The 72,089-nt window shown below is 40.3% G+C and overlaps 5 protein-coding genes across 6 annotated transcripts in view; all 5 read left to right on the top strand.

Moving 5' to 3' along the window:
- The window catches only part of sec61a1a (SEC61 translocon subunit alpha 1a), an 8,154-nt gene extending 7,304 nt beyond the window's left edge, over nt 1–850 (top strand). Inside the window, exon 12 of the mRNA XM_084061161.1 lies at nt 1–850. This exon is cut by the window's left edge and continues 389 nt beyond it. The gene's annotated coding sequence lies outside the window, so the exon portion shown is untranslated.
- Nucleotides 851–18,022: 17,172 nt separating this feature from the next.
- chchd4b (coiled-coil-helix-coiled-coil-helix domain containing 4b) lies at nt 18,023–22,004 on the top strand. The gene is made up of 3 exons (XM_084061170.1): nt 18,023–18,218; nt 19,149–19,247; nt 20,241–22,004. The coding sequence occupies exons 1-3, from the start codon at nt 18,197–18,199 to the stop codon at nt 20,621–20,623; spliced, it is 504 nt and encodes a 167-aa protein (XP_083917296.1). The 5' UTR covers nt 18,023–18,196; the 3' UTR covers nt 20,624–22,004.
- Nucleotides 22,005–22,195: 191 nt separating this feature from the next.
- On the top strand, nt 22,196–32,932 carry uroc1 (urocanate hydratase 1). The gene is made up of 19 exons (XM_084061159.1): nt 22,196–22,760; nt 23,327–23,457; nt 23,931–24,024; nt 24,143–24,202; nt 25,053–25,181; nt 25,313–25,374; nt 25,503–25,569; nt 26,239–26,382; nt 26,973–27,061; nt 28,008–28,070; nt 28,388–28,567; nt 28,673–28,770; nt 29,378–29,450; nt 29,756–29,945; nt 30,033–30,131; nt 30,245–30,344; nt 31,139–31,220; nt 31,395–31,494; nt 32,508–32,932. The coding sequence occupies exons 1-19, from the start codon at nt 22,635–22,637 to the stop codon at nt 32,649–32,651; spliced, it is 2,031 nt and encodes a 676-aa protein (XP_083917285.1). The 5' UTR covers nt 22,196–22,634; the 3' UTR covers nt 32,652–32,932.
- A 2,874-nt stretch (nt 32,933–35,806) lies between these two features.
- Nucleotides 35,807–42,766, top strand: LOC311048116 (MAP kinase-activated protein kinase 2-like). The gene is made up of 10 exons (XM_084061165.1): nt 35,807–36,447; nt 37,965–38,104; nt 38,444–38,508; nt 39,267–39,346; nt 39,487–39,613; nt 40,116–40,191; nt 40,296–40,420; nt 41,592–41,677; nt 41,793–41,873; nt 41,990–42,766. The coding sequence occupies exons 1-10, from the start codon at nt 36,178–36,180 to the stop codon at nt 42,170–42,172; spliced, it is 1,233 nt and encodes a 410-aa protein (XP_083917291.1). The 5' UTR covers nt 35,807–36,177; the 3' UTR covers nt 42,173–42,766.
- A 1,543-nt stretch (nt 42,767–44,309) lies between these two features.
- Nucleotides 44,310–48,060, top strand: LOC311048119 (actin nucleation-promoting factor WAS). Of its 2 annotated transcripts, XM_084061168.1 has the most exons (6): nt 44,310–44,455; nt 44,891–45,037; nt 45,277–45,369; nt 45,865–45,958; nt 47,653–47,819; nt 47,911–48,060. In XM_084061168.1, the coding sequence occupies exons 1-6, from the start codon at nt 44,357–44,359 to the stop codon at nt 47,938–47,940; spliced, it is 630 nt and encodes a 209-aa protein (XP_083917294.1). In that variant the 5' UTR covers nt 44,310–44,356; the 3' UTR covers nt 47,941–48,060. The 2 variants fall into 2 exon arrangements, with proteins under 2 accessions (XP_083917294.1, XP_083917295.1); XM_084061169.1 differs by lacking the exon at nt 44,891–45,037.
- Nucleotides 48,061–72,089: the final 24,029 nt, after the last annotated feature.

Below are 72,089 nucleotides of genomic sequence, written 5' to 3'. Positions count from 1 at the left end.
CCTCCTTTTTTATTATTCAAAAACAAATAGACAAACTTCTGTTAATATGTCATCAGTTTTTCTACTGACTTGAGATTGATTGAGGACCGGAAGACTCCCTCAAAGGTTTCCTATGTGTATGAAATGATGAGGGAGAAGAAGAGAGCTCTGCAGGATGCAGGCGTACTTGACTTGGACAATGGCAGTCCACCTCCTGCTGGACACCTTCCATAATAACCCAAGACAGTATGCATAAGAGGACTGGATGTTCTCCTTGTAAACATAAATTATATTCACCGTCTGACTGGTGTCTAGGAATCTGTTCATGCTTACCATACCGTTATTGCTAAAATGTATCTTATTTTTTTTTGGTCCTTGACCTCCCAACTAAGGGAATATATGAACCAAAAAAAATTGCTGTCGGTAATATAAACATTTTTGCCTGCATTTGACATTGATTTAAACCTGTTGTCTCAACAGGGTCTTTAAGTGGGGGGTGCAAGACTCACTATGTGGTCCACCTTAAAATTGTTTACTTTATTTTGTGAACGTGTACAGTACAGCAGTCCTCACAGTTGATTTACATGGCGTACCCAGGGACTGGCGATTTTTACTGTTATGCCATGTTCATTATTGTTACCCACGTAAGATCGAGTGAGGTTAATTTTGTTTAATTTTTTTAATTTGTGTTCATTGAGCACAATTGCGTTGGTCACTTTTTCACAACCTGAGACTTTTGGTTTTCTGTATATAGGTTATGCATTGAATCACTTTGAATTCTGTTAGTGTAAGATAATGTCTTTTGATTAAATGTAAAAAGAATTGCGGCTCTGAACAAATGTATTCCAGATAAAGATTCTCAATAAAAGAACGACTCATTTTTTTGAACTAACAAAAAAAGTAATGATTTGTCTACTGCCTTTTTGTAAGGTATAGTATAGCCTGATGTTCTCGATGAATATTTTATACCTGTATGTTTCTGAAGAAAAGCCACGTTAAGGTACAGTGTGTGTGTGTGTGTGTGTGTGTGTGTATATATATATATATATATATATATATATATATATATATATATATATATATATATATATATATATATATATATTTACTTAAGTAAAACATTTGTGTACTTTTTCCACCACTGACTGCACCCACTTTGAGAAAACCTGCCATAGAAGCCAGGTTTAATATAGGCTCTATGCACAGCAGCCATATTATCACTTCCTTCACAGGTGTTACCAATGATACTAATGAAGGCTCTGTTCCATTTAGTGTAGCACAGTGGTGTCCACAATCCCAATTACTGAGAGTGTAGTACAAATGGAACCAAATGGACCCTTACGGGTCCATTTGGTTCCATTTCTACACTCTCAGAGTTACACACCTGTAATGGGCCATTTGGAAGCCCATGAGGGTCCCTGGACCCCAACTGTAGACCCACTGGTGTAACAGAGTCAGAGTGTTTCCAGTGGGCCAACATGCACAATATCAGCACCCTGACTCTGTTTGACCAGAATGGAACAGAGCCTTCATTAGTATCATTGGTAACACCTGTGAATGTCTTCATAATATGGCTGCTGTGAATAGAGCCAATTGCTCCACACTCCCCAAGGAAATTAGAAAACAAGGAAGGGACAGCCTAGGGGCGGGCCGACGCCATTGCTCGCATAGCAGACGCCATTGATGCTCATGGGAGGCAAAACTGGAACAGGAAGTTTGGTGAAATACTATGAAGTCTATGGCAGACAGCTGGACCAGCTTGTGAACAAACACTATTTCTGAACGATTATGTCATTTGTCAGATAATCGGCTCAGGAATATAAAAGAAGACATATCACAGGTTTTTATCCAATCAATTCGGATTTTTTTTAGCACGCTGTATAATTTTATTGAGGCATCTAAACAGTGGAATGTATCGTCCATAGACTGTACAAAAATCCTCTCTGGCAGTGTTGCCAGATTGTGAGAGGGAAATAAGCAACTAGGTCTAGGAAAACAAGCCCAAAAGAAGCACCGGGGGCCAGGGGATGGGGAGATGGAGCAGGGACCCCCTACCCTACCTCGACACCTACTTCGTAGGGGGGGGGGGGGTATATTGTATAATTATGTATACAATTGTGTTTCATAAACATACATGTTATTGTGCATCAATACTATTAAAAATAATAGACAGATTAATATATTCATGCTTTTTGCGACCGTAGGTCGCACTTACTATAGAAACCTGCTCCAGGTGTCCGTCCTGTCCGTCCGTCACTCCGTCACTCCGTCACACACGTCCGTCACACTTTTGCCCTGCTCATATCTCCGCACCCGTTGTCCCGATCCATGCCACATTTTGCACACACACTCCTTACCTGCCAAACTACACCCTCCAAGGACCCCCGGAGCTCCAGGGACCCCCAGCTGCCTCGGGGACCCCCAAGTGTAAAAAATGAGCACATGTGGACAAATTACCAAATGACCACCCCAACGGGGCTGCTCACGGGGCATTCCCGGGGACCACCCACTCCTGGTGCTCCAGAACGGATGCAAAAGTGGTGGCGCCCCCAGTGGAGGACCCCCTGCCACTGCAGCTCACATGTGACCTACGGTCGCTTATCTCCCGATTAGGGAGTCTTACTGGTATATTTAATATACATGTACAGGGTAGGGTACAGTGAGTAGGGTGGCCGCACTGCCATTTATAAACATACCTTATTAACCGAGAACAACAATCTGTCAATTGCACAATAATCATGTATACAAGCTATTCAAAATGGACAGAATCATTTATTTAATACATAAATGTGGGAAATGTTTTAAAAAGATATATGAAGACAAATGGATATTTAAAAACACATATATATATCAAATATTTGTATACATATATATATATATGTATATATAATTTATTTGTATTTTCATTGTCTAATCAAGCAACAATTTCGCGGACCCCCTGCAGTACCTCATGGACCCCCTAGGCGTTGCGGACCCCTGTTGAAGACTTGCACTAGGCCATTATGAGCACTTTAAACCTTTACTGTATACATTGAAAATAGCCGATCTACAAGCTCACAACGCGTTGTGAGCTTGTAGATCTGCTATTTTAAAAAAAAATCTTGAAGTAAAATGTGAAATATTGAGGATTTTTGAAACACTAACAACACAAATCTGGTACTTTCAGATGGGGGTTAGGGACAAATACATATTAATTTGAGGGTCCATGACATAAACATAATTAAGAACCACTGGTTAAAATAATTTTAAAATTGTGAAGCCCAAGTCCAAATAATCAACTACACTTTAGAAAAAAGCCCATAAAACCGCAACCCGCAACTACCAATATTTACAAGCAACTTCACAGAAAAATAAGCCCAAAGTCGCTTATAATAAGTGGACATGGCAACACTGGTTTCTGTCTCGGCAGTATCGCCTACTTTGTGCTCTTTAGACAGCTCAATAAACTTATACAGTGGACACATCGAAAAGCAACACAGCAGAAAACAATGTGTGATATGTCTTCTTTTATTTCCCAGAAGCAATTACTTTACAAAGGTCTCAGTCATTCATAAATATTTTTTGTTCATGAGCTGATCCACCGGGCTCTCATTAACTCCAATGCATTCCACTGAACTCACGGCTGCAGTCTGGCTCCCATGGTGCGACGAATCTGCTGGCAGGAATTGCATGATAGCGAAAATGACGTAGATGACCCTACCTTCTTTAAATATATCTTGACACTCCCTAGGAAGCAGGGGGGGAGGGGAGGGGCGGGGCTATTTGAACCACAAATTATCGGGCTCGCCCCCTCTCTCACTAATACACCGACCGACAAACACACTCACAGTCAGACACTCAGCTCTGCAATGTTTCGAAGTAAAATGAGTGAACTAAACAACTCACAATGTTTACCAGGGTGGTAAAAAAAAGCTGCTAAAACCAGACCGTGGAAACACAATGAATTATCTCCAACCGACAAAAACTGAGGTGAGTTTCTACAGTAGCCCTGAAACATGACTCGAGTCATACCATGACAGTCATGGAACCACTTGTTCCTGGTTTGCGATTTTTTTTTTTACATTTACAACAATCACATCTACATTAACGTTCCGATTTCAAATATAAAGTGCTGCCCCTCAAGCTACTGATGTAACGAGTTGGGGCGCACTGTACTCGTATCTTCCGTATTGTTCAATAAAACGCATTTTTAATCCGATCGGCGGCCATTTTATTTTTTATTTGTAATATATCAGAGTGCAATACACCTCCCAGCCGACAGGGGCGCGTAGTTGAAAGCATTGGAGAAAATGGCTGGTGATTGGATTAAAAAGCTTTTTATTGAACAATACGGACGATACGGATACTTAGACCAGTGCACTTTAACTGGTTACATCCATGGCTTGGGGGTCAGCACTTTATATTTGAAATGTGAACGTTTATGTAGATGTACGGCTTGTAAATGTCAAAAATTCGCAAACCAGGAACAAGTTGTTCCATGACGCTTGTGACAGACGAGCGTCATGTGAAACATGGCCATTCTACAGGTGTGATAGCTTAGCTAATTAGCTGTTCAGCATTAAGGAATTGATGGAATTGTGTGTAATTTCACTTTGATGTTCCTTTGGAAAAGCAACAACTAGTAAGGATGAAGAGCTATGTTGTGTGATGTTTGTGAAGGGAATATGTTGTATTATTGAGCTGTGTTTGTTTGTGATGCTGAGACACTGAGTGCCGCGCTATGAGCTTGTAGATCTGCTATTTTTGAAAATTTGTGAAAACCTCTGAATATATGTATTTTTTTAAAACAAACATTTTTTTACTCATATCTTTGCTTCTGGAGGTACAAAACATTTTCAGATCGGGGTCCGTGGCCAAATATATATCAAATTTGGGGTCCTTGACATGAAAAAGTTTGAGAACTACTGGTGTAGTTTGTAATGTTTAGAGATAGTATGTTTGTAGGTTAGTGGTGTAGTTTGTAGGTTAGTGGTGTAGTTTGTAATGTTTAGAGGTAGTGAGTTTGTAGGTTAGTGGTGTAGTTTGTAGTGTTTAGAGGTAGTGAGGAAGACGTGTGCTGGCAGTGATGATGAGATACATTATGGATGTTTCAATGGGCTCTATGAACAGAAGCCATACTGGAAATAAATTGGGCCTCTTCCTTACTTCCTTTTACAGGTGTTACCAATGATACTAATTAAGGCTCTTTTCCATTCTGGTCAAACAGAGTCAGGGTGCTGATAGTGTGTTTGATGGCTCACTGGAGACACTCTGCTACACTGGGTACACTACACATTGGGTCTCAAAGTGTTCTTGAGGGGGGTTCCAGATGGCCCCTTATATATCTGTAACTCTGAGAGTGTACACATACAACCAAATGGACCCTCACTGGTTCATTTGAACACTCAGAGTTATGGGAGTCCTTGAAATTAAAAGAACCACTGTGCTACACTGAATGAAACAGAGCCTTCATTAGAATCATTGGTAACACCTGTGAAGAAAGTAAGTCAGGGGCCCAATTAATATGGATACTATGCCGTGGTGGAAAAAGTACTCAATGTGTTTACTTAAGTAAAAGTCTCTATACTGAAATGTAGAACTACTCTTGTTACAAGTAAAAGTCTGGAATTCAAAATGTACTTGAGTAAATGCACTTAGTTACTTTACACCACTGCTACTGTGCATAGAGCCTATTTGTATCCAGGTGGACTGTTCAGCGTTGTTTTGTTGATGCCGCCAGTATGTCATGTTTCTAATGTAATGTAGTTGTGTATTTGGTAGTGCAAGACCGCCAAGGTTCTTTGATCTCTAAGAATGCTTTAAATCATTGGTTCTCAAAGTGGGGTCCGGGGACCCCCAGGGGTACTTGAGGGGATACCAGGGGGTCCCCAGCTAAATAATTTATAGGAACCAAATGGACCCTTATGGGTCTGTAACTCTGAGACCCTAACGGGTCCATTTGGTTCCATTTGTACACTCTCAGAGTTACATTAACATTGATTTTACAATATAAATTGGGGTCCCAGAGATAGAAATACCATTAATTGGGGGTCCGTAGCCTAATGCATGTCAAACGGGGGGGTCCTTAAATTACAATGATTGAGAATCACTGCTAGAGCCGTAAAAATCTTCTCTTATGGGGGTACCTGGCTTATCTTTTTCAAATGGGGGTCCGTGGGCTAATAAGTGTCAATTTGGGGGTCCTTGACAGGAAAAAGTTTGAGAACCACTGCTTTACATAACCGTGGGGACTTTTATTTTGTTCCAAATAAAATAAGTAATAAATTGATCTAGCATATTGAAATAGGATTTTGGTATGCAAACTGGAATAGACTGGAATAAGTGAATGCATTTTGTGTATATATATATATATATATATATATATATATATATATATATATAGATATAGATATAGATATAGATATAGAGATAGATAGATAGATAGATAGATAGATAGTAAAATTGTGTCGCAGATTAAAGTTTTTACATGGGTTTCATCGATAGATTCATTGACTATCAGTGTTGTGTGAATGAATGGTAGACATTTAACCACTTAAACCGTCAACACTTTGTAAACTTGACCTTTGGCTCTGTACTTGATTTGCTCCTTTTTCCCAAAACCACTTTGCCATCTGCTATTTTCGACTAATGTTCCCCTCAGCATAGGGATGCTATATAGGTTTGATTAGATAAACTATGCTGTGTACAGGATACAGTATACGTATATATCTGGTATTTATCTGGCTCTCGGTCACTTGAATTAATGTTTGTTTGTTTGTTTGTTTGTTTCTCAGAGAGGAGACGGACTGTGCCGAGGTTGCGCCATAAATGCCCAGAAGACTGAGGTTCTCATCTGCAGTATAGCACCCTCCCAGAACATCCACCTCTAATGACGACGCAGAGGTGATCTGGTGAAGCTAGCCAGATGTACGTAGGCCTGTCACAATTCTTACATAATCGTCTGATTGCAATTATTTTAGATAATCGCAATTATTTTGCATAATCGTTGAAGTATTATTATTTGTATGACAATTAATCGTCAACTTAAATTTGTAATCATGACAGCCCTGGACGGACGGACGGAGGATGGAGATGACGGGATACGCCGCTGGAAGGCTCAACCCGAGGATGCCCTAGAGATCGAGAGCTTGGAGATCTCTCTCTCTCCACGGATTTGTCTGCATGGGGTGGGGGGGATTCCTCTGCGGCGCTGGCCCTGGTCTGCCTGCGGTGGTCTCCATCCGGTGTATCGATCGCTGATTTATCACATAATTCCACTTCAGTGTGTTTTGTGCACACGACAGTGTGTCACGACAGTGTGTATGTGTCTTCGTTGATGCATAAATCCACGACAGTGCGTTCTGTGCTTTTGTATCCACCTCGATGTTAAACACCGGTTGGTTTCCGCCGCCGAAAGACCCAGGTCGGCCGGGGGTTTCCTCTGAAGACGGCTCAAAGTAAGGAACCTCTTTAGGGCTGTCACCATTATGACGTTGAACTTGGCGATAAATTGTCGCTCAAATAATTTCGATTTAACTATTTAATTGCGTCTTACTGACATTTTGAATAAAACTTTGTCTGGCTTTTTTTAGGCTTCGTAAACAAAAGGCGAGCTACACGCTCAAAACGCATCACGTCGTGATGCGTTTTGAGCGTGTAGTTCGGCTATTTCCACAATTGTTTTGAAAATGTTTAAAAAATATATGAACATTTTTCAACATGGAAACGATTATGACTATGATCCCCAAAAAAGTATTGCGGTTATCTCAAATACTTGCGATTATGTAATAATAATTGTGACGGTCCTACCTGGTCATTTTTCCTTTTCCTTTGCTGGATGCTGCAGTTGCTTTATGCTGCAGTTTGTTGGATGATGCTTGTGGTGAATACAGCTATGCTGTTCGTGTTGGATGCCGTTTGGGTCGTACGTGTGATGATGTGGTTAAAGATTTTTGCTCTTTTTTTCAGGTTTGAAGGCCGACGTTGAATCTATGACTATGTTGGTAGTGTAGTTTTTGTTTTCATCTGCCTCTGCAAATCCAGGCTGTACCTGGTCATTTTGAAAAGGTCCATAAGACCTTGTTCATTTGTAAGGTCACTGTTTGGTAGGTACCAAAAGGACACTGTTTGGTAGGTCCCAAAAGTCACTTTTTGGTAGGTACCAAAGGTCACTTTTTTCTGGCTGGGTTGGGGGGAACTGTGTAAATCCAGGCCTGGACCTGGTCATCTTGAAGGTGTGTGGGGGGGGGGGGGGGGGGGGGTGTCACACGATCATCAATTTCAAACCAATGGAGTAACTATTTTTTGTTTCTCGCCCACCTGATTTACATCACGGCAAGGTAACTATACAATGCAAACATCTAGCAAAGTTATTTCATGATATTTTATGAACAATCTAATAATGAGCATTTTTCTTTTTTTTTTCAGAAGGAGAAGCCATTCCGGTACACTTCGGTGAAAAAGAGAAGGCACGTCCCCCGATGTATTCGCTATGGGGTCGGGTGAAGGCCAACAGGAAGCCCGACCCCAGATGACCCCGATCTTCAACGCGGAGCAGCTCTGTTGTGCACAGCGGCCACTCGATCCTGTAGGTTTACACTCTATAACACTCGAAGGATCAGACCCTTCCTCACCCAGGAGTCAGCCCAGCTCCTTATCCAGCCATCAGTCATATCAAAACTTGACTATTGTAACTCTCTCCTTGCTGGCCTCCTGGCATGTGCACTTAAGCCTCTCCAAATGATCCAGAATGGAACTTTTGGTCTTCAACCAGCCAAAAAGGGTCACATGTCTTCATCTTCTCCGCTCCCTCTATTGGCTCCCAGTTACTGCCTCGCACAGAGTACAAAACACTGACATTGGCCTACAAAGCAACCAAAGGTATGGCACCCCATATCTTCAAAGCCTGATCCAACCCTACACCCCCCCCCCCCCGCTCTCTCAGATCAGCTAACACAGGGAAGCGGTCAGAACCTTCGCTAAAACATCCAGGACAACGCTCCACACGTCCCATACTCTTCTCCCTTCTGGCTCCCAAACTATGGAATGAACTCCCCATTGCAATTAGAACTGCAGACTCACACTCAACCTTCTGCCATAATCTGAAGACTCACCTCTTCAGGCTCCACCTAAGCCTGTAACACTTGTCCTAGCTTTGACGACCTTGCAGGCTTATGCAAAGGCTAAAATGTAACTTCGATAGGATGTTATGTAATCAGATGGTAATTGTTGACCTGGCATCCTATAGAGTGTATAGTTTCAATGTACATGCTGATGATAGGTCCTTGGTTTACGTATGTATTAATTACGTTTATGTATTAATCGCTCTGGATTAAGCATCTGCAAAATGCCTACATTTTTCCCATTTTAAAGCTCCTTCCTTCACCACCTCCTTCCACCACCACCACCTTTTACCACCCTCCGTCCACCACCTCCTTCCACCACCTTCTACCACAATTTACAATCTAGACATTTAGCAGACGCTCTTAATCCAGAGTGATTTACAGTAAGCAAGGACAACACAAGATAATGCATCAAATGCATCGAAATGGTAATCTAATAATAAAGTAATAAATAAGTAAACTAATAATCTAATAATAAAGTAATACATAAGTAAACCAATAAACTAATACATAAGTAAACCAAGAACCTATCATCAGCCTGTACATTGAACCTATACACACTATAGGATGCCAGGTCAACAATGACCTGGCATCAGTCTACATAACATGCTATCTAACATTTTAGCCTTTGCATAATCCTGCAAGGTTGTCAAGGCTAGGGCAAGTGCTACGGGCTGAGGTGGAGTCTGAAGATGTGAGTCTTCAGATTAGGGCAGAAGATTGGGAGTGAGTCTGCAGTTCTAACTGCAATGGGGAGTTCATTCCATAGGTTGGGAGCCAGAAGGGAGAAGAGTCTGGGATGTGTGGAGTGTTGTCCTGGATGTTTTAGAGAAGGTTCTGACAGCTTCCCTGTGTTAGCTGATCTGACAGAGTGGGAGGGGTTGTAGGGTTGGATCAGGCTTTGAAGATATGGGGGTGCCATACCTTTGGTTGCTTTGTAGGCCAATGTCAGTGTTTTGTACTCTGTGCGGGCAGTAACTGGGAGCCAATGCAGGGAGCAGAGAAGGGGGAGACATGTGCTAAGTTTGGCTGGTTGAAGACCAAGCGTGCTGTGGCATTCTGGATCATTTGGAGAGACTAAAGTGCACATGCCGGTAAGGACAGAGTTACCATAGTCCAGTTTTGATATGACTGATGTCCGGATAAGGAGCTGGGCTGACTCCTGGGTGAGGAAGGGTCTGATCCTTCGAATGTTATAGAGTGTAAACCTACAGGATTGAGTGGCCGCTGTGATAGTGGCTCTTGAATGAGAGCTGACTGTCCAGGACAACACCAAGGTTCTTGGCTGTTGGAACCAAAGTTACCAGGGCGTTGTCTATAGAAATGGTTAGATCTTGCATGGGGCAGGACTTAGCTAGGAAGAAGTGAAGTTCAGTCTTGTCTGGGTTCAGCTTGAGGTGGTGTGAAGACATCCACTGTGAGAAGTCAGCCAGACATGCAGTGATGCACTCTTCCACCTGTTTGGCAGACGTGGGGGAAGGATGGAAACATTTGAGTGTTATCGGCATAGCAGTGATAAGATAGATTGTGCACAGAGATAGCAGCGCCAAGAGATTTAGTGTACAAGGAGAAAATGAGGGGGCCAAGTACATATAGCTGGGGGACCCCGGTTCAGAGGGTGCGGGGAGAGGAGAGCAAATCTTTCCAAGAAACCTGGTAGGTCCGGCCAGTTAGGTAGGAGGAGAACCCAGCTGGTGGTTCACTGTGCCAAATGCTGCTGATGGGTCTAGACTCTAGAAGAATCAGGACTGCAGAGTGGGAGGCAGCCTGGGCAGCATGTAGTGCTTCTGTGACTACAAGGAGTGCAGTTTCCGTAGAGTGGGCCGGTTTGAATCCTGACTGGTTGGGATCAACAGGTTGTTCTCTGAGAGATGGAGAGAAAGCTGGTTGGAAACGACACGTTGAGAGAGAATGGAGGGGTTTAGGGACCTCAGGTTACGTCAAGTGGTGACGGTCTGCGGGTGAGTAGGTTTAGAAAGAGAGAGGGAGAAGGTTATGAAGTGATGGTCAGAGTTATTTAGGGAGGTAACAGAGAGGTTAGAGGGAGAGCAAGCTCTGGAGAACACAAGGTCCTACACACCCTCCTTCCACCACCACCTACCACCCTCCTTCCACCACCCCCTCTTTCCTCCACCACCACCTCCTTCTACCAATCTCCTTCTACCACCCTCCTTCCACCACCCTCCTTCTACCACCACCTACCTCTATCACCCTCCTTCTACCACCTACCTCTATCACCCTCCTTCTACCACCTACCTCTATCACCCTCCTTCTACCACCTACCTCTATCCCCCTCCTTCTACCACCACCACCACCACCTCCTTCATCCACCTCCTTCCAGGTCTCACTTCTGTTTGTAATACGTGTTTCCTGTTTGTTTGTAATTCATGTTTGTTTGTAATACATGTTTCCTGTTTGTTTGTAATTCATGTTTGTTTGTAATACATGTTTCATGTTTGTTGTTTGTAATGCATGTTTCATGTTTGTTTGTAATGCATGTTTCATGTTTGTTTGTAATACATGTTTCATATCTGTTTGTAAGTCATGTTTGTTTGTAATACATGTTTCATGTTTGTTTGTAATACATGTTTCTTGTTTGTAATGCATGTTTCATGTTTGTTTGTAATGCATGTTTCATGTTTGTTTGTAATACATGTTTCATATCTGTTTGTAATTCATGTTTGTTTGTAATGTATGTTTCATGTTGTCTCGTCAGAGTTAGTCTTGTCCTGTCCCCACTCTCGGCCTGCACCTTGTCGTGGTGAGTGGGCTTTGAACCAAGACAGGCCATTTAACCCATTAAAACCTAGTGGTGTAAAGTAAGTACAAATCTGAGGAATTCTTACTTTACCGGAGTATTTCCAATTTTCAATACTTCTACTCCACTACATCTCAGAGGCAAATATGATACTTTTACTCCATTACATTTATTTGAAGACTTGAGTTACTAGTTGTAGCCCTATGTATACATTTCGGCCATTTGAAAATCGAGCTACGAGCTTGTAGATTTGCTATTTTCAAGTTATTTTTTTACATTTGAAAAATTGTGAAATGGAACATTCTACATAATGAGTACTTGGTACTTTAGGTAAATTTGTATACCAATACTTTTGTACTTTTACTCAAGTAAATTCTGAATTTCTGACTTTTACTTGTAACAGAGTATATCTACATTGCAGTATTGGTACTTTTACTTAAAGGACGACTTCACCACTTTTCAACCCATCTTCATATAATAGGTCCTCACTAATGCTCATGATAAAATGATACAATTTTTTTCTACCTGGTCTGTGTCTCATAGGAGGACTGTGGACAGTCCAGAAACCCGTCTACCAGTGACATCATTGTTAGGCAGGATTTTTTTCCCCAAAAAGATTACAATTTTTGTATTCAGATTTTTATTAAGGCGAGAACAATGGGATCTATTATTGCATTGCAACTTTCCAGGAATACAAAGCCTGCAGTTTCTATTAGCTTGGATTCCCCATCGATGATGTCACTGGTAGACGGTTTTCTGAACTGTCTACAGCCCTCCTCTGAGACACAAACTGATTAGATTTTTTTTTAACCATTTTATCATGAGCATTAGTGAGGACCTATTATATGAAGACAGGTTGAAAAGTGGTGAAGTCGTCCTTTAAAGGGATATTTCACTTTCAAAAAAACTTTTGGTCATTTTATCGTCTACTCAGGCCTTTGTGAATCCCCCAGACAGTTTTTAAGTTGCTCGATTCAGTATTTAGATATTTGATATTCATTTTATCAGACATGCCCCCCTTCCTATACAAACCCATTGTAACTTCAAACTCCATTTTAACCATGTTAGATTCATCGAAAACACCCGTCCTTGGTTCTGGGGTCTCACCCTGCCCTCCTAATGCATGAGGGGGCCGTGTTTTTCCGATTAATTTTTTCATTTATTTTATATATATATTTTTTTTCTTCATTTTCCAAATTTTTTTTTTTTAATTATTGAAAAAAGTAATTGTAAAAACACGGCCCCCTCATTAGGAGGGCAGGATGAGTCACCAAAACCAAGGACGGGTGTTTTTGATGAATCTAACATGATTAAAATAGAGTTTGAAGTTACAATGGTTTGTATAGGAAGGGGGCATGTCTGATAAAATTTATATCGAATATCTAAATACTGAATCGAGCAACTTAAAAACTGTCTGGGGGGTTCACAAAGGTCTGAGTAGACGATAAAATGACCAAAGGTTTTTTTGAAAGTGAAATATCCCTTTAAGTAAAAAAGAGTACTTTGTCCACATTTTAGATTTTAGCTATATACTGTATGTATATAAAGGCCCAAGTTTTTCAGAAACTATTAGGATTTAGAACAGTGGTTTAGAAACATACATGTATGCATGCATGCATACACACACACTAGGGCTTTCACCAACTAGTCGACTAGTATAACCACTAGTCGACCTTGTTGGTACTAGTCGAATAGTTGATCAAATAAATTGCCATTGTTTTAATGCCATTACTACTATTATTATTATTATTATTATTATCCTCCTGCCTTTATTTTTTATCAAAAGGGGGTCAAAAGTATGCCCAATAATAGGCTATTATTGGGCAATAACCCCCTTTTGAGGATCCTTGGAGACACTGCTGTGCTGCTGTGCCAGAAGCGCTTCCCTTGAAATGGCATAGAAATAAAGGAAGGAGGATAATAACAATAGTAATGGCATTAAAACAATGGCAAAAAAAAAACTACCACTCGGTCAAATTAGTCGACCAGTAAAAATCTCTAGTCGTGAAAGCCCTATTTGTGGATAGCCTAAGGTTTGGTCTTGATGAGCTGGACCCACCTGTGACCTTCAAGCTAAAGTTCAAATGAAACAAACAGCGACCGCTCATCACAACGTGTACTCAAATAGTTTAGACTCATTTCCAGACGTCACACTGATAAGAACCAGTATGCGCGCTTACACGCAGACCCGAGCACTCATTAGACGTAATGTAAAAGTGGTCACAGCACTCATGCAAATCGTGCCCATCGTAACTACATTTTAGAGGATACCTAGTATGGGTGTATTTATTTATTCTCCATTTTGCGTTTACAGGAATTAATTAAAAATCTAATTTTAGGGACCTTTGATATAAAAAAAATACACAAAAGTAGATCTCATTATGACCACAGGTATACTCTAACATTCACACTCTCAGAGAGAGTGAACGTTAATATGTGGTTTCTTCAACCTGTAAATGAGTCAAAGAGGTAAAAGACACTGGTATGGCACTTCTGGTTCACTAGGATGGGGTTCAACTCCCTGCGGTGTCCTGCTGATTGCATTTACAGGTTAAAGGTGTATTTATATAAACCAGTATAATCATCACACAAGTCAAGCCATAAACCTCGTGTCAGGCTTTCCACCATGTAATGAAATGCACAGCCATTCATGTCGCTGCTAACTAACCTGATCCTAGGTCAGCCTAAAACATCGCACAAGTTAAAGGGCAAGACCGCTTTGGTAGAGGTTTGGGTTGTGTAGTTTTTGGTCATGTACTATGGTCGGAGTTGTTCATGTACTATCTGATTTTTTACTTGGTTACTTGGTTGGTTATGCAGGACTGAAGTTACTGTACTGTATTCATTTGCTGTGATGTGTTTCACTGTGAAGCCCATGTTCTTGTGATAGCCAATTTAGTTTAAATATACTCTCATAGACTTGTTTGTGATGGAATACATCTATAATATACTTTTCAGCATAAATGTTTTTGTTTTGTTTCCCAGAACTGTCAAAGACACACATGGTATTTGAGTTACCTGTAGTTTGAAGCATCAAGGTCCTCATGCTTCTCCACTGTGTTTACGAACATCCTTCGTAGATGGTTTATTTTCAGCACCTCTTGGTCAACTATAAGCCATGGCGGATGACTCTCACAGAAGATCTTGTAGCGGTCAGCGAAGGGTGGTTCATTTCCACACACACACACACACACACACACACACACACACACACACACACACACACACACACACACACACACACACACAGATTTTAACCATTTATTTATGTCCACATAAAGGAGAAACATACAGGGACACAAATATTATACTGTAGGTGCAGTCATTTGCAGTAAGGTTACATTCACATAATCCTGGCATATGTCTTCACAATACAATAAACATGTCACTCAGTACTCTATATGGGTATAAGTAACACCGTCTCCGCCATATATGGCGGCTGCCAATTACAGACAGCACAATACTTTGCCAACCTTTTTGCCTCCTTTTTGGGCATCCCAAGTTGTTGAAACCCTCTAACAGCCAGTATGTGGGTATGTCCTATAGGCTGCCAAATATAAAAACAAATAGGCTGCACCTAATAGCCCAGCTCTGAGATGGTATGTAGGAGTGGTTGGTATTTAATGATCTTGGTCATAAAGGCTTCCTCTAGGCTAGAGTCAAAGGTGTAGGCTATCTAATACAGACACTTCCCTGGACTCTTTGTCAATCACAACATCTGGTGTATTAGCTGTTAACAATGTAAAGATGTCTGAGTTAAAACAGAGATGGAACATGGATGAAATGACACGGGAATGTTTAAAATACAGTAATAGCACCCATACAATCATAAAATGACAAATCAATATTTGACAGTCCAATATTGACACGCATGTTTTGTTTACAATCTCTTACTTGGCCATATTGCCAATTAGCTTATGGGCTTTATCAGCACTGGTGGACATTCACTTGAGTACTGTACGTTTTTTTAGTACCTGTACTTTCAGTGGTGTAAAGTAACTAAGTACATTTACTCAAGTAGGCTACTGTACTCAAGTAGAATTTTGAGTTAGTTTTACTTTCACAACGTGACGTGATGTGAGCTTGTAGATATGCTATTTTCAATAGATTTTTTTCATGTGATAACATAAAAAATGATTTCAGTCTCATGTTAAAATGTGTCTCCCCCCAAATAAATCTATTGAAAATAGCAGATCTACAAGCTCACAACGCGTTGTGATGCGTTGTGAGCTTGTAGATCTGCTATTTTCAATAGATGTTTTTATCTGATAACACAATGAATTATTTCAGTCTCTCGTTAAAATGCTTACCCATGGCCATGGATGTTACAATTATGTACGGGCCCAGAGAAGTACCTGTATCTAACGTATTGTTCAATAAAAAGCCTGTTAATCCAATAGATCTTTTTTAAGAAGCAGAGATTATTTAGATCCACTTGATGGGAACGAAACTGAAGGAAAAGGGGCTAGACAATACGGCCTACCTGTTGCTAATAATGTACTGTAGGGTTCATGGACTCACATGCGCCACATGGTGGCCGATCAGCCACACTACACCTTAAAAAAAGGTGTCAAATGTGGCACCACCAAGTAGTAGTGGCGCCTCTGTGGTACCACAGAGGCACTCGGATGGTATTACTGCCATTATCAAGTGCTAACCACTGTATAGATCAGTACATTAAAGGTGTGTGCATGAGTGTGATGAAGAGAAGTAGTCTGAAGCTTTCTGAAGAGCCTGCATCTGTAGGTTATGGATTACTTGACTCTAATTAGTAATTGGGTGAGAGTGAGACCAGTAATTGATTAATAACTTAAGGCAGTTGGATGACACAGGAGCCCTCACACCTCGACTGATATGTCTGAGTCATAGTGTCGGGGGCTTTGTCGGAGTACCCGTCTCTCTGTGTCCCTTTTGTGCCCATATATATGGAGATCTCTATCTGTCTACCTGTGTCCCTTTTGTGGCCATATTGGCATGCCCATATATATATATATATTGTGCATAGCAGTCGGATCTGTGGCTCTGGACAACCGGATCTCCATATATGTCAATATGTGCATATCGGGTTTGTTTATGGTTATGTCTAGTGACATGACATGCCTATATATGGGTGCATAGGGTTAGTCTGAGTCAGAGTAGCCTTGGTACTCAGGCTTTTTTTTCCGTCTGAAAGATAGAGTCTAGTGACATGGTCGTGGTCCTGTCTGTATATGGGTTTGTTTGTTTATGGTTATGTCTGAGTCAGAGTAACATGGCCGTGGCCCCCGGCCGGTCCTCCCTTAGTCCCTTAAGCCAATTTTAATATAGAGGACGTGTCTAATGTTAGTATATCATTCTTAGTACACTGGCCAGTGCCAGTACCGTTTATAACCAGGGGGTAGAGCTACTGCACCACATCTGGGTACAAGGAACAGGGCAATTATTGACATATTTCCATTTAAAAAATGGCCATTATGCAATAGTATACATTGACCATGTACTCACCTATTTAGTTAACGTGTTGTTTTCAGAACTTTTCGTCAGCGAATTGAACACTGCACTGCACAGTGGTGGAAAGTAAACTAAGTACATTACTCAAGTGCTGTACTTAATTAAGTACATTTTTTCAATACTTTTACTTCTACTCCACTAAATCTCAGAGGCAAATATTGTACTTTTACTCCACTACAATTATTTGAAAACTTTAGTTACTAGTTACTTTGTATTTTGATTGTTATTACAAAACATACATTAAATACCACTTAAGCCATATATAGATTTCGGCCATTTAAAAATAGCCGACCTACAAGCTCACATTAATGAATGCACATTGTGAGCTTGTAGATCTGCTATTTTCAAAAGATATTTATACATGATGCTGAAATCTTGTGAAATGGGACTTTCTGCATAATGAGTACTTTCTACTTTTGGTACTTTAAGCACATTTTGATAACAATACTTTGTACTTTTACTCAAGTACACTTTGAATTCCGGACTTTTACTTGTAACGAAGTATTTCTACATTGCAGTATTGATACTTTCACTTGTGTAAAAAGATTTGAGTACTTTTTCCACCACTGCACTACAGTACCTTTTTATGACATTTTTAATCAGGACCTGAAAGGGGCTCCTAAAGGGTCCATCTTGCGTGTGCGTGATGACGTCATCACGTAACGTCTAGGTTCTTGAGCAGTCTCAGTGATGATCGTGGGTTGATGAACGAGCTCTTCAAGGATAGTTGTGAAACAAACGAACTGCATTATCATAAGTTTAATATTGAAATAACGGCATTGGGACGTTACGAGACTGGACCTGCGGGTTGTGAGCGGTTACAGTGATACTAAAGGGTGGAATAAACCCGTCACAACGTGATAAAACAATGCCCTCGGTCAGGGAGGAAGGTAACCATGCTGTTTAATGGAGCTAACGGTGTCCTGCATGTCAGGGTCTATGTAGCCTTGGATCAAGACTATCATAAATGTATTTGATCGGTTTTAGAGATATAAAAATGTCATATCAATGTTGATGAAATACATCTATTATAGTCCTGATCCAAGGCTAGGAATTAGGGTGGCTAACGTTACTTAATTCAGACTGAATGCAAAAGTAATGCAGTATTTATATACCCTAATAAAAGTACATGAGCAAGCACTTTTAAATGTAAAAAATACTGATAATTTAAGATTGACAATTGAGACACACACAACCTAAGCAAGCTCGTCCTTTCTTTTGAATGGAAGAGAGTGACTTCGATTTTGAGATTTGCATTGATACAAAAGTAAGTGTCACACTCATTAAAATACATCTATGATAGTCTTGATCCAAGGCTGCCTCTGTCCTAGAGCAGTGGTTCTCTAACTTGTCAGGCCACGACCCCCCAGAATAATCATATTTGAACTGGGGACCCCCTAAATAATCATATTTGAACTGGGGACCCCCCAGAATAATCATATTTGAACTGGGGAACCCCCTAAATAATCATATTTATTATGAACTGGGGACCCCCACCCTGACAAGCACTTGTAATTGTAGGAGTTGAGGCAGCCGCATACATTTAGTATGACAAGGTTACAAAATGTATATTACAAATTACTGAAATATTGGTGCTCTGAAATGTGTGTGCAGACAGCTGAAACATGTTTTTGTACTTCTATCTATCTACACATCTACATCTATCTATAAATGTCAACAAGAAAGGCCACAGTGCATCACATATTTTCATATCGGTGTTCACCATTGTAATGCCAAATGTCTCCAGGGTGGCAGCCATTTGACAGACGAATGAATATTGTTACTTAAACAACATTACTATTCTTCATTTCACTCAACAGGTAAGGACCGAATCATCTTTGTCACGAAGGAGGACCATGAAGCACCGAGCAACGCTGAGCTTGTGGAGGAGGATCCAAACGACCCTTATGAAGAGCGAGGTGGGAAGCTCCACATAAACCCATTAAGACATGAGGCCCATTCTACAAACCTTTTCTAAATCCTAACAGTTTTCTGAAAAACCTATGTTGCTGTATCAGTGGTAGGCCTACTCAAAACGTTTTCATGTCACGGACCCCCAAAATTATGTATTTGGCTACGCCCCCAAGTTTTGGGGGGAAATATTTGAAAACTTGAGAAAATTGGTCTGGTTGTCATAATATGCAGATGCCAGCATGCTATCAATCTAGCCTTAGATAAAGACTCTCGTAGATGTATTTTATCGATTTTATGTTTTATCTCTACGAGAGTCTTAGCTACCACCTCCCCAGATTGCCGTACTTCTCCAAACGTAATAGTCCATATTTTTCAACAAATATCTTTCAAAAATAGAAAAAATGGCGTTCGGCCACAGGCGGGATTAAAACACTTCTTTATTGAAAATTATGGACTACGGTAATACATTGCACAAACACACCCCGAGTTAACATTTGGGGCACGCGTGTAAGCACCTTATATTTTGCATTTGTACATGTTTGGAGAAGTACAGGCTTTGGAGCTGACATTCCATGGCAATCTGGGGGGGTTGTAGCCAATAGCGGGGCGGCCATAGCTGAGTGGTTAGTGAGCCCGCCTGGGGAGCCAGAGGCCCTGATTGTCCCAGGTACGATTCCAGCTCAGGCCAGCAATGTGTCCCTGAGCAAGACTCTTAACCCCTAATTGCTTCCAGAGCGCCGCACAAAGGCTGCTCACTGCTCCTAGTTGTTATAGGATGGGTAAAATGCAGAGGACAAACATACTGTGACAAATAAAGTGTGGGGACTATATTATTATCATAATACTCTCGTAGAGATAAAAAATGTAAAAATCAATAAAATACATCTACGAGAGTCTTTATCTAAGGCTACTATCAATCAATAGCACAGTCCCTGAACTTAGTTGAGATCCAGAGTAAACATTAAACCTCTATGAAACTACACTTTCTCTCACTGTAGGTCTGATTCTTCCCGGTGGCGAGATCAACTGGAACTGCCCCTGCTTAGGCGGGATGGCTAGTGGTCCCTGTGGGACCGAATTCAAGGAAGCCTTCTCCTGCTTCCACTACAGCAAAGAGGAAGTGAAGGGCTCTGACTGCCTGGAGCAGTTCAAGGTCATGCAGGATTGCCTTCAACGCTACCCTGAGCTCTACCCTCAGGACGACGAGAAGGAGCCACCACAGGGTTCTACTGAAAACGAGCAACCCACACCGGACTCTATCCCCGGAGAAACTCCAACCCCTAACCCTTCCTCTAACCCTGTACAAGACTCTAATCCTACCCCTCCGTCAGCCCACGCTGACCCAACGACACCTGTCTCAGAAAGTTCGGGGGAAAGCTAATAATAACACCTATTATTGATAGGTAGATTGAAATCCACAAGAGTTGTCATAAAGAGCAATTAATTTATATATGTTTAACATAGTGCAGTGATTCCCAACCCTGATCCCTGGCTACTCCTGTATAGTGCTGCTGCTTTTCTATCCTATCGCGAAAGTACTTTCATTCACCTGGCATCCCAGGCAGCAGGCAACATGTGATGAGCGTGCATAGCGAGTGTTGATGCTACCTTGGGCGGCTCTTGCCGCCACGCGTGTGCTGGTCAAAGTTCAAACTTCTTCAACTTTGACCCCCTGTGCAGATGACCTGTTGAAAATGGTTAGAGCTGGGTCGACCAAAATGACCAATCAAAAATTGTTAGGCACTGTTAGTAGTTCATGTTTAGGTCTACTTTTGGTGTGGTTGGGTTAAGGATTTGGTTGAGGTATTCTACACCTCCTGAGATTTAGCTAGAATAAAGAACTTTATTCTAGGGATCTAGCAGTAACTCAACAGTACTATGCAAGCTTGTCCAAACCGATTACAGCTGTGTGTTTCAAAGAAACCAGGTTAAGCACAGAAGGACAAAGAAATAGTCATGAAAACAATGTTCCAACAAGGAAGGAAGTATAAATGTGAGCATAAACGTTATTAGAAGTCTAGTCATAGATTGGTTAAATGTACTTTAAAATGGCTCAACCTGAAGATAAAACATACGCACACTGTTTGAAGACAGCCAAAAACGTACTTTATTACTGGCAAAATGAAGACCTAAAAGGTTGAAACGTTGCGCCAGTAATAAAGAACGTTTTTGTAGCTTCAAACAGTATGTGGATGTTTTATCTTCTTGATTCTTGCCTTGATGTCCAACACCTGGCCTAAATACAGGCATACGATGTGTTGCCTGCTTTGTAACAGATCATGAATAACTTGTCAAGAGTTGTCGGCCTCGTGGCTATATGGATACCATAGAGCATATAAAATATGTATAATAATATAGCATACCGGTATGTACTGTATGTGTATGTGTGAGATATATTATTATAGTAACCTAAATTATTTTCCTATTTTCTCCTTGTGTGTTAACCGTGCTCCTTTCTGTGGCCTTTTCCATTACAACCTTCCAAGCTGTAATATTACTGTTAAAATGTTCACAAACATTCTTTTTTTGTTACTGGCATTACTTTTTCTGTGGTCATGTTCAACCCCATTGAGAAGTTTCCACAAATTCTCTTGTCAACTTATCACTGACACAGATGCTTGCTTACGTCCACTGGCTCGCGAGGTTAACCTCAACTGGACTGTTTATGTCATTGACATTGTTCAACAGCTCGTTGTTATTGTGGATTAAAGTGTACATCATTTGCTTGCAAAAAGATTAACCGAATCATCTAAAGCTGAAGTGGCAGAAATAAAATATCTAAATTCTTGTACGGCAATCTTGCCTAACTTTGAAATAATGATTGTATGCTGTCATGACGTTTACAGATCTATACAAGGTAAGCTAGTAATATCAGTACCACAATATCAGAATCAAATGCAAAGCCGCCTGTACTGCAGTGGCTTTGTATGGAAGTGTTCATCTTTTCCGTCTCCGTTTTGATGTTTTAAATTCAGCATGTGTGTGGTTATGAGATGTGTTTATGTACAGTAACGTCAATCTGTTCAAAGGTTTTTGTTTAACCGGGCTGCATGTCTAAGCCTCAGAGGTCAGGGGTTTGTGACAATGTTTGTCTATGGTGTACGTTGCATCAAGTTGCCTCAGGAATCAATAATTACCAAACACTCTTTTATACCTGTGGCTTGCCATTGGTGGATTGTGGAGGGCAACGAAAGTTAAAGAGCCAATGAAGTCATCTGGAACTGAGCGACCTCCAGCCTCAGAACATCCCAGGAAACCGTCCCGCAGAGGGGTCTTTCTTTCTACAAGTCAATCAGTCGCCTGCGGTGAAGCTTCTAGCTGCCAGCTCATCACTACAGTCATCTTTGTCTATCCGGATCTAGAAACAAGTTTGTAACCGCACATACAACAAAATGTCTACATTAAAGGAGATATGCAGCGGTTTGCCGGTGGATCCTTTGCCTCCTAATCGTGGTAGAGATCCCAGTATGCCTCATGCACCTGTCCGGACACCAAACCTCACTCCAGTGGAGGAGAGGGTGAGTATATCCCAGTAGACGAGCACAATGTATAATTTGTTTAGTATATATTTTATTCTAAACAGCCAAGAGAAATTGTAAAGAAAAAAAAGATGGGATAACTGCTTCAGTAGGTCCACAATCGGAAAAATGATCAAAAGTGACAATGACACAATGAGTTGTCACCTGTCTGTGTCTGGAAAATGTCATCATAGAATGTGTTGGGTGAGAGACAGATCAAGAGGAACTTTTAATATGAATTGATTTTGAAGGATGTCAGTCATGTGTGGAAGCAAGATTGACCTTACTGTGTCATGCTTGGCTCTTTGTCCTGACTATGGGGTCGTTTCTACTGTCTTACGAGAGCTAAAAAATAGATTATCCTCTGAGGTTGTCAACTGTTTACCCAAACTCAGAGCAAAGGCCACAGTCAATAATTAAGCGAGATACAGGTAGTGCTCAGCAGTAAGATTAGGAAGGAGAACAGAATTGAAAGGGGAATAGGCTACATAAATCGGGAGCCTCATGCAATTTAATTGTTTGTTGTTTTGATCTGCACCATTAATCCCCACTTCTCTTGCCTCTAGCTGGCGTTAAAGAATGCCCTGCGTTACATCCCTTCATCCCACCATGCAACAGTAGCAGCTGAATTTGTTCAAGAGCTGCGGCAATATGGACATATCTACATGTACCGCTTCTGCCCGGCCATGCGCATGAGGTGACGCACCTTGATCCCCTCCTCATATCCTAATTGGCTTTAGTCTGTAGCCGTGTAACCACTGCGGTATCTGTCAGACTGATACTAGAACAGAACTGCAATTGTGAAGGTAGAAGCCTGCATGGGACACAGAAGCATTATTAATAACCCTAACCTAATGGCCCATTTTAATGCCCAGAAAGTGGTTGAGAAATGTTTTAAAGCATCCAATCTGTTTCTGAGCCAAGATGTAATCGTTCATTCACTGACTTGGAGCAAGTCATTAGTCAATCATTATGGTTCACCAGTGCCTTCTGGTGTACATTAAACTTTAATGCACCAACAAAATGTTACAGCCCCACTTTTTATAGCGACATAAATTGTTAACGACCCCATTTTAATGCGAAACCATGCATATTGTTCTGCCCTTTCATTATTGTGTGTTTTTTTGCTTTATGACGGGCTACAATATGTGTTTCTTCTTGTGTCTTTAGAGCCTACCCAATAGATCAGTATCCATGTCGCACACGTCAAGCAGCCTCCATCATGCTCATGATAATGAACAACCTGGACCCAGCAGTTGCCCAGGTGAGCATTAAATGCAGCTTGATGCCTCAGTGTTAGCTTACTTAAGTGTCCTAAATCCACAAGTTCAATCACCATCTATATTACAGCTTTAACAACCTTCTTTATCTTTATCTCACAGTTTCCTCAGGAGCTTGTCACCTACGGAGGGAATGGACAGGTGTTCAGTAACTGGGCCCAGGTGAGTCCCCAGTGATGTGGTGCTGTGGTTCAGAGTTCGATTGACTGATTGAAATGTGTATTGCAAATTTGTGTTCATGCATAAAAATACATGTACACACAGATTAAAAAGGATAAACACAATAAAGCCTGAAGGCTGTCCATTGTGGTCCCTTGGTAGAGACTGTCTATATGCAATTCATAGCATGGAGATAAAACAGACCATCTTAACCCATTTAGACCTGAGGCAGATTCTAAAAATGTTAGTTTTCTGAAAAAACGTATGTTGCTATATCAGTGGTTCTCAAACTTTTTCATGTCAAGCCAAGGACTTTGTATTTGGCCGCCGACCCCTTTCTCAAAATATTCGGTTCCAGAAACACCCAAGAGCAAAGATTTGAGTAAAAATAAATATCTTTAAAAATATATGTATTCTTTTTTGGCTTTTATGCCTCTATTGAAAGGACAGTAGGCTGACAGGAAATGGGGGGAGAGATGGGGAGTGACATGCAGCAAAGGCCGTAGGGATCGGGAGTCGAACCTACGACACGCTGTCAGGCTGGATAACCAGCTTAGGTGCCCAGAGGGTTACGCCAACCGTCGGGGCCCAAAAAATATATATTCGAATGCACACATTTTCACAACTTTTCAAAAATAGCAGATCTACAAGCTCATAGTGCGGCACAAAGTGACGCGCTATGAGCTTGTATATCTGCTTTTTATTAATAGCCAAAGTATAAAATAATGGTTAAAGTGGCTAATATCTAAAATCACACAGATGCTTTCCCTGTTTTAATGGGTTAAATGTACTATCTTGTGTGTTTGTGTGTGTGTGCGTGTGTGTGTGTGTGTCTGTGTGTGAATCGGGGCAGTTCCGGCTTGTGATGCACTACTTGAGTGAGATGACAGAAGAGCAGACTCTGGTCATGTACAGTGGGCATCCCATGGGCCTGTTCCCCAGCCTGCCCTCTTCACCACGTGCTATCATCACCAATGGCATGGTAACGGAAAAGCCAATGTAACCACATTAAGCCATAATTAGCTTAATGAACAGGCATTACAATTCAATCACACTTTTAATACATTTTATATAATATGTATGTAATATATTTTCCCTCGTTACTTTTATCAGGTTATTCCAAATTACTCCTCCAGAGACCAGTATGAAAAAATGTTTGCCCTTGGTGTATCAATGTAAGTTTTGAATATGGTATTAAATTGTTTGTGAGTCATTAACCTTTTCCACTATTTGGTACCCATTTCAATGCAAAATATGTGAGGGGTATTGCTGACTTTATTATGTTTTTTCTGTCCATTCCTAGGTATGGTCAGATGACAGCTGGAAGTTACTGCTACATTGGTCCTCAAGGCATTGTTCATGGCACCGTGGTTTGTAAAACAATGATAAAACTGCACAGCATTCACCAGAATGTCTTTCTCGATGAAAAGTTATAGTCATTGCACCTGGCTTTGCTGGAATTTTCAATGTGTTGCTTTTTGGAGACAGAAATCCTTTGTCTAGTGAATGGACTCTTTCTCTTATGTGCATTCTTTTCAGTTGAGCTAGGTCATTAACAATAGAGTCTTATGTACGGATGAAATGCCCTTAAAGACTCTTGTAACCTCTCCAACCCTCTGAGAGACTGAGGCACTCCCATGTGTCAAGACATGCTCTCCCTTGCTTGCAAACGTTAACCACATGAAGCATAGCATCCCTATTCTGGGGAGAAAACCTTCTGAAAATAGCCGATTTACAAGCTCACAACCCGTCATGTTTTGTGTAGAGGGGAAAAAAAGTACAGAGCCAACTCAACTTTACTATATAGGGTTTAATTAAACCACACCAAGAGGAATTTGTGTATTAATCTATATTGATTCATTTCACTAGTGCCATTAAACATGCATTGGAATTTCCATGATACTTTCCATGGGGTTTATGATAGATTTCAACCAACTTATTTCTCACAAAATGATTACTTTTCCTACATACTCTTTAGTTTTGTCATTTCTTTTTGCATTTGTGTTTATTATGTATATCTCTGAATTATTTCTACACAGCTGACAGTGCTGAATGCAGGAAGGAGGTACCTGGGTTCTGGGGACTTGAGTGGTCGTGTATTCGTGACTTCTGGGCTTGGAGGAATGAGCGGAGCTCAGGCCAAAGCTGCTGTCATTGCTGGTTGTATAGGAGTCATAGCAGAGGTGTGTTCTTTCTTATAGTCCCTTCTTACTAATTGACTACATTCACACAAAGCTCTTACAACATTGACTCCATTGTGAATATTGTCACTGTCGGGCAGACACCCCTTATGTCCATATTTAAACTTTTTTGATTTGTTCGTAAATGAATGGCCTACTTTACTTAGTCACACTACAGTGTCACACGAAAGTAGCAAAAATAGCTTATATACAAGCTCACAACGCATTGTGAGCTTGTAGATCAGCTATTTTTGAAATGTTTTAAAGTGAAAGTGAAATACTTGAGGGTGGTTAAGGCTCTGGGTTCTATAAATATTGAACCAATGAAAAGTATTGTTATCTTTTTAGCATAACATTTGACTGTACTACCATTACTGTTAACAATCCTGCTAATAAAGTATTCAATCAATCAATCAATTAACAAGAGCATGTGACTAAGTAATAACTACAGTGGATCCATTAGAGCACATGTCAGTTTCGAACGTACAAAGTATCCACCCAACAGCAGCGATATGATCAACACTGACTTCTAAGTTACACAAAGGAATGGGGGGAATAATTTTCTATTATTGTCTGAATTGGATCATCTATAGGTGGACGAGGCTCCTCTTAGAAAGCGACATGAGCAAGGCTGGTTAATGGAGGTGACCAGTAGCTTGGACGATTGCATTAAGAGCATTCGGTAAGTCAAAACTGCTTATTCATTTACAGACTTTAACATGAGCATGACATTTGAATATTATTTTGATTCAAGCATTTTGCTATTTTACCAGCATTACAGCTCGAGTTCTCAACCTTCTCTGAGCACTGAACCTCAGAACTTTAATTGCAGCTTAATTGGTAGGCTACAACTGTAGTGAACAATTTCCAAATTTCAGTCTCACTTTAGACTCACATTGTTATTACAATTATAGCCTAAGGCAGTGTTTATCAACCCTGGCAAAGGGCCCAATTTTGGGCCGCGAGTACTGCTGAGGTGTGCCGTGACGTTTGAAGAAAGTGTGAACCCAGCCCCTCGAGAACAATAGCGGTGATTGTCCGTCAATCGATACGGCCATTCAGTGTAGCGACCATCACCCATAGGAATGCAAATATGTTGTCCTACCTGGTACTGTATAAAAGGGGCACAGGGTACATGCTTTGGCACTCAGTATTATTACTACAAGATGATGAGAGCTCCACCAGCAAAGAAGAGATGCACCCAGGGCCAGCCGCTAAATTCTAGGTGTGCCCTGGGATATTTTGGCTATGCCAGGTGTGCCTTGGCACCAAAAAGGTTGATAAACACTGGCCTAAGGTACATCGAAAATCCTGTGTGTGTGTGTGTGTGTGTGTGTGTGTGTGTGTGTGTGTGTGTGTGTGTGTGCGTGTGCGTGTGCGTGTGTGTGTGTGTGTGTGTGTGTGTGTGTGTGTGTGTGTGTGTGTGTGTGCTCTTAGTTATACAACATAAACGTTTAGAACTTACAGCTATGTTTACTGTTTTTACAACCCTGCACGATGGCAGATTGACCTGTGAATCAGTGTCTGCGGTTGGTGAGTGTGATAAATACCTCTTACTCCCTAGCAAAGAGGCAGCAAAGCATGAGTCATGAAAACAACTGGACCAAAAATGATTTTGTGTCTTCCAGAGAGGCCAGGAGCTCCAAGACTCCACTCAGTCTGGGTTACCATGGCAACGTTGTAGATCTATGGTGAGTGAGAGGTGAATACACACATCCTGCTTCAGGTCTGTGGCTTATAAGGAGGCAGGAACCATAAGATAATCTTATTGTCGCTGTCGGGCAGAAACCTTGTATCTCCATATTTTAACTTGTTATGTTAAAATATCTTCGTATCACGCAAAAGTAGCGAAAATAGCCGATCTACAAGCTCACAATTCATTGTGATGCGACGCGCTGTGAGCTTGTATATCGGCTATTTTCGCTTTGGACATACCACCGGCAATAATATTCAATGACATTACCTCGCTTGTTCTGCTCTCTTTCTCACCCTTGTTTATCCCTGCCAGGGAGAGACTGGCACTAGAATACGAGAGGACAGGCGATCTCCTCGTGGACCTGGGGTCAGACCAGACCTCCCTTCACAACCCGTTCAGTGGAGGCTACTACCCAGCCCAGCTCAGCTTCAGCCAGGCCAGCCAGCTCATGAGCACCGATCCCAACCGGTTCCGCTCTGTGGTCCACGAGAGGTCAGAAAGATGACACATTATCTTACAGTCTCTGTAAGAGATGGAGGGGTGGAGGGATGGGGGACATAATAAGATGAATAATTTGGTGTTTTGCAAAACTCTCAGCCTTCGCAGACAGGTCAATGCCATCAACAAGCTGACAGATGCAGGCATGTTCTTCTGGGACTATGGCAATGCCTTCCTGTTGGAGGCTCAGAGAGCTGGTGGGTGTACACGCACGCGCGCACACGCACACACACACACGCACACGCACACGCACACGCACACGCACACACACACACACACACACACACACACACACACACACACACACACACACACACACACACACACTTGCTGCTGCAGGGGTTCACAAGATTGTGAGGAAAATAGGAGTTTCTATTTTTTTTTACATATATATATAAAATATATGTATAATTGTAATAACAATGTGAGCCTAAAGTGAGACTGAAATTTGGAAATTGTTCACTACAGTTGTAGCCTATCAATTAAGCTGCAATTAAAGTTCTGAGGTTCAGTGCTCAGAAAAGGCTGAGAACTCGAGCTGTAATGCTAGTAAAATAGCAAAATGCTTGAATCAAAATAATATTCAAAATTCAAGTTCATGTTAAAGTCTGTAAATGAGTAAGCACACACACACACACACACACACACACACACACACACACACACACACACACACACACACACACACACACACACACACACACACACACACACACACACACACACCAGTGATAGAAGGAAAATTCCAGTCCTTGGCAGGTTTATCAATAAGCTTGCAAGCATTTACCTTTTTTCTTTCTCCAGGAGCCGATGTAGGAAAGGATGACGGTGGAGAAACAGAGTTCCGTTACCCATCTTATGTCCAGGACATTATGGGGTGAGATACAGTATGTCTATTAGGATTTCATGGAAAGTAAGGTTGAACTAGACGATACAATAACTTTTAGCCCTAAGTAGGAACGTCATTGAGAACATCTTTTCATTTATGAGATATGTTGCAAACAAGATCAAGATGTTTCTTTCTTCTAATAGAATTGTATGTGATCCCTCTCTTAAGGCCAGTCCACACCAAATCCAATGCAACTCCTTGCAACATGCAACTACTTGCAACCATTATCCCCAATGGCAGTTGCAAGGACTTGCATTGGTGTGGACTGGCCCTGACACTGACTTCTTCAACAGAGACATTTTCTCTCTGGGCTTTGGGCCTTTTCGCTGGGTCTGTACCTCTGGCGACCCACAAGACCTGGCCATAACCGATGAGATTGCTGCCTCTGTCCTGGAGGAGATTAGTGCCAATGTGACTGAGCGCGTCCGACAGCAGCACAATGACAACATCCGCTGGATCAGAGAGGCTGGAAAACACCAGATGGTGAGTAGGTGTCTCAGCAGTTCAACGTAAGAGATATGTTTACCCAGACGTGTCCTTTAATTTCATCTGTTTGTTCTTTATGTGTAGGTGGTAGGATCCCAAGCCAGAATCCTCTATTCAGACCAGAAAGGCAGAGTCTGCATCGCCCTGGCTATTAACCAAGCTATAGCTGATGGCACAGTTTCAGTAAGAGGATACAGTACATTGCTTATTAGAAACAGTCTTTTGAATTTATATAAATGCTTGCAGGTGTTTTAAATATATTTTAAAGATGTAAGTAACAATGCTGTTGTGTTCAGGCTCCTGTAGTTATCAGCCGGGACCATCATGACGTCAGTGGGACAGATAGTCCGTTCAGAGAGACCTCCAATGTGTACGATGGATCCGCCTTCTGTGCAGGTACTGTACACAGTAACATCCTGAATTGAACTCAGAAGAGTGTACAAATGGAACCAAATAAGGGTCCATTTGGCTCCAGTTTGTACACTCTTCGGAGTTAAATTAACAGTTAGGATTTTACTGTGAATAATATATCTCTGCTGTTGGGCAGAAACCAGCTAACTCCAAAATGGTCATTTTTCAGGAAAAGAAAGTGGAGTTAGGAGGTTTTGTTCATCAGTGATAAGAACAGCTGAATGGACCTCCAAGCTCAGGTTGGAGGTCAAAAAGGGGTGGAGCCTGGAGTCAGCAAAACCAGCTAACTCCACCCCCCTTTGGTGGAGTTAGCTGGTTTAGCAGAAAGTTTGAGGATCCAATGGAGTTAGCTGGTTTTGTCAGAAGCACTTTTTAATACTTTTCATTGGTTCAATATTTTGTTTACCAACACACAGACGTAAGGGTGTTCAATGGCCCTGATTTATGGGGGGAAAATGAAAAGGCGTCAAAATGGAGTTTTTGCCTGACAGCAACGACTATTGTTGTATATATCCCTCAAATGTCACATCATCACTAGTACTGAATGAAAGTGCCGATCATCAACTCTAAAAGTGATGTGGGAAAAAATGCCTAATGGCTCCACAGGCCAGGTCTATTCTACAATATACACAGTAAAATCCTCAGTGTTCACTTAACTCTGAGAGTGTACAAATGTAACCAAATTGACCATTTGATGGGGTTTGTGCCTTTGTTGCATGTACAGTTCGTAAAATAAAACATGGATTTTGTGAAAATCCATACACCTCCCCCCTTTACAGACATGGCTGTCCAAAACTTTGTTGGCGATGCGTTCAGGGGTGCCACGTGGGTGTCCCTGCACAACGGTGGCGGCGTTGGCTGGTAAGGTGATCCTGCCCTCCAAATAAACTAGCCATTCATAAAAGGTCAGCTGTTATAACTGCCTCTGGTGATCTATTTGGGATGTGTTTATGTGTGTGGCGTCGAGATCTCATTCTTTTTCCGTCCATTGGTTAAGTCGGCATGTTTGTCCTTTCCGATCCAATCTCTGACTAGGGGAGAGGTGATGAATGGAGGCTTTGGTCTGCTTCTCGACGGCTCGGAGGACGCTGCAAAGCGCGCCCGTGTGATGCTCAACTGGGATGTCTCTAATGGGGTGAGAGAGAGAGAGAGAGAGAAAGAAAGAGAGAGAGGGGGCAGGGGGTACTTTTTGGAGTTCAACCTAAAGACTGCTTCTTAACATGGTTTTTTTTTGGGTTTTTTCCCCAATTTATTCGTTGCCAATAGGCTTTATGCACAGCAGCCATTTTGACAGGTGTTACCAATGATACGAATGAAGGCTCTGTTCCATTCTGGTCAAACAGAGTCAGGGTGCTGATATTGTGCATTCTGGCTCGCTGGAAACACTCTGTTACACCAGTGGGTCTCAAAGTGTGGTCCAGGGACCCTCATGGTTCCTTGAGGGGGTTCCAAATGGCACCTAAAAGGTGCATAACTCTCAGAGTTATGGGGGTCCTTGAAATTAAAAGGTTTGAGAACCACTGTGCTACACTAAATGGAACAAAGCCTTCATTAGTATCATTGGCAAAACCTGTGAAGGAAGTAAGGAAGAGGCCCAATTTCTTTCCAATATGGCTGCTGTGCATAGAGCCTATTGATTCCTCCCCACACACATTTCTGTGTTGTGTCTGCTGTTGTATCCTACTGACTCACCTACCAGTGAGGAGCCCCCACCGGGAGGACTTAGGGCCTTCGTCCTAGTACCCCCACCCCCCCCCCCCCCCCCCGCAACACTCCTTGCTGACAGGTGGCGCCCCAGCCCGTAGGATTACGTACAGAACATGGGGTCATTGGAGGGTGTTCCAGGGGGTCCCCAGCTAAATGATTGATATGGTTGGATGGTTAAATGTCTGTAATTTAGAGAGTGTATAAATGGAAAACAATGGACCCATTATATCAACACTGAGGTTTGTTACATAGATTGGGGTCCCAGAGATGATATCAAACGGGGGTCCGACCGTGGCCTAATGCATATCAAACAGGTTCACTCACTGATCACTGATCCAAGCCATGAAGACATGTAATTAACACAGAGTATTTTACTGCGTGAGTGGGATTGTTTACTTAGAAATTAACAGGCTATAATCTCTTTTTTACTATGTGCTGCAGGTGGCTCGTCGCTGTTGGTCTGGGAACGCTAACGCCTATGAGACCATGCAGCGTACCATGGAGGAGAACAGGCAGCTGCGTGTCACCATGCCCTTCACTGCGCAGGACGATGAGCATGTGGTGGACCGAGCTCTGCAGGGCTAGCCAAAGCACAGTATAAGCCTGATGTATGCTTCAACATATTATGGAGCATGAATTAAAGGAGAACTTCACCCCTTTTCAATCTTCAAATCAAATCAAGTCAAGCTTCATTTATATAGCACATTTAGAACAGTCGAAATTGACCAAAGTGCTGTACATAGAACAGGCCTGTGCAACAACATAGTCACAGGACGTGCAAAAATAAACAAAAACATGAAACAAGATATGAAGACATAGACTCAAACGACATTAAAAGCTAGAGAAAAGAAATTAGTCTTGAGGAGAGATTTAAAAAACCTTGTCTTCATATGATTGGTCCTCACTAATGCTCATAATAAGATGCCACAATTTCTGTCTACTGGCTCTGCGTCTCATTGGGGTCTGTGGACAGACAGAAACCTGCCTACCTATGACATCATTGATGGGGATTTCAAGATAATAGAAATTACACCCTTTCTCTTCCTGGAAAGTTAGCATGCTGAAATAGAAGCTGTTGTTCTTGCATTCATTTTAAAAAATGTTTCTGAAATCTTATTTGAAATGATCCGATGATGATGTCACTGTAGGCAGGTTACTGAACTATCCACAGCCCTTCTCTGAGACACAGATTGAATAGACAGAAAATGGTGGCATCAATTACACAAAGATATAGGTTGGAAATGGGTGATGTGATCCTTTAAGCAATATAGCAACACAGCAGTAGAACCAGTAGACCAGTCAGCTGTTAGACCTGAATGCAATACGACTACTTGATCCAAGCCCTTTTCCATATAAAAATGGATGTTACCATACATTGCATACATCTAATAGATTGTCGTGCCTTGTCCAGGCTCCAGACATGTCCATTCATTGAAAACCTGTAAGGTAGTTGGAGAAGTTAATGATTTGATTGTGATCATGTGAAATAAGTGAATGCCACAGCACAAGAAATAGGCTGCACTGCCACTAAAGCATAGATATATTGTTCTGTTGTGCTGGCAGTTGTAAGGCAAGCATGTCTAAATTGTTAACTGCATGTGAGGATGTGAAGCAGTTCCATTTGAAAATTGTACAAAAAATAATGAATATATATATTTTAAAAACAAATCTAATTAAATGGTTAATACAACCTTAAATGCATATGTTTATAGTGCACTTACATGGAGAACCTTAGTTCTAGTGGAATGGGAATTCCAAAAGACCTAACCTATTATGGTTGGGCTATTATTACGCCTATACCTGGACAATTTTTTATTTGCTTCTTCTTCTTTCGTGTAACGTCAGAGGTCCAACTCGGTGTCGTGTAGCCATGCCCGCATCTCTGGTCCTTGGTCAAAGAGGCTGGCTTCCGAGGGTGGTCTATATAAGGGGCAGATGGTGATTATATGGTCGGCGGTCTGCTCAGGGTCACCGCACTCGCATGCCGCACTTATTTATTTATTTATTTGCTTGTAAATGGTTTACATCACTTACAGAGCCAACATGAGTCAGAATTAGCCTGGCCTATGTGTGACAAACATTACATTTAGTTGCAACAAATGCAAAGCGTTCCAACAAGCAGAAGCAATGTGGTCACCGTCAAATATGCACAACCCCATCCAAGTTGGACAGACAAAGCAATCTGGGGCGGTAGGCCTACTCAGACTTAGGCCCAGTGATAACATTACACACAGGATTTTGTTCATATTTGAACTAAATGGGTTAATAAGAAAATATATCCTTTAACTTTGTGAAGTCACAGTCACACAGAGTTAGTTTGATAATATCAGGCATTTACAGGAATACAGGTATAGGTATACCAGGCGGTAAACGTAAAAGAGGCCGACCCAAGAACACCTGGCGTAGGACAGTGGAGGGAGAGCTGAAGACCTTGCATCACACCTGGGGTTCTATAAAGACGCTGGCCCAAAACAGTCAGGAGTGGAAATCCTTACTTACTGCCCTACATGCCAGCCGCCGGCAGCTGGCATATAGGGCAGTAAGTAAGTAAAGGTATGGGGGGAGGGGGGATTATGTGAACTAATGCCACAGTATTCTTAACTTAAATGTATTTGTAACCTACTGTAGATCTTAAGGTTAAAGTCTCAAAGGGCTTTAGTTTACAGGCCCACCTTTGGCTTTAACAATGGAAACTTGTTCGGCCTTGTGCACACTTCACAATCAAAATCAACTCCCCATATAGGCCCCAACCATTTGTGTCAACTAGATATTTTTGTATTTTCTTCAAAACACACTTTTCACTACAACTCCTAAAACTTTTGTACAAAACTCACACAAATCGGTACACATTATCTCTGAAGTCTTCTCATATATCATTCCAATTGTCTATTACTGTATGTAGCCTACTACTAACTGCCTTCCAAAATGTGTGGGCCCTAGATAGACAAACCTGGCCCGGTGGAGACCAGTACAAAACACTTCAGCCCTATTTAAACTCAGGTCATTTGAAAATAGCCGTTTTCAAAAGATTTTTATAAATTTGAAAACTTTTACTTTTGGTACTTTTAGTAGGCTACATTGATGCCAATACTTTTGTACTTTTACTCAAGTACATTTTGAATACGGGACTTCTACTTGTAACAGAGTATTTCTACATTGCAGTATTGATACTTTTACTTATAAGTAAAACATCAATACTTCTTCCATCACTGCTTCTTCGTCAAGGAGTCAAGGACTAGTCTCTGGCTCCTTTAAGAGAAAGCCAAATACTGTCCATTTGATCCGCTCCGCACTGACGTCAGGGGACTGGGGGAGTTTGGTGAACCGAACAAGAAGACGCCAGTGTTGCCATGTTGGCTTATTGTAAGCGACTTTGGGCTTCTTTTTCTGCAAAGTTACTTGTAAATATTGGTAGTTGCGGGTTGCGTTTTTTTGGGCTTTTTTCTAAAGTGTACTTGCTTATTAAGCCTTGCTTCCAAATTGTTTTATTATTATTTAAACCAGTGGTTCTCAAATATTTTATATTTGTGTTGTTAGAACGTTAAAAAAAAAAAAGATTCCAAATATTCCACTTTTTTTTTCAATAGTTTTTGAAAATAGCAGACAAACAAGCTTACAATAAAAAGTGCTCATGTCGCTTCTTTTGGGCTTGTTTTCATAGACCCGGTTGCTTGTTTCTCTCGCAAAACCTGGCAACCCGGACAAGAAGGCGCACATAACGGTGTAGTGAGGAGGACCAGGCTGTCGGAGGGAGGGTGGGTTCACTGGGTTGTCAGATCTCTTTTCAACTGTTGGCTCTTTTGACCTGCTACTTTAACAAAGCCTACACAGTCAGTTGTCTGAAGAAAACTTGTGAGGATCTGCGTTACAGTTGCATTGGGATTACTGCTGAAATAAGCCAAGGGAAACATCAATCTCTCCGCCCTTTTGTGTGCATGTGAGATAGCAATCTTTACTGTACATTTGAAAACTCTACATTTCATGATCAATAAGAACAGACCATGGCACGGCTCATGGAATGATACTGGAATTACACTGGATATTGGCTGAGGCACTGGCCCATGTTATTTGCTAATTGTTGCCTACCACTAGTGCTTATTTGAGGGGGAACATGCATCATGATAATGGGGAGCAATCTGCAAATGTCAGCCCTGCAGAGCACCAGGGAACAGCTGTTGACAGCGGTTCCCATACCTTGGAGAACAGTTTGTGCGGCAGTCCCACTGATGACTTCCAGCATCCAGCTCATCTTAAACTGGAGTTCAGACGGAACGCTGTCACGGATGACTACAAAATAACTGCTGGAGTCCTTGGTCTGGGCATCAATGGAAAAGTGTTGGAATGTTATTGCAAGAAGACGGGAGAGAAATGTGCGTTGAAGGTGTGTGTGTACCTGCAGTGTCAATGTTTTTATCCTGTTTGATAATCTAAATGATGCTGTTTGAGGATATCGTTTACAGATGATGGAAGGGGAGTGAAGAGAGCATCCATCAATTATTCATCCTTCCTCTGTCTCCACGCTGGTCTCGGCCCATGTTTTATGACAGTAGGACTGGACATACTGTTGAAATCCTACACTGCATCTTCTGTTTGTTCTTCTTTCACATGCATGAGCCAATTGCTGAATGATGATACTCCAAATTGTGTGATGTGATGTTGACTGCTGAGTAAGCTCTGAAATGTACAATATTTTGGGCTTAATAGAAACAGAGGGTGTTGTTGTCACTTTATCTGGCTAGCTTATATAGTCAAACCAAAGCATGGAGACCAGAAATTAAACAGTGAGTGTCAGCTGGCTGGTGGAGAACCACCAGCAGTGATCTTAAAACTTAATTTAATTACTCAGCTACCCAGACAGACAGTGGAAGTGCCTGGACTCTCTCTTACACTGTCCAGTGTGCAACAAGGGCTATTGTGTAGACAAAGACCTCTAAACTACATGTTGAAATGTGCTTTCTGATCTCTAACTAAAATGCGATTCTGCATGATCAAATCCACATTACCCAATCAACTTGGACTAGAATAAAGTAATATTGCATATTTAAATGTATCCCATTTTGTAAAGGAAAACTCAAAAATGGACCTAGTGTAAGTCCAGAGCTTGTGAAGTCACTAAACAGGCAGAGTACTTTTTTTTGTAAAGACAAAAACAGTAGGGACACCCGCACCCCTTGCTACATATTTTCTTTGGAATGTTTGAGAGGACTGGGTTAGATCAACACAAACTTAACTATAATCCTGTGTTTTGATTAGTGTGAATGCATGTGCATTGTGCTAGTTCTGCAATATTTAGCGTGAGATGAGCTCATTATGAACACTCCCATCGTAGACTGTCTCCTACTCCAAAGCCCAGAATGCATTGCTGTCATGTTGAAGAGGGTTGTACTTTGGGGGCTGTTTGTCCTGGGAAATAGTATTCTTTCCACCCTCTTGTGCTGAACCACCGCAGAACTATTTAAAGGCACAACACACTCTACTGTAATACATTCTTGAAGCACAGCATTCATTCTTTAAATCCCTCAAGGAAAATTGTTGCTTGGGTTCTTGGTATTATGTCATACAAAAAAGCATTTTAACATAAACAGAGTTTGTATTCAGGTCAGGATTCATTCTTAGACATAAGAGTAGGCTAAACAGTACATAGAAATCTCACACACGTGTGTTCGCGCGCACGCACACACACGCACGCACACGCACACATACATACACACACACACACACACACACACACACACACACACACACACACACACACACACACACACACACACACACACACACACACACACACACACACACACACACACACACACACACACACACACACACACACACACACACACACACACATCAAATAGATCATTTTAATTATGTATTTTCCCATCTTCTCTTGAACAGATTCTGTATGACACCCCAAAGGCCAGACGGGAAGTGGACCTGCATTGGCTCGTGTCTGGGGGTCCCTATATTGTACACATCATCAGCCTGTATGAGAATATGCACCAGGGGAAGAAATGTCTGCTCGTCATAATGGAGTGGTGAGGAATCACCAAAATCATGCAATCTCTTCTACTGAAAAACTCTTCATCACTAGCTTATCTGGGCTCTTTCTATTGGAGGTCTTGCCATTTCTTGCCAGTAATTCCATTCTCTATCTAATTTAGGCCTACTAATGAGTTTCTGCACACTGATATTGGCGCACTCCCATATTGCGGTTATTTTGCACTGGCTCAGAAACCTGGACCTGTGGTAATTAATTACTGAGGCACAATGCCCTATTTGGTGGTCAAACCATAATTGCGATGGAGGGCACTGGTTGCTTGCCAAGAATCCCATAGCTGTCCTCAGCTTTGATCTCTTTGTTATTCTTGTCTCAGTATGGAGGGAGGCGAGCTGTTCAATCGCATACAGGCGAGAGGGGACCAGGCTTTCACAGAGAGAGGTGGGTCAGGGTCAGGGCAGCTGTACTGACCATATTCACAAAGGCCATACTGACACACAGCGACCATTTTGCTCTTACTTCATACTCGGAGGTATTGGTGGAAAAAGCACTCAAATGTTATGCTTAAGTAAAAGTCCGGAATAAAAATGTACTTGAGTAAAAGTACAAAAGTATTGGAATCAAAATGTACTTAAAGTACTAAAAGTAGAAAGTACTCATTATGCAGAAGGTCCCATTTCACAAGTTTTAAAATGTATAAAATCTTTTGAAAATAGCAGATCTACAAGCTCACATTGTGAGTTTTAGATCGGCTATTTTCAAATGGCCAAAATGTATATAGGGCTGAAGTGGTTAATGTATGTTTTGTTATAATAACCAAAATCTACAAAGTGACTAGTAACTAAAGTTTTCAAATAATTGTAGTGGAGTAAAAGTACAATATTTGCCTCAGTACTTGAGTACAGTACTTGAGTAAATGTACTCAGTTACTTTCCACCACTGCTCGGAGGGGGTATGAACTATAAGAGAGAGCAAAATGGCTGCCATGTAAATACATTTTTATGTTAAATGTTTGGCCATGTTTGAAAGTGTCACTTGTTTTACAAGCTCTGTGAGCTTATAGATTGGCTATTTTCCCCATGCGACACAGCCGTACAACGAAGCATAATAAGTATTACATGTTAATGTTATATTGAATGGTTCATGGATTTGTATGTTTCTTCCTGTGATGTCACATACATGTCATGTCTGTCAACCAGAGGCTTCAGAGATCATGCGGGACATTGGCACTGCAATTGAGTACCTCCACCTCATGGATATCGCTCATAGAGATGTAAAGGTAGAGCACTGCTGGTCAAAGCAACACACAACACACACTCTGTAAGAACGATTAAATCTCTGAGGAACTGGTATTGAACCTTTAACCCCTCCCCCTCTCCCCCTCTCTCTCTCTCTCTCTCTCTCACACACACACTACAGCCTGAAAATCTACTCTACACAACCAAGGAGAGCAACGCCACACTGAAACTAACTGACTTTGGCTTTGCTAAGGAGACAACATTATACAACTCACTCCAAACTCCATGTTACACTCCGTATTACGTCGGTGAGTGTTTTAGTGTGTGTTTATGGGTCTCATACAGTGCTTTCTGCATGGCCCCTTTGTATCAGAGACCTGCGCAGCAAAGACCTGGAGTTTTAACCACTTGAACCCCAGCATCCATATTCTGGGTGTAACATTATAGGGGGGTAACAAAGAGATTTGTTATAGACAGGAAACATCGGTCAAGTACAGTTGCAACTCAGGTCAGTAGACGGGTTTAAGTGGTTAATTTTGCTCTGAGTATGGTTGTGTATCACTCCGCTACAGATTTGATGTGTAGTTAAGTGTTATTTAGGCATACAGTGAATAATGCTTCTATGTTTGTGGTAATCAAATCCACTCATGTTCATCTTTTACCTGTGTGTGTGTGTGTGTGTGTGTGTGTGTGTGTGTGTGTGTGTGCGTGTGCGTGTGCGTGTGCGTGTGCGCGTGTGCGTGTGTCTGTGTGCGTAGTCATGCATCCCTAAGACTGCTGTTTATATTAAATGTTTCTGTCTCTCATCAGCCCCAGAAGTGCTTGGGCCAGAAAAATATGACAAATCATGTGACATGTGGTCTCTGGGTGTGATCATGTACATTCTGTGAGTGTCCACTGTGTCTCCACTGTTCTGTCTAATTCTGTTTTAGTCCACCATATTGTTCATTTGAACTCTCTAATCATATCCTGTCCTGTCCTGTCCTATAGGCTGTGTGGGTTTCCTCCGTTCTACTCAAACACAGGCCAGGCCATATCTCCAGGCATGAAGCAGAGAATCAGGCTGGGCCAGTATGAGTTTCCCAACCCAGAGTGGGCTGAGGTGTCTGAGGAAGGTCAGAGGTCAACATACGTTTTATACTTTTGATAATGGTGTGACAATATATGTAATTGTTTATTATCAATAAAGAGGTAAACAAACATCTAAGTTTACTGAATAATGTTCATAACAAATAGTGGGTTTCAACGTTGTAAAATTTACAGTCATGCCCATCCTCTCAGTTCTTTAGTCTTAAGTCTGGTTCAGACCAAAGATTTACAATGACATGATAAACCCATTTAAATCCTGATTTAAACTTTGTTCCGAGGTGTTTTGGACGTTTGACTTGGAAAATATTCACAGATCGAACTTCCATGATCAATGGCTCATTTAAGCGAACAAAACACAAACATCTCTTTAATAATTGTAGACAACAAGCTACATCTGGGCTTCCCTGCGCAGTGCATTGATGTTATATTTAAGTGGGAGTAGTGTGTGCGACTTGGGTTAGCCTGGGATCAATACTATGTTCGGGTTTCTCATCCGGCCAGGAGTGGAAATAACTTAAAGCTTAAAATAGAATAATCATCAGGCGGAACACACCTCTGAAACACGATTGTTTTTTTCCTTTTTTCTAAACTGGATCACACGGCTTGAGTGTTGTGATTGGTAGTCGTTTCCGGGGGAAATACGTACAACGGAAGTCCTGCCCCTATACACACTCTCTGCATTGGCTTTTGACCAGGCTTTTCTCCTCGGAGATATAAAGGCTGGGAACTAGGCTACTGACCATGATACTGACAATGATACTGACGTGTACTTACCATGATACTGACATCATCAGTGTCATGTCATGTCAGTATCATGGTCATTATCATGTCAGTATCATGGTTAGTATCATGTTAGTATAATGACATTAGTAGCATGGTAGTATCATGTCATTGTCATGGTCAGTATCATGGTAGTATCAGGTCAGTATCATGTCAGTATCCCCCCCCCAAGAGCACCTCAGTGCCCCCCTTTAACAAATATTGCTTCCAGCGCTCTGTACAACCCTAGGAGGCTGTATACGCCGCCGATGAGAAACACTACTATAGATCGTTTGCTCGGTAACAGGGGTCTCTCCAGTTCTTTAGTAAATAAAAAATAACATTTCTGGTGGGTTACAAAATTGTTAGCCTCGATCTCCAGGCTTTTATTGTTTCGTTACAAAATTGTAATCGTGTTGCTTTTCTTGCCTTATGTAGCCAAACAGCTCATTGTCCAGTTACTGAAGACGGACCCCAATGAGCGGATGACCATTGGACAGTTTATAAACCATCCCTGGATCAGTGTATGTACACACTTTATGTAGTCTGATGACTATGACTACTGACTCCTTGATTCATGTAATTTGTCATTTTGTCACTCCCGCTGCGTTTTAATGCGTCTGTGTTCATCAACTGTAGCAGTCAATGGTGGTCCCCCCAACACCCCTTCACACCTCTCGTGTCTTGACCGAAGACAAAGAGCTTTGGGACGATGTGAAGGTGAGACCAGAGAACTGTTGATGTACTCATGTTCTGAGGTTGGCCAGTAGATGGCTGTACTGTACTGCACCACACCACACTTAACACAGTGAAATGTCTGGGCCTCATAACAACAGGAGGAGATGACCAGTGCTCTGGCTACAATGAGGGTGGACTACGACCAGGTGAAGATCAAAGACTTGGACACGTCCAACAACCCTCTACTCAACAAGCGACGCAAGAGGCCTGCACCTGAGGGAGCTGAGGGCGGATCAGAGGGAAACGGAGATGAAGGAGGTGTGGTCTCCAACAGTCATTGATATGTTAAATTCCCTGGAGGGGGTTTGAAAAATGATTATTGGACTAAGAAAAAAAAAACAGTGCAATGAGACTCCAGAGGATGAATCAATAGTTTGCCCTCTGTGTGACCTTGGCATGCCCATTACTCATCTTTACTCTTTTCTCATTCTTTACATCACCAGCACATTATTGCACAGCCAGACCTTCAGAAATCTCCTCCTACTGATAAGTCTGACATCTAAATTCAATGAATGTGCTAAAACTGTGTGGAAACAATTTAGAGATGAAAATAATAACAGCATTGCAGAACCAATGCAAAGAATTTTGTCCGGTCCTTCATATTGCGACGGTATCCGGATCGGTTTTCAAAGCAGTAGGTGTTTTCTGCACAGTCCAGACCATTCAATGAATTTAAATTCTCCCAGATGTACGTATCTGTAGGCAGAGATATCTGAATGTCTGGTTACGCAAAACTAGCACAGTATAGGCTGATCATTGTTTTTGACTTCATATTCACCTGACATTTTTGTCACTGTTCTAACATTTTTAAATAAATGTTTTTCTATATGGTGTGTAACACTGTTGTTGCGCTGTATTAGTAACTCTCCAGTATTGAACCTATCCTTTAATTAGGCTGAAGCGGAGATTATGTCTTTGTCCCTCTGTGTGTGTGTGTGTGTGTGTGTGTGTGTGTGTGTGTGTGTGTGTGTGTGTGTGTGTGTGTGTGTGTGTGTGTGTGTGTGTGTGTGTGTGTGTGTGTGTGTGTGTGTGTGTGTGTGTGTGTGTGTGTGTGTGTGTGTGCCTAACCTTTTGTGCACATTGCCAGTATAGGCTAAGGAAGACCCTCCACCCCATTGTTTTCAAATCAGCCTCATGGTGGTGCTATACCAAGCTACTTAATGTTTTGGCCTATAACGCTTGAACCCGGTAGTATTTTACAATTTGAATCACATATTGAGGGGCACACAATGCAGAGCCGATGCAATTTCACGTTGGTCCACAATTTCATCAATATTTATGTGTACTAAATGAGCTGACCATCAAACTGCTTTTCTTCTTTTCTTTTCTGCCTATATTGATGGTTTAAGTGGAGAAGGACAGGAAACGGGGGGAGGCAGATGGGGAGAGACATGCAGCATAGATCGTCGGGAACGGGACTCGAACCTGCAATGTGCTGTCAGGCTACATTAGGGCCTAAGTGCCCGGACAGGCCAAACTGCTTTTTAATATTCCATGCTGTTTGCCTGTAATTGGCTGCCAAAATTAGAGTGAGGGGCATATTTCTTATAAAGAAACGCCAAATATCATGAACTCAACATCCAATCAGCCCCAAATTGGAATTGAAAGTTATGGGGCCTCTAAGCAGCTCCAAAAGCATGTTCACTTCTGACCATAGAGGATGCCATAAATGCGAAAAGATAATAATAATAATATGTCATGGAAATGGTACCCCCCCCCCCACAGCTTTGATAGGTCCTGATGGCTGCAAGCCATGAATTACACAAATATACGCACCACAGAGTGCCGCTTTCTAGTTAGTGGTGTGTATCACTTAGATGTAAAGTAACATTCAGGTAACAACAGAGGGACATTGGTTCTTCTCTTGGAGTGGTGAACAGATGCTGAAACTGGAAGCAAGGTGGAGATGGCTGCCACACTATCCCAAGGTCTGAATATTGAGTCATAATAGTTTTTGTTGATAGGTCACAACATTTCAACATTTATTTCATTCGATGGTAGCCAAAAGTTATGCTTCATGCCTTCAATGTATTTAATGTGTGCCAATAGTTATTCTCATAAGACTGGCAACAAACTGAGCAAGTAGAAAAATACCCCAAACAAACCAAATTTGTAATCAACCAACAGCAAATTTTTCACTGAACATTAGAACAATTTACACTCCATATATTAAAATATTTTGAACAAAATGAAACTATTTGATCTTCAGTGTTCCAATAACTGTATGGTAATCAGCTTCATTCTGGTTTACAAGCACAAACAATATAGTAGTACAGTGTTGTGAGTCACACACATTTGCATGAGGAGGAACTGTTCTGAGAGGAGTGTGTTGTTCATAGCCGAATAGAACATGCAAATCAGTTTAGGATTTGGACATGACATGTTCAATGTATATATCCAAAAAGCACAACATAGAGTTCTACATAGTCGAATGTTATCAAAGGGGTAAAATAGCCAATTGAGAGATGGCAGCCAGTGGGGACTCTGGATGCCTGGCTTTGAATGAGAAGCTCTCAGTCCGTGAGAAAGGCCTTCTCTTCACTCTTCTGGGATGCCAGTGTAAGGTCAGTTCAGTTCATTTAGCTAGATCATTGATTGAATGTGTTTACATGTAGCATATATAATTGTAATAGTTGCTTAATACGACAACTCTACTCTTACTCCAAAATGGCCTCATTAAGCACCTCAAATAGATGAGACAAACTGACAGAAATGTCAGTGATAATCCATGTTTTAGTTTAAGTGCGTAATTCCCGTTTACCATAGCTACAGATTTAAAGAATTATTAGAAATACGCAATACAACAACATGGGGCAAGTCACACAAAAGTGGCCTTGTAAAATCAAAACGCTTCAAATACGTAATAAAAGATCATCTTTTCCTTTATCAGTAAAAAAAATAAACCGGTTTCTTAGTCTACTTATTCTGAGAGTTATATTATATGTTGTGGAATAGTAATGTGGTGTTTATTTCCTGTATTTCATATGAGTGTATTTCAGTTGGTGACCTCAGCAGTTGCACAGTTGCTTGTATCCACTGAGATGCAGTCTGGAGATCTCAGCTGGAGTATTTTGTGTTGTGGAGTGGTGTGTCTCATTGAGGACCGCTCAGCACACTCCCATTTTCTACGTCTCTACTGCCTTACGGTAGGAGGAACTACATCTTTAAACACAGACCTTTCTTATGCCCACTAGACCTTTCTTATGCCCACTTTCATAGACAGCAATACTGTCTATGAAATACAGAGGAGAAATAATGACTGCCCCGTAGCGCCAACACATTTCACTGTATGTGCAAATTTATAGTGACAACTACCCCAAAGAAGTCTGGATCAAATCAGTATTATTATTATTAGTATTAACCTTTCCTATTTCCATGCATTCAGCGGGCGCGGCCACGGTTACTGTGGGAGCAGGAGCTATACGTGCCGTTCCAGTACACTGCAGTTTGCTTGTTCTTCCACACTTTCCTTTCAGATGTAAGTGTTCTTATTTCATGGACCCTCGTATCCTCTTATGCTTTTTTGAAATTATATTTCTTACACATTTGTATCCTTTCATGCTCTTTTATTACATTACTCGCGCAATTCTTGTTTTTATATTTAATGCTGTGTGAAGCACTTTGTAACTTTTTTCAAAGAAAGTTTATTATTGTTTTATTATTATTAATACCCTTATTATTATTATTATTATTATTATTATTATTATTAAGACAAAACATAAAACATAGTTTGCCAGGTGTCTTTAAGCCATTATTATGGTATAACATTTTATTTCGGTATTCATATTCTATTCCGGATGCTGTGTTGGATTGTAATGGATTTTTTCTGTAATGATTTTCTGTATTTCCCCCCGCTTTTCGCACTTCTCAGTAAATCTCACAATCTCTTTGATTGATTGTAAAGATAAATATTATAAACATCAATGCACTGGTTTTAGGACAAGCCTTTTAAAGTGGTTTGGTGTTTGCTCAGGACTGCCAAGCAGGCTTGAACTTTGCGGATGAGATGGAGGCAGAGGCATTCCGTGTGGCAGTGGAGACATGTAGGCCTATCCAAAATACGCAAGGTTAGTATCGCAACACAAAGCCTGTTTTATCTGCACACTGGTAAGCAAAGCACACAGTAAAATCCTCAGAGTTAATTTAACTCTGGGGGTGTACAATTCTAACCAAATGGACCTTTACGGGTCCAGCATTGTGCCCATCCCCAAGAATGACTGGAGACCAGTCGTTCTCACCTCCCTCGCTGCACCCGTGGAAGTTTGCATACCGTCAACTCAAAACAGATTCACCGAAGATGCAATTGCCATGGCTCTTCACACCGTCCTCTCACACATGGATGACAAGAAGCTGAAGGACAAGTACGTACGTTTGTTGTTCGTGGACTAACAGCAAGGCTTGACACAAAGTTCAAAGACCTTTAGAGCTGCACCCAGGGATGAGGTCAGTTCACTGGCACTCTGGTGCCAGGAGAACAGCCTTGCCCTCAATGCCAACAAAACTAAGGAGCTGATTGTGGTCGAAAGAGCACATGCCTATCTTCATCGATGCAGTTGCAGTGGAAAGTGTCAGCGAGTTCAAGTTCCTCGGAGTACACATCGAGGAGGAACTCAAGTGGGACACACACACCATGTAGGTGAGGAAAAAGGCTCAGCAGCGACTATACTGATTTCGTCTGAATAAGTTTGGAGTAGGCCCCTGCATCCTAAGGTTGTACTACAACAGCTCCATTAAAGGCTCTCTGTCAGGCTTGTGTCCTGATGTTGTTGTTTCTGTTTGGCCAAAAGATCCCAAGGATGCCTCTTAGGCAGTGATTCATGAAGTCTGCAGTTTATTGGTGATGTTATTGGTGGTCCTCCAGGTTTCAGATCCATACGAATTTGATGTTGGAGTTGAAGATTTTGAGCTTGGTCTTGAGTGAGACGTTTTTGGTTTCGCAGATCTTATTTAACATCTTGTCCTTGCTTTCCCTATTCTTGACTTCACATCCAGAAGATGTGTGTACTTAAAGCTCTCCGCATCATCAAGGATATGCACCACCCCAGCCACAAACTGTTCACACCCCTACAACGGCCGCGGCCAGGCAAGGATGCCTACAGTAGTATTAAGGGCAAGACCACCGGGTTTCTGAACAGTTTCCACCCAACTACCTTCAGAGAGTTGAACAGCCTGTCACCAGGCTGGCCAGTGGCCATGGACTTTACTTTTCCTTGTGGATCAGTGCTGCCAAGATAGACTGTCTTGATTGTTTGCTACTGGCCGCCAACCAATGTAAATGTACCATGTGGATTTCACCTGTGAAAGTTAACCTAGTTGACTATGTGGTTGAACCTGACACATACGTTTGATACTCTTTTATCTCACGTACAACACGTTGACACCGTAATGTCTAATCTCATGTACATACCTGCTGCTATGTGGGCCTACCAAAGTGCTACCACCTTTGTATCTAATATATGTGTACAGTATATACTTTCTTTTGCCTATCTTCGACATATTTCTCTGTTTTTCGTTCTTTTTCTCCTTCCACTCCCTGCCCCCCCCACCCCCCTCCCCCCTCTTTTTATTTTTCTCTTCCTGAACAAAAACGATGGAGCTTACACAAAAACAAATTTCACCCACTTCTTTACACCTGTAAACCTGTGACGATAAAGATGACAATAAAGTAGAATCTGATTCTGATTTGGTTACATTTGTACTCTCCCCAGAGGGTTACATTTATACAATTTCAACGTTCATTTGTCTCATTTCCCCATCCCAGTAGGTTTGAAGAAAGGGCCTCTGCCAGCTGTTCCTTCCCTCAAACGGAGCACCTCATCGTTGGGAGAAAAGACATTGAGCCCTTTGCCCCCTTGGATTCCCCCTCCTCCGTCCATGCCTGCCCCTGGACCCCCTGAGAGAATCAAAAACATCATTCGTTTAAAACCGGTAAGAGATCTGAGACATTGCATTTATAGTTCTATATACAACTGACATGTGTTATATGATTGTGTGTTTGGTGTGTTGTGGTCGCCATCAGTTGCAGGTTCAGAGGTCATTCTCTCTTTGAACACGTGTTCAGAAAGGGACAGAACCTCCAGAGTCACTGAGGTGTCAGCAGCAGTCACAAAATGAAGCAGGATGTGGATAGCGTGATGCTACAAAAAGAATTACTTCCCCAGATGGAAAAATAATGCTACTGTGATGATGACTCAAAACCAACACACTCATTTGAAATAAAATGATCCTGTCTATGAGCTGTTTCTTTGTCTTTTATGTTTCACTCTAATCACACTCACAGTCCTTTTTACATGGTTTAACATTATACTATAGTATGACCTTTGTACATGGTTTGACATAATAGTATATGATCTTTTTACATGGTTTAACAACATACAATATAGGGTGGCAGCACAATTTACGGTACACTAATTTGACATAATAAGCCATTATTACAAATAATGTGTTTCTTATTAGCAATAATGTTTTTTTATTAGAAAGAAACAAACGTTGTTATACCCTTATTTTCCACTATTATCCCTTAATTATGTTCTAATTAGAAATTGAATGAAACGTAACAAAAGATGTTATTAGAAATGGTGTTCTCTGCTATTAGACAGAAACAAACACAGTTATACTCTAATTATGGAACATAAATCCTAGAGGCTAACAAAGCCTAATAAGACCTAACAAAGCCTAATAAGAACCCCGCAACTACTAACTACACGATGTGATGTTAGGCTACTATTAGTCTACTGTAAGGGTTTCGTTAGAACAAATGTGTTCTTTATTAGGCCTTTATTTAATGTTATTTCCACTTACTTCAAGTTACTTTACATATAATTACAACAGAACTGTACCGTAAATTGTACATCAGCCATTCCGGGCAAACTTGATGACACATTATATTCTTCCTACCTTTTTTGCTTAATACAAATTATTATGTTGTTATTAGGAACAAATTACCTCTCATTACTACAGAACTGTACCGTAAATTGTACATCAGCCATTCCGGGCTAACTTCATGACACATTATACTTCTGCCTACCTTTTTGTTTAATAAAAATTATTATGTTGTTATTAGGAACAAATTACTTCTCATTACTACAGAACTGTACCGTAAATTGTACACCAGCCAAATTTTAATAATTTCTGACAAACTGTAGGCCTACTTCCAAATAACTTACTTGCTTTCAGTGCATGTTCTTTTATATATCAAAGCATTGTTATATTGAAATTTAGACATTTTCCAGAATGTATTATTATGTGTTTAATAGCAATAATAGGGAAATAGTTTCACTGTATCTGAAATGTAAGGCATAAGTGGTAAATTCATCATGTAATTTTTTTCCCCCTTCCTAGAAATGTAGTGGAGTCAAACATACAATATTTGACTTTGAAATGTGGTGGTGTGAAAGCCATACTGTAAGTATCCCACATAACAAAAACTACAAATACTCAAGTAAATGTACTCTGCACCACCAGACATTTAACCACTTAAACCCTATATGGCTGAGCGGAGTCCCTCAGGGCTCCATGCTAGTGTATTGTTCTGTTTTCTCTCTTCAAGTGGTTGTGGAAAAAAAAAGTTTATGATTTTCTCCAATCTGAAAAAGGATGAAATGTTGCTCCCTATATAATAGATCAGTGGTTTTCAACCTTTTTCATGCGAAGGACCCCTAAATTGATATACATTTTGGCCACTGACCCCCATCTGAAAACGCTTTGTGCCAGATCTACAAGCTCGGTGCCGCGCTATGAGCTTGTAGATCTGCTATTTTTGAATAGCCAAAGCTAATGTGGTTAAAATGATTCTGACGCTATGTTAACTAATTTCGCTGGGGACCCCCTGGTACCCCCCCTAGGGGACCACTGGTGGTCCCCGGACCGCTGTTTGAAAACCACTGCTATAGATGGTGTGAATATTGAAAGAGTGTATGAATTTAGGTTTTTGGATGTTATGTTAGATGACAAATTGACACGGAAAAATCATCTACTACCACGTTGTGAGCTTGTAGATCTGCTATTTTCAAACATTTCAGTACTTCAGTACTTTTGGTACTTTAAGTACATTTTGATACCAATACTTTTGTACACCAGACTTTTACTTGTAACAGAGTGCTTCTACATTGCAGTATTGATACTTTTACTTCAGTAAAACATTTTAGTACTTTAAGTCCATTTTGATGCCAATACTTTTGTACTTTTACTCAAGTACATTTTGAATTCCGGACTTTTACTTGTAACAGAGTACTTCTACATCGTAGTATTGATACTTTTTTTAAAAAATGCTGGTGACGAAAAATGACGAAAAATGCTGGTGACGAAAAAAATGCTGGTGACGAAAAATGACAAAAAATGCTGGTGACGAAAAATGACGAAAAATGCTGGTGACGAAAAAATGCTGGTGACGAAAAATTACGAAAAATGCTGGTGACAAAAAAATGCTGGTGACGAAAAATGACGAAAAATGCTGGTGACGAAAAAATGCTGGTGACGAAAAATGACGAAAAATGCTGGTGACGAAAAAATGCTGGTGACGAAAAATGACGAAAAATGCTGGTGACGAAAAATTACGAAAAATGCTGGGGACGAAAAATGACGAAAAATGCTGGTGACGAAAAATGCTGAAAAATGCTGAAAAATGCTGGTGACGAAAAAAATGTTGGTGACGAAAAAATGACGAAAAATGCTGGTGACGAAAAAATGCTGGTGACATAAAAATTACAAAAAATGCTGGTGACGAAAAAATGCTGGTGACGAAAAATGACAAAAAATGCTAGTGACGAAAAAATGACGAAAAATGCTGGTGACGAAAAATGACAAAAAATGCTGGTGACGAAAAAATGCTGTGACGAAAAAATGCTGGTGACGAAGAATGCTGGTGACGAAAAATGACGAAAAATGCTGGTGACGAAAAAATGCTGGTGACGAAAAAATGCTGGTGACGAAAAATGACAAATAATGCTGGTGGCGAAAAATGCTGGTGACGAAAAATGACAAAAAATGCTGGTGACGAAAAATGACGAAAAAATGCTGGTGACGAAAAATGACAAAAAATGCTGGTGACGAAAAATGACGAAAAAATGCTGGTGACGAAAAATGACAAAAAATGCTGGTGACGAAAAATGACGAAAAATGCTGGTGACGAAAAAAATGTTGGTGACGAAAAAATGCTGGTGACGAAAAATGACGAAAAAATGCTGGTGACGAAAAATGACAAAAAATGCTGGTGACGAAAAATGACGAAAAAATGCTGGTGACGAAAAAGGACAAAAAATGCTGGTGACGAAAAATGACGAAAAAATGCTTGTGACGAAAAATGACAAAAAATGCTGGTGACGAAAAATGACGAAAAAATGCTGGTGACGAAAAATGACAAAAAATGCTGGTGACGAAAAATGACGAAAAATGCTGGTGACGAAAAATGCTGGTGACGAAAAATGCTGGTGACGAAAAATGACGAAAAATGCTGGTGACGAAAAAGTGCTGGTGACGAAAAATGTCCAAAAATGCTGGTGACGAAAAATGCTGGTGACGAAAAATGACGAAAAATGCTGGTGACGAAAAAATGCTGGTGACGAAAAAAATGCTGGTGACGGAAAAAATGCTGGTGACGGAAAATGCTGGTGACGAAAAAAGACGAAAAATGCTGGTGACGAAAAAATGCTGGTGACGAAAAATGACAAAAAATGCTGGTGACGAAAAAATGCTGGTGACGAAAAATGACAAAAAATGCTGGTGACGAAAAAATGACGAAAAATGACAAAAAATGCTGGTGACGAAAAAATGCTGTGACGAAAAAATGCTGGTGACGAAAAATGCTGGTGACGAAAAATGACGAAAAATGCTGGTGACGAAAAAATGCTGGTGACGGAAAATGACAAATAATGCTGGTGACGAAAAATGCTGGTGACGAAAAATAACGAAAAATGCTGGTGACGAAAAAATGCTGGTGACGAAAAAAATTCTGGTGACGAAAAAAATGCTGGTGACAAAAAAATGCTGGTGACATAAAAATTACAAAAAATGCTGGTGACGAAAAATGACGAAAAATGCTGGTGACGAAAAAATGCTGGTGACGGAAAATGGCAAATAATGCTGGTGACGAAAAATGCTGGTGACGAAAAATGACGAAAAATGCTGGTGACAAAAAAATGCTGGTGACGAAAAAAATGCTGGTGACGAAAAAATGCTGGTGACGAAAAATTACGAAAAATGCTGGTGACGAAAAAATGCTGGTGACGAAAAATGACGAAAAATGCTGGTGACGAAAAAATGCTGGTGACGAAAAATGACGAAAAATGCTGGTGACGAAAAATTACGAAAAATGCTGGGGACGAAAAATGACGAAAAATGCTGGTGACGAAAAATGCTGAAAAATGCTGAAAAATGCTGGTGACGAAAAAAATGTTGGTGACGAAAAAATTACGAAAAATGCTGGTGACGAAAAAATGCTGGTGACATAAAAATTACAAAAAATGCTGGTGACGAAAAAATGCTGGTGACGAAAAATGACAAAAAATGCTAGTGACGAAAAAATGACGAAAAATGCTGGTGACGAAAAATGACAAAAAATGCTGGTGATGAAAAAATGCTGTGACGAAAAAATGCTGGTGACGAAGAATGCTGGTGACGAAAAATGACGAAAAATGCTGGTGACGAAAAAATGCTGGTGACGAAAAATGACAAATAATGCTGGTGACGAAAAATGCTGGTGACGAAAAATGACAAAAAATGCTGGTGACGAAAAATGACGAAAAAATGCTGGTGACGAAAAATGACAAAAAATGCTGGTGACGAAAAATGACGAAAAAATGCTGGTGACGAAAAATGACAAAAAATGCTGGTGACGAAAAATGACGAAAAATGCTGGTGACGAAAAAAATGTTGGTGACGAAAAAATGCTGGTGACGAAAAATGACGAAAAAATGCTGGTGACGAAAAATGACAAAAAATGCTGGTGACGAAAAATGACGAAAAAATGCTGGTGACGAAAAATGACAAAAAATGCTGGTGACGAAAAATGACGAAAAAATGCTGGTGACGAAAAATGACAAAAAATGCTGGTGACGAAAAATGACGAAAAATGCTGGTGACGAAAAATGCTGGTGACGAAAAATGACGAAAAATGCTGGTGACGAAAAAATGCTGGTGACGAAAAATGTCCAAAAATGCAGGTGACGAAAAATGCTGGTGACGAAAAATGACGAAAAATGCTGGTGACGAAAAAATGCTGGTGACGAAAAATGACAAAAAATGCTGGTGACGAAAAAATGCTGGTGACGAAAAATGACAAAAAATGCTGGTGACGAAAAAATGACGAAAAATGACAAAAAATGCTGGTGACGAAAAAATGCTGTGACGAAAAAATGCTGGTGACGAAAAATGCTGGTGACGAAAAATGACGAAAAATGCTGGTGACGAAAAAATGCTGGTGACGGAAAATGACAAATAATGCTGGTGACAAAAAATGCTGGTGACGAAAAATGACGAAAAATGCTGGTGACGAAAAAATGCTGGTGACGAAAAAAATGCTGGTGACGAAAAAAATGCTGGTGACAAAAAAATGCTGGTGACATAAAAATTACAAAAAATGCTGGTGACGAAAAATGACGAAAAATGCTGGTGACGAAAAAATGCTGGTGACGGAAAATGGCAAATAATGCTGGTGACGAAAAATGCTGGTGACGAAAAATGACGAAAAATGCTGGTGACGAAAAAATGCTGGTGACGAAAAAAATGCTGGTGACGAAAAAATGCTGGTGACGAAAAATGACGAAAAATGCTGGTGACGAAAAATGCTGGTGACGAAAAAAATGTTGGTGACGAAAAAATGCTGGTGACGAAAAATGACGAAAAAATGCTGGTGACGAAAAATGACAAAAAATGCTGGTGACGAAAAATGACGAAAAAATGCTGGTGACGAAAAATGACGAAAAATGCTGGTGACGAAAAGATGCTGGTGACGAAAAATGACGAAAAATGCTGGTGACGAAAAATGACAAAAAATGCTGGTGACGAAAAATGCTGGTGACGAAAAAATGCTGGTGACGAAAAATGACAAAAAATGCTGGTGACGAAAAATGCTGGTGACGAAAAATGACGAAAAATGCTGGTGACGAAAAAATGCTGGTGACGAAAAAAATGCTGGTGACGAAAAAATGCTGGTGACGAAAAATGACGAAAAATGCTGGTGACGAAAAAATGCTGGTGACGAAAAATGCTGGTGACGAAAAAAATACTGGTGACGAAAAAATGCTGGTGACGAAAAAATGCTGGTGACGAAACATGACGAAAAAATGCTGGTGACGAAAAATGACGAAAAATGCTGGTGACGAAAAATGCTGGTGACGAAAAAATGCTGCTGACCAAAAATGACGAAAAATGCTGGTGACGAAAAAAATGCTGGTGACAAAAAAATGCTGGTGACATAAAAATTACAAAAAATGCTGGTGACGAAAAATGACGAAAAATGCTGTTGACGAAAAAATGCTGGTGACGGAAAATGGCAAATAATGCTGGTGACGAAAAATGCTGGTGACGAAAAATGACGAAAAATGCTGGTGACGAAAAAATGCTGGTGACGAAAAAAATGCTGGTGACGAAAAAATGCTGGTGACGAAAAATGACGAAAAATGCTGGTGACGAAAAATGCTGGTGACGAAAAAAATGTTGGTGACGAAAAAATGCTGGTGACGAAAAATGACGAAAAATGCTGGTGACGAAAAATGCTGGTGACGAAAAATGACGAAAAATGCTGGTGACGAAAAAATGCTGGTGACGAAAAAAATGCTGGTGACGAAAAAATGCTGGTGACGAAAAATGCTGGTGACGAAAAAAGACGAAAAATGCTGGTGACGAAAAAATGCTGGTGACGAAAAATGACAAAAAATGCTGGTGACGAAAAAATGCTGGTGACGAAAAATGCTGGTGACGAAAAATGCCGAAAAATGCTGGTGACGAAAAAATGCTGGTGACGAAAAAAATGCTGGTGACGAAAAAATGCTGGTGACGAAAAATGACGAAAAATGCTGGTGACGAAAAAATGCTGGTGACGAAAAATGACGAAAAATGACGAAAAATGCTGGTGACGAAAAATGACGAAAAATGCTGGTGACGAAAAAATGCTGGTGACGAAAAATGACGAAAAATGCTGGTGACGAAAAATGACAAAAAATGCTGGTGACGAAAAATGACGAAAAATGCTGGTGGCGAAAAATGACGAAAAATGCTGGTGACGAAAAGATGCTGGTGACGAAAAATGACGAAAAATGCTGGTGACGAAAAATGACAAAAAACGCTGGTGACGAAAAATGCTGGTGACGAAAAAATGCTGGTGACGAAAAATGACAAAAAATGCTGGTGACGAAAAATGCTGGTGACGAAAAATGACGAAAAATGCTGGTGACGAAAAAATGCTGGTGACGAAAAAAATGCTGGTGACGAAAAAATGCTGGTGACGAAAAATGACGAAAAATGCTGGTGACGAAAAATGACGAAAAATGCTGGTGACGAAAAAATGCTGGTGACGAAAAATGACGAAAAATGCTGGTGACGAAAACATGCTGGTGACGAAAAATGACGAAAAATGCTGGTGACGAAAAATGACGAAAAATGCTGGTGACGAAAAAATGCTGGTGACGAAAAATGACGAAAAATGCTGGTGACGAAAAATGACGAAAAATGCTGGTGACGAAAAATGACGAAAAATGCTGGTGACGAAAAATGACGAAAAATGCTGGTGACGAAAAATGACGAAAAATGCTGGTGACGAAAAATGACAAAAAATGCTAGTGACGAAAAAATGACGAAAAGTGCTGGTGACGAAAAATGACAAAAAATGCTGGTGATGAAAAAATGCTGTGACGAAAAAATAATGGTGACGAAGAATGCTGGTGACGAAAAATGACGAAAAATGCTGGTGACGAAAAAATGCTGGTGACGAAAAATGTCAAAAAATGCTGGTGACGAAAAATGCTGGTGACGAAAAATGCTGGTGACGAAAAAATGCTGGTATCACTAAGTGTGGAGAAAAAAATCGTCCCCCCAAAAACCTGTTAAGAGTACGTTTCAGACAATTTAGAGTTGATTGGTAGTACTTTGTAGTGGAGTAATTTTTGTTTTCAGCATTGTGTCACTACCGAAACGTTTTTGTGTCACTACCAAAACGAAAGTTAAATCCGAAAATATCACTAAGTGTAGAGGCCAAAATCGTCCCCCCAAAACTTTGTAGTGGAGTAATTCTTTTTTTTCACCATTGTGTCACTACCGAAACGTTTGTGTCATTACCGAAACGAAAGTTAAATCCGAAAATATCACTAAGTGTGGAGGCCAAAATCGTGCACCCAAAAACCTGTTAGGAGTACGTTTCAGGCAATTTAGAGTTAATTGGTAGTACTTTGTAGTGGAGTAATTTTTGTTTTCACCATTGTGTCACTACCGAAACGTTTTTGTGTCACTACCGAAACGAAAGTTAAATCCAAAAAAATCACTAAGTGTGGAGAACAAAATCGTCCCCCCAAAAACCTGTTGGGAATACATTTCAGGCAATTTAGAGTTGATTGGTAGTACTTTGTAGTGGAGTAAAAAAAAAAATCACCATTGTGTCACTACCGAAACGTTTTTGTGTCACTACCAAAAAGAAAGTTAAATCCGAAAAAATCACTAAGTGTGGAGGCCAAAATCGTCCCCCCAAAAACCTGTTAGGAGTACGTTTCAGGCAATTTAGAGTTGATTGGTAGTACTTTGTAATGGAGTATTATTTTTTTTCACCATTGTGTCACTACCGAAACGTTTTTGTGTCACTACCGAAACGAAAGTTAAATCCGAAAAAATCACTAAGTGTGGAGGCCAAAATCGTCCCCCCAAAAACCTGTTGGGAATACATTTCAGGCAATTTAGAGTTGATTGGTAGTACTTTGTAGTGACTTTTTTTGGTCCCTAACGTTCATCGAGGTCTGGACTTAGTAAATTTATTTTTTCACCATTTTGTCACTACCGAAACGAAAGTTTGTCACTACCGAAACGAAAGTTAAATCCGAAACAATCACTAAGTGTGGAGGCCAAAATCGTCCCCCCAAAAACCTGTTAGGAGTACGTTTCAGGCAATTTAGAGTTGATTGGTAGTACTTTGTAGTGACTTTTTTTGGTCCCTAACATTCATCGAGCTCTGGAATTTTTTCACCATTTTGTCACTACCGAAACGAAAGTTTGTCACTACCGAAACGAAAGTTAAATCCGAAACAATCACTAAATGTGGAGGCCAAAATCGTCCCCCCAAAAACCTGTTAGGAGTACGTTTCAGGCAATTTAGAGTTGATTGGTAGTACTTTGTAGTGACTTTTTTTGGTCCCTAACATTCATCGAGCTCTGGAATTTTTTCACCATTGTGTCACTACCGAAATTAAAGTTTGTCACTACCGAAACGAAAGTTAAATATGAAAAAATCACTACGTGGTAGTACTTTGTAGTGGAGTATTTTTTTTTTCACCATTGTGTCACTACCGAAACGAAAATTAAATCCGAAAAAATCACTAAGTTCGGAGGCCAAAATCGTCCCCCCAAAAACCTGTTAGGAGTACGTTTCAGGCAATTTAGAGTTGATTGGTAGTAGTTTGTAGTGGTGTAATTTTTTTTTCACCATTGTGTCACTACCGAAACAAAAATTAAATCCGAAAAAATCACTAAGTGTGGAGGCCAAAATCGTCCCCCCAAAAACCTGTTAGGAGTACCTTTCAGGCAATTTAGAGTTGATTGGTAGTACTTTGTAGTGGAGTAATTTTTTTTTCACCATTGTGTCACTACCGAAACGTTTTTGTGTCACTACCGAAACGAAAATTAAATCCGAAAAAATCACTAAGTGTGGAGGCCAAAATCGTCCCCCCAAAAACCTGTTAGGAGTACGTTTCAGGCAATTTAGAGTTGATTGGTAGTACTTTGTAGTGGAGTATTTTTTTTTTCACTACAACGTGAAAAAAAAAATTACTAAGTCCAGAGCTCGATGAATGTTAGGGACAAAAAAAAAAGTCACTACCAATCAACTTTAAATTGCCTGAAACGTACTCCTAACAGGTTTTTGGGGGAACATTTTTTTTTCCGTTTCGGTAGTGACACCATTGTGTCACTACAAAAACGGGAAAAAAATTACTAAGTCCAGAGCTCGATGAATGTTAGGGGCCAAAAAAAAAGTCACTACCAATCAACTTTAAATTGCCTGAAACGTACTCCTAACAGGTTTTTGGGGGAACAATTTTTTTTCGTTTCGGTAGTGACACCATTGTGTCACTACCGAAACGGAAAAAAAATTACTAAGTCCAGAGCTCGATGAATGTTAGGGACCAAAAAAAAAGTCACTACCAATCAACTTTAAATTGCCTGAAACGTACTCCTAACAGGTTTTTGGGGGGATGATTTTGGCCTCCACACTTAGTGATTTTTTCGGATTTAACTTTCGTTTCGGTGGTGACCAACTTTCGTTTCGGTAGTTTGATTACAAAATGTAAGTTGTGTAAAAAATAATCTGACTATACTATGTTGTTATTTGTTTGTTTAAGTCAGGCTATACTCTACTCAGAGTCATAAGTTTACAAAATGTACTAAAGTACAGTGAACGTCTGTGCGGTTTGTCTTCATCACTGAAAATAACGTACATGTAAACTGATGTCATGTGCAGTTGGGGTGAAGAAACACAACCATTTCACTCCTAATAATACCTATTTGATTTGACATCCTGACTTGCTGCTGTAGCTGAGGCTTGAACCTGATACCTGTGGCTCACTAGTCAGTGACTCTATCCATTCACCTACAGCTGTTTCCTTAGAATCTGTGGTTCTGAAACGTTTTGTTGTCAACCCCCCAAATTGACATGTATTTGGGCAGTGGACCCCAATGTGAAAAGATGTAGTGTCAGGGCCCCCCATGAAAAAGATTTATATTTATGCTGTAACACATTTTTTTTAAAGTTATTTGTCTTGTTTGTTGTTCAAGTCAAAGCACCAGGAAGGCTGTACTTGTCAGCCATCTGTTAGCTCAATGGGTTGAGACGCAGTATTCATGATCCAGAGGCCATGAGTTCAAATCCCATTGATGTCTTTCCTATGATTCTTTCCTTTGCAGACTGGCTTCCAGAAGATCAACTGAAAACTACCAGGAAGGCTATATTTGTCATCCAACTGTTAGCTCAATGGGTTGAGACGCAGTATACATGATCCAGAGGCCATGAGTTCAAATCCCATTGATGTCTTTCCTATGATTCTTTCCTTTGCAGACTGGCTTCCAGAAGATCAACTGAAAACTACCAGGAAGGCTGTACTTGTCAGCCATCTGTTAGCTCAATGGGTTGAGACGCAGTATTCATGATCCAGAGGCCATGAGTTCAAATCCCATTGATGTCTTTCCTATGATTCTTTCCTTTGCAGACTGGCTTCCAGAAGATCAACTGAAAACTACCAGGAAGGCTGTACTTGTCAGCCATCTGTTAGCTCAATGGGTTGAGACGCAGTATACATGATCCAGAGGCCATGAGTTCAAATCCCACTGGTGTCTTTACTGTGATGCTTTCCTTTGCAGACTAACTTCTAGAAAAACAAGTTAAAACCACCAGGAAACCTGTAACTCTCAGCCAACAGCTTAGCTCAACTGGTAGAGCGTCTGTGCAATAACATGACTTGAATTGAGTGGGTTCGATTCCCACTCGAGTCAAGTGTCCCCGGTAACTTGGGGCAACGGATAAATTGACTGATATCCTTAGTGATGCTTCCCTTTGCAGACTAACTTCTAGAAGGCCGCTCGACTGGTAGAGCGTCTGTCCAATGACTTGACTTGACTTGAGTGGGTTCGATTCCCACTCGAGTCAAGTGTCCCAGGTAACTTGGGGCAACGGATAAATTGACTGATATCCTTAGTGATGCTTCCCTTTGCAGACTAACTTCTAGAAGGCCGCTCGACTGGTAGAGCGTCTGTCCAATGACTTGACTTGACTTGAGTGGGTTCGATTCCCACTCGAGTCAAGTGTCCCCGGTAACTTGGGGCAACGGATAAATTGACTGATATCCTTAGTGATGCTTCCCTTTGCAGACTAGCTTCTAGAAAACAAGTTAAAACCACCAGGAAACCTGTAACTCTCAGCCAACAGCATAGCTCGACTGGTAGAGCGTCTGTCCAATAACATGACTTGACTTGACTTGAGTGGGTTCGATTCTCCGTAGAATAACTTAGTTATTCTACGGATATCAGTCAATTTATCCGTTGCCCCAAGTTACCTGGGACACTTGACTCGAGTGGGAATCGAACCCACTCAAGTCAAGTCAAGTCATTGGACAGACGCTCTACCAGTCGAGCGGCCTTCTAGAAGTTAGTCTGCAAAGGGAAGCATCACTAAGGATATCAGTCAATTTATCCGTTGCCCCAAGTTACCTGGGACACTTGACTCGAGTGGGAATCGAACCCACTCAAGTCAAGTCAAGTCATTGGACAGACGCTCTACCAGTCGAGCGGCCTTCTAGAAGTTAGTCTGCAAAGGGAAGCATCACTAAGGATATCAGTCAATTTATCCGTTGCCCCAAGTTACCTGGGACACTTGACTCGAGTGGGAATCGAACCCACTCAAGTCAAGTCAAGTCATTGGACAGACGCTCTACCAGTCGAGCGGCCTTCTAGAAGTTAGTCTGCAAAGGGAAGCATCACTAAGGATATCAGTCAATTTATCCGTTGCCCCAAGTTACCGGGGACACTTGACTCGAGTGGGAATTGAACCCACTCAATTCAAGTCATGTTATTGCACAGACGCTCTACCAGTTGAGCTAAGCTGTTGGCTGAGAGTTACAGGTTTCCTGGTGGTTTTAACTTGTTTTTCTAGAAGTTAGTCTGCAAAGGAAAGCATCACAGTAAAGACACCAGTGGGATTTGAACTCATGGCCTCTGGATCATGTATACTGCGTCTCAACCCATTGAGCTAACAGATGGCTGACAAGTACAGCCTTCCTGGTAGTTTTCAGTTGATCTTCTGGAAGCCAGTCTGCAAAGGAAAGAATCATAGGAAAGACATCAATGGGATTTGAACTCATGGCCTCTGGATCATGAATACTGCGTCTCAACCCATTGAGCTAACAGATGGCTGACAAGTACAGCCTTCCTGGTAGTTTTCAGTTGATCTTCTGGAAGCCAGTCTGCAAAGGAAAGAATCATAGGAAAGACATCAATGGGATTTGAACTCATGGCCTCTGGATCATGTATACTGCGTCTCAACCCATTGAGCTAACAGTTGGATGACAAATATAGCCTTCCTGGTAGTTTTCAGTTGATCTTCTGGAAGCCAGTCTGCAAAGGAAAGAATCATAGGAAAGACATCAATGGGATTTGAACTCATGGCCTCTGGATCATGAATACTGCGTCTCAACCCATTGAGCTAACAGATGGCTGACAAGTACAGCCTTCCTGGTGCTTTGACTTGAACAACAAACAAGACAAATAACTTTAAAAAAATGTGTTACAGCATAAATATAAATCTTTTTCATGGGGGGCCCTGACACTACATCTTTTCACATTGGGGTCCACTGCCCAAATACATGTCAATTTGGGGGGTTGACAACAAAACGTTTCAGAACCACAGATTCTAAGGAAACAGCTGTAGGTGAATGGATAGAGTCACTGACTAGTGAGCCACAGGTATCAGGTTCAAGCCTCAGCTACAGCAGCAAGTCAGGATGTCAAATCAAATAGGTATTATTAGGAGTGAAATGGTTGTGTTTCTTCACCCCAACTGCACATGACAGCAGTTTTATATCAGTTTACATGTACGTTATTTTCAGTGATGAAGACAAACCGCACAGACGTTCACTGTACTTTAGTACATTTTGTAAACTTATGACTCTGAGTAGAGTATAGCCTGACTTAAACAAACAAATAACAACTTAGTATAGTCAGATTATTTTTTACACAACATACATTTTGTAATCAAACTACCGAAACGAAAGTTGGTCACCACCGAAACGAAAGTTAAATCCGAAAAAATCACTAAGTGTGGAGGCCTAAATCGTCCCCCCAAAAACCTGTTAGGAGTACGTTTCAGGCAATTTAAAGTTGATTGGTAGTGACTTTTTTTTTGGCCCCTAACATTCATCGAGCTCTGGACTTAGTAATTTTTTTCCCGTTTCGGTAGTGACACAATGGTGTCACTACCGAAACAAAAAAAACACCTGTTAGGAGTTTCGTTCACTACCGAAACGAAAAAAAAAAAGTTCCCCCATAAACCTGTTAGGAGTACGTTTCAGGCAATTTAAAGTTGATTGGTAGTGACTTTTTTTTTGGTCCCTAACATTCATCGAGCTCTGGACTTGGTAATTTTTTTTTTTCACGTTGTAGTGAAAAAAAAAAAAATTACTCCACTACAAAGTACTACCAATCAACTCTAAATTGCCTGAAACGTACTCCTAACAGGTTTTTGGGGGGACGATTTTGGCCTCCACACTTAGTGATTTTTTCGGATTTAAATTTTGTTTCGGTAGTGACACAATGGTGAAAAAAAAATTACTCCACTACAAAGTACTACCACGTAGTGATTTTTTCATATTTAACTTTCGTTTCGGTAGTGACACAAAAACGTTTCGGTAGTGACACAATGGTGAAAAAATTCCAGAGCTCGATGAATGTTAGGGACCAAAAAAAGTCACTACAAAGTACTACAAATCAACTCTAAATTGCCTTAAACGTACTCCTAACAGGTTTTTGGGGGGACGATTTTGGCCTCCACACTTAGTGATTGTTTCGGATTTAACTTTCGTTTCGGTAGTGACAAACTTTCGTTTCGGTAGTGACAAAATGGTGAAAAAATTCCAGAGCTCGATGAATGTTAGGGACCAAAAAAAGTCACTACAAAGTACTACCAATCAACTCTAAATTGCCTGAAACGTACTCCTAACAGGTTTTTGGGGGGACGATTTTGGCCTCCACACCTAGTGATTTTTTCGGATTTAACTTTCGTTTCGGTAGTGATACAATGGTGAAAAAATACATTTACTGAGTCCAGAGCTCGATGAATGTTAGGGACCAAAAAAGGTCACTACAAAGTACCACCAATCAACTCTAAATTGCCTGAAACGTACTCCTAGTAGGTTTTTGGGGGGACGATTTTGGCCTCCACACTTAGTGATTTTTTCGGATTTAACTTTCGTTTCGGTAGTGACAAACTTTCGTTTCGGTAGTGACACAATGGTGAAAAAATTAATTTACTAAGTCCAGAGCTCGATGAATGTTAGGGACCAAAAAAGGTCACTACAAAGTACTGCAGATCACAGTTTTTTGTTGTGGCTGTTCTTCAGAATTTACTACAGATTAATACTACAATTACTTCAACAACAATAATAAACAACAAATTAAGATATACAAGCTTCTAGCCTTGTAGATCTGCTATTTTTGACGAATGTTTCCACCCATAATAAAAAGTTAAGTATAAAGTTATTTTCAACTTGTTTTTTTCAGTAACAGGAGTCTCCCAGTCTCTCCAGTCATATCCCCGCGGACACAGTAGTCTTCAAGGCAAGAGTCAAAGTCAGAATGCAACATATACCTTATAGACGCCGGTAGGGAAGGGGCAACTATTATTAGCTTATAGATTCCAAGGACTTGGAATCAATACTCGATTAATGTTAGAACATAAGTCTAACAACACACTTCCCTAAAGGCAAGGCTCCTTTCAGTCATCTCTGTGCTTTCAGAGCTCGCTCTATCGGGACAGACATGGGTCCTTCAAGACATAGGAGCTCTGACTGGAAGGCTCTGTCTTCTGATATGACATTCTATAAAAAGTACACATGTGACATCATTATATGGGAGCGCCAATGGAGGGGGAAGGCTGCTTCCGTACACACTCCTCAGCGTGGCAGCGTTTTTCCTTTTTAGTATTTTTAAGCCTTTTCTTTTTTTCCTACACCGTCGGGTGTCTAAGGAGTTATGACAGACAAGCACTTCTGGACATCAGCACAGCGATCGTACACAGAATTCTGGACTTTTTCGCAGAAAACCCTCCACCCAGCTGGGTGGTGGGAGATCTTCCCTTTGTCTTGACAGGGATCATAGCGTGGAAACGGCGAAAGAGGCGAGCGCGTCCTGGCCGTCTGGGGACAAGAGCGGGCCTTCGAAAATGTTCAAAAAATAGCAGATGTCAAAGCTCACAGCGCAGCACGATAAACATATAAATGGATAAAGTGGTTAAAATGTTTATGATGCTACCTTAACTACTTTAGCTGGGAACCCCCTGAAATCCCCCCAAGGACCCCTGGGGGTCCCCGGACCCCACTTTGAGACAGGCTAAGAGCTTGTAGCTGCGTTTGGAACCGTATCCATCACACTGTCAGAGCTGGTGTGTGGACTTCACGTCTGATAAACCATTACAATACCAGTGGTCCTCAAACTTTTACATTTCAAGGACCACCATAACGGGTCCATTTGGTTCCATTTGTACACTAAAGAGTTAGACCTGTAATGGTCCATTTGGTCATCAACAATTATAATGATAATGAAGGATCCCAACCCTACACAATGAACATAAAGAATAAAACAAACCATGTAAGGGTAAATACAACATTATGAACATAAAGATAAAATAAACCACATAAGGGGAAATACAACACTATGAACAAAGAATTAAACAAACCATGTAAGGGTAAATACAACACAATGAACATAAAGAATAAAACATAAAACCATAAAGGGTAAATACAACACTATGAACATAAATAAAACAGACCATATAAAATGGTAAATACAACACTATGAGTAGGGCACTGCAGGGAATTGAACCCCATCCCGGTAAACCAGGAGAACCACACCAGAGCCTTTGTTTTTATGTTGTTATTTACAAATCACATGGTAACATTCACTCATTTACATTTCAACAGTAAAGTCACTTCACAATTTTCAATGTAGATATTCATCTATACTCTTTGTCCAGAGTGACTCACAATAAACAAGGTAAACACATACATAGAAAACAGAGACAGTGTAGTGTCTCAGTAAACTAGGATCACAGGTAAACCAAGAACCTAGCATCAGTCTAAACGGTATAATAAATTAATAATCTGTACATAGAAACTATAGGATGCCAGGTCAACAAATGAACCCAGCATCTGAGGTATTTTTTTACTTTACTGGAGTATTTCCAATGTTCAGTACTTCTACTTATACTACACCACACCTCAGAGGCAAATATTGTACTTTTACTCCACTACAATTTTTTGAAACCTTTAGTTACTTTGTAGATTTTGATTATTACTACAAAACATACAAACATTAACCCTATTTAAACTTTGGCCATTTGAAAATAGCAGATCTACAAGCTCAAAATGCATCTAAGTGCTACAGGATGAGGTGGAGTCTGAAGATGAGTCTCTTCACATTACAACAATGTTGGTCACAGAATTCCTGAAGCAGCACAGCTGTACAGTTACAGATAATGAGCCTATTGAGATCAGATACGGTAATGTTTAGTGATATAGCGCCTTTATTAAAAAAAAGAAGCAATAAATAAACAAATAAATACAATAAAAAAAAAACATCATATTCAAATACAGTAAATGGAAGTTAAAACAAAACATACATTACAACTGAAATATTTTTTGTGCAAATATTACATAATTTCCAATGATATTATCCATCAAAGACTAATGCTATTATGTAATTTTGACAAGCCTATGAAGTCATGACGACCAAGAAGAAAACAGGAAAACAATATCCCAAAATACATGTCAATAATTAACATTACAACAATAAAAAAAGGAGAAAAACTAAAACAAAATACAGATAAGATACAATAAACTAACAGATATTCAAATTAATATTTGCACAAAAAAAAACTCTTTCTGACCTCCCTCATCTATCCCGTCACAGTTCATCCATTTACCAATTTAGTTTATCCACTGAACAAGGCTGCCATGTTAAAGGACAAGTCCGGACTAGAATAACAGCCTTTTTTCCTACTGTTATTGATCCCAAATGACTGGCCATGGAAAATTCATGAACAGGCCATAAATAGGTAGCCATGTTTTCACTCCACACAAACTTTAAGGAAAACTCCTTAGACAGAGACTAAGAAAATATATTAGTGTTTTATTTTGTCATGCTCATAAAGAGCTCCAAGAGCTAAGTGAAAAGTGCAGCAGCAAACTTTTGGGTCAAAGGACCATCGTCAGTGCCTCGCCTACTGACCGCCGTGAATAATGAAGCTTTACCCGCAAATGACAACACATAAATCCACATCACATACAGCGCCTATGGTCATATGTGATGTGGACTGACGTGATGAAGACTTACCTGCACATGACTGAAGTGACGTGAAATGATAAGACGAGACGCAAATCAAATTATACGAAATGATACGAGACATAAGTCCACATCACATACTACACTACACTACACTACACCCCACACAAACTATGGTCATATGTGATGATGTGGACTGACGTGATGAAGCTTTAACCGCAAATGATTAGATCTGATGATATAGCACTGACGATGGTCCTATGACCTAAATGTTTGCTGCTGCACTTTCCACTTTGAACACTTGGAGCACTTTATGAACATGAAACAAATAAAACAAAAATAGATTTTCTTGGTCTCCGTCTAAGGAGTTTGCGGAGGTTGTCTTTTTTTCTGCCAGTTTTGCTTTGTTTTTGAGACCAGCTACAGTCATTAAATATTCCTCTTTTTCCTTTTAGTTTCCTACAATTAAAAAAATATATATTTACAGAAATAAAAAGTTTATTTTTCTAAGGAACCTCATACATTTAAGGCAACAAATTGAACCAAATGGACCCTGGTCCACTGTTTCCCAAGTTATGGGTCGGGACTCAATAGTGGGTCGTGGACACATTTTCTTTGGTCATGAGTAAATAAAAACCCCACCCCCCAAACTTGTTAATTAAGTGTTCAATCAAAGCTTCCAGCAGGTGATTGGCCCGTGGATTACAGTCCATTGAACATTGTAATGTATTAAATACATTTGAAAATGACATCTGTTTGTTCTGCATGGAGCAGATAAGACATATTGGAATATTGTTGATGTCCAAAAAACATTATAAAAAGTGAAAATAGACAATCTGCAAGATCAATGTCACAAAAATAATCAAAAACATTAAAAATGTAAAATTTAAGAAAATGCTAGATAAAAAATTCCATAAAGAAAAGAAAATAATAAAAATCTACAAGAGTGAAGATCTACAAGCTCACAAGCTCAAACAAATTTCATAAAGTAAATAAAAAAGAAAGAAAAGCAATTCCATAAAGTAGGGTAAACATTTGTTTAACATACAACTTGCATTCAGTTGAAATTTAAACCAGTGGTTCTCCACCTAAATAATTGGCAAAAACATTAAGATTTAATATAAAAAATATATATACCAAATAACTTAGTATACTAAGTTAGTTCCAATGGATTGATTGGTCTTAGTCTTTAAAGCATGCTCTGAAAAGGCCCACCCATCTGACCACTTAACACGGCTGCCATGTTAAGTGGTCAGATCCAGAATAAGGCTGAGAACCACTGATTTACACATTTCAAAGATCTACAACTACGGCAGATGAAAACATAGCCCTATCGGTTAACGCTCTGTACATGAGCAACATTTAATTAACTTTCACAATTAAGATCATTTTTAGAGGAACTATATTTTATTCAACACTTTTTTTAAAGCTCGGTGGACATTGTTTTAATCAAAACCTGATAATGCTTTTAATCGGGTAAACAATATATAGATCATATTTTTTCAATCAAAAAATAAAAATGTCCACAGAACTTACAAGTGTGAAATAAAATCTTGACTCCTCTGAACATTTAAAAAAAAAAATTGTAATAATTTAATCATTTACAGACCATAAATGGGTAGCCATGTTAACATCTTAATACAAAAGGAAAACCGGTTGAAGAAAAGACTCACTCCACAAAAACCTTAAGAAAAACCCCTTAGACAGAGACTAAAAATATATATTAGTGTTTTATTTGTTCATGCTCATTAAGAGCTCCAAGTGCTAAAAGTGAAAAGTGCAGCAGCAAACGTTTGGGTCAAAGGACCATCGTCAGTGCCTCGCCTATTGACCGGCATGAATAATGAAGCTTTACCCACAAATGACAACACATAAATCCACATCACATACTACACTACACTACACTACGGTCATTATGTGATGTGGACTGACGTGATGAAGCTTTAATTGCAAATGATTACATCTGATGATATAGCACTGACGATGGTCCTACGACCTAAATGTGTGTTGCTGCACTTTTCATTTTGAGCACTTGGAGCACTTGATGAACATAGAAAAAATAAAATAAAAATATATGTTCTTAGTCTCTGTCTGAGGAGTTTTCCTTAAGGTTTTTATGGAGTGAGTCTTTATTTCTGCCAGTTTTCATTTGTTTTTGAGATCAGTCAGTAAATATTCCTCTTTCCTTTTAGTATCCTACATTTGTTTTACATGAATAAAATAAAAATATTTAGAGCAGTAAAACGTCCTTATGTTTCAAAAGAACCCGATACATTTAAAAACAAAAATCAAAGAAATTCCATTTAAAATATTAAAATAAGAGTAATGAAAATAGCAGATCTACAAGCCGAGCTTGTAGATCTGCTATTCTCACTAGGTCCCAGGGAGACATCACATTTCTCTTTTGGGTCTCGAGCTAAAACGTTATGAAAATATTTACACTGAAATGTTTACATTCCAGTGTGTTTTTGCCATTGCTTGTTTATTGATAATTTCAGATCCAGATTCAAACAGTGACTATTTTTCTTGGGGTCAAATAGTAAAATTAAAATGAATTAAAAGCACATATAAGAAACAAGCAAAATAGAACATATGCTATTTCGTGAAAACAACAAATCTAAGCAATAAATTAGAAACAAACAAAAAAAGAGGTTGTGAAAATAGATTTACATGCTCGTTGTGAGCTTGCAAATCTATTATCTTCACTAGTTTGGGTCCTGAGCTAAAAGGTTTGGGAACCTCTGCAGTGGCACAATGCCTGGTAGCTGTTAAATATAGAGCTTACACATTTTAAATGACATCAGTTATGACTGTAATGTTTAGAATGCAATCACACAGTTATGACTGTTTATTTTATTTTCCAGGAGTAATACAGTCTACAGTGACTGAACTGCCTCTTACACAGTGTCACAGTGGCTGCTAGCTGATGCCTATGAGTTCAATTCAAAGTTTACAATTTAAATGGTGCATTTATCTATAGTACCTTTAACCAAAGCACTTTGTAATGTGCATTACATTCACCAACATACTTACCAGGGGGAGAGATAGAGATGAGGGATAGAGACAGAGAGAGAGATAGAGAGACTCGTATAATTTACATCATTTGTGTACGATTGACATAAATTATACGAGGCGCATATGACGCAATGGCAGCAGCATTCTTTGCTTCATGTTCTCTGCATCAGTCTCAGTCCAGCATCAGTCCATTTTCTTAATTATTCTCCTGCCAAATGACGAGCATTGTACGCAAACAACGTGAAACGAAGTCCACATCACATACTAGTCATATGGTTGTATGTATCGTTTATATTATATTATTATTATTATTATTATTATTATGTGATGTGGATTGACGTGATGAAGCTTTACTCGCAAATGACGGCACAAATAACGAGTAACTACACATGATGCACATGCCGACATCCGTCACACACCTTCACATCACATACTGGTCATATGTGATGTGGATTGGCGTGATTAAGCTTTAACGCAAATGACGCAACCTAAAATCAATTGTGCCAATATTTGTCAGCAATACAGCAACAGCATGAATGACATTAGTACACAACATACAACACTATGAATGACATTAGTAAACAACATACAACACTATGAATAACATTAATACACAACATAAAACACAAGCAACAGGAATAACCAAAGTCATTAACCCTTTAAGACCTGAAGCCGATTCTACATGTCTCCTAAATACCAACAGTTTTCTGAAAAACATAAGTTTCTATATCAGTGGTTCTCAAACTTTTTCATGTCAAGGACCCCCAAAATGATATGTATTTGGCCATGGACACCCATCAAAATATTTTGTTCCAGGGACCCCCCCAGAAGCAAAGATTTGAGTTAAAAAATATTCGCTTTAAAAATATATATATTCAAAGATTTGCACAAAAATAACAGATCTACAAGCTCATAGCGTGGCACTCGGTGCTGCGCTATGAGCTTGTATATCTGCTATTTTTGAATAGCCAAAGTGTAAAATAAAGTTTTTTAGCTCAAATCGAAAAATGACACAGTTCCAGGTCTTAATAGGTTAAATGCATATGATATGAATGATGGCCCTACATCTCTTCCTGTTCTGACCTACTGTAAACAACGGCGTGTACCTCGCCTAAAAGAAAAAAATTGCCGACCGATGTGAATGACGAGCTATCCGCAAATGTCGTGAAATAATCACAAAATCACATAAATCCACATCACATTAACTGACCAGTAATGTGATGTGGCCTGACGTGATTTACTCGCAAATAACCTTAAACGGTACAACGCCAATCATATTACGTGAAACGACACACGACGTAAAGGACGACATGCATCACATACCTCCACATATGTTCATATGTGACGTGGACTAACGTGATGATGTTTTACCCGCATATGTTGTGAAATGACACAACACAACACATACATCACATCAATGCACATCACATGCGGCCCCCCTGTACGGTCATATGTGATGTGGGCTGACGTGATGAAGACTTACCTGCATATGACGGAAGCGACGTGAAATCAAATGTAATTTTTACCCGCATGTGTTGTGAAATGACAACACATACATCGCATCAATCCACATCACATACTACACTACACTACACCATGGACTTATGTGATGTGGGCTGACGTGATGACTTACCTGCACGGATGTTACGTGAAATCCTGAGACGCGACGCAAATCAAATCAAAACGCTGGCCGTGACCCAATAATAAAAAAACACTGGTCCAGTCCCTTCTTACTTATTCTTCACGAATGACGGGCATTGAACGCAAACGACGCAAACCGCTGGCCGGCCACCCGTTAAATGACGCAACGCAAGCGGCGCTAAGCGAATGACGCTGATAGTGCAAATTTTACAGTTAAAACTAAAAAAGGTTTACTTGATACTATGACAGGGCAAACAAAAGCTATATTTTTAACTTTATCAAAAATAGATAAAGCGCAAATAGGTTTAACTATGTGAGTTTGCTAGTGACCAAGAGCCACATATACTATACCCTGTCACTATATTATACAACCTAGTATACATACACTGTACCCTGTCACTATATTATACAGCTTAGTGTGAGCCTACATATACTGTACCCTGTCATTACATAAACAGCCTAGTATACGTATGCTGTCAGTACTACAAATGGAACCAAATGGACCAATGACTGGTCCATTTGGTTACATTTGTACACACAAAAACCACACAAAGACACACTAGGGGGAAAAAAAGTACTAACTTTATTAAAGCAAATAATAAAGAGAAAATAGGGAAAGTTAAAGTATGGAGGTCAGGTAGAAACCTTTTATGTCCAAAACTGTTACTTTTTAACCCATTGAGACCTGAAGCCGATTCTACATGTCTCCTAAATCTCAACAGTTTTCTGAAAAACGTATGTTTCTATATCAGTGGTGCTCAATCTTTTTCATGTCAAGGACCCCCAAAATTATATGTATTTGGCCGCGGACCCCCATCAAAATATTTCGTTCCAGGAACCCCCCAGAAGCAAAGATTTGAGTTAAAAATGTTAGCTTTAAAAAAAAAATATATATATATATTCAAAGATTTGCACACATTTTAACGATTTTTGAATAGCCCAAAGTGTAAAATAATGCTTTTTAGCTCAAATCTAAAAATGACACAGTTCCAGGTCTTAATGGGCACAAAAAATAAACTGTGTTCCAATGGAGCCAATGTAATTATCATGATCTTTGCTTTGTGAGCTTGTAGATCAGCTGTTTGTACTGCTTTAGTGTGTGACACTGTAGTATGACCAAGTAAAGAAATGTATTTACAAAAAATAATGTTTAAATATGGAGATACAAGGTTTCTGCCCGACAACCAATGATAGACCGTGTCACTACTAGCACTTACCTTCAACAGCAGCCACGACTCAAACAGCAGCAAATGAAAAAAAAACACTAAGAAAGGAAGCAAATGACACGACGCACATCATTTGCTT

This window comes from Gymnoscopelus microlampas (assembly GCF_963454915.1).
Source record: "Gymnoscopelus microlampas genome assembly, chromosome: 7".
Taxonomy (NCBI): Eukaryota; Metazoa; Chordata; class Actinopteri; order Myctophiformes; family Myctophidae; genus Gymnoscopelus; species Gymnoscopelus microlampas.
This window is presented reverse-complemented; position numbering and strand designations above follow the sequence as displayed.

What these genes read in the sequence shown, in the direction of transcription:
- LOC311048119 (XM_084061168.1), top strand. Translation starts at nt 44,357, where the DNA reads ATGGCAGCCAGTGGGGACTCTGGATGCCTGGCTTTGAATGAGAAGCTC. An exon ending in TTCTGGGATGCCAGTGTAAG is followed by an intron (nt 44,456 to 44,890) that starts GTCAGTTCAGTT and finishes AGTGTATTTCAG; the next exon opens with TTGGTGACCTCAGCAGTTGC. An exon ending in TCCACACTTTCCTTTCAGAT is followed by an intron (nt 45,370 to 45,864) that starts GTAAGTGTTCTT and finishes GTGTTTGCTCAG; the next exon opens with GACTGCCAAGCAGGCTTGAA.
- chchd4b (XM_084061170.1), top strand. Translation starts at nt 18,197, where the DNA reads ATGCCCTCGGTCAGGGAGGAAG. An exon ending in GCCCTCGGTCAGGGAGGAAG is followed by an intron (nt 18,219 to 19,148) that starts GTAACCATGCTG and finishes TTCACTCAACAG; the next exon opens with GTAAGGACCGAATCATCTTT. An exon ending in CGACCCTTATGAAGAGCGAG is followed by an intron (nt 19,248 to 20,240) that starts GTGGGAAGCTCC and finishes CTCTCACTGTAG; the next exon opens with GTCTGATTCTTCCCGGTGGC.
- uroc1 (XM_084061159.1), top strand. Translation starts at nt 22,635, where the DNA reads ATGTCTACATTAAAGGAGATATGCAGCGGTTTGCCGGTGGATCCTTTG. An exon ending in TGCCCGGCCATGCGCATGAG is followed by an intron (nt 23,458 to 23,930) that starts GTGACGCACCTT and finishes TTGTGTCTTTAG; the next exon opens with AGCCTACCCAATAGATCAGT. An exon ending in TATGTCCAGGACATTATGGG is followed by an intron (nt 29,451 to 29,755) that starts GTGAGATACAGT and finishes CTTCTTCAACAG; the next exon opens with AGACATTTTCTCTCTGGGCT.
- LOC311048116 (XM_084061165.1), top strand. Translation starts at nt 36,178, where the DNA reads ATGCATCATGATAATGGGGAGCAATCTGCAAATGTCAGCCCTGCAGAG. An exon ending in CTGCTCGTCATAATGGAGTG is followed by an intron (nt 38,105 to 38,443) that starts GTGAGGAATCAC and finishes TTCTTGTCTCAG; the next exon opens with TATGGAGGGAGGCGAGCTGT. An exon ending in AGCTTTGGGACGATGTGAAG is followed by an intron (nt 41,874 to 41,989) that starts GTGAGACCAGAG and finishes TCATAACAACAG; the next exon opens with GAGGAGATGACCAGTGCTCT.